This window comes from Bufo bufo, chromosome 7 (genome assembly GCF_905171765.1).
Source record: "Bufo bufo chromosome 7, aBufBuf1.1, whole genome shotgun sequence".
Classification (NCBI taxonomy): Eukaryota; Metazoa; Chordata; class Amphibia; order Anura; family Bufonidae; genus Bufo; species Bufo bufo.
Genome location: NC_053395.1, coordinates 41,461,635 through 41,533,723, shown reverse-complemented (window position 1 = coordinate 41,533,723; position 72,089 = coordinate 41,461,635).

The window sequence follows — 72,089 nt, the reverse complement described above, 5'->3', positions numbered from 1 at the left end:
TAATTATCCTCCATTTATGAATTAATCTTTTGAAATCTATTGAAAAGCTCTGTGATCTGATTTAATGACTTCTTAGATATTAATTGTACAAACATTAATTTTGTGAACTGTTTACTAGAAACCAGGACGGGGAGGACAATGTGAAAGGAAAAAGCAGACATGAGATGTTGAAGAGAAGCTGTCACCTCTCCTGACATGCATTCCCACCGATCAGCTGTTAGCAGCAGCAGAGGCGGCTCTAGACTTTGTGAGGCCTTAGGCGAAACTCGAACATGAGGCCCCCAAGAACACAAGATATGCAAGCGCTAATAAAGATTAACTACAAACAAAAACACTTGGTATAGTATCCTTAGTCTGTCTATTACATGTCCCCTCCATGAGGCTTGCCTGGCAGCACATTTTACCCCCCCCCAATTGCACATTTCTCAGTCCCCTAAACCCCCTCCATGAGGCTTGCCTGGCAGCACATCCTACCCCCCCCCCCCCCCCAAATTGCACGGGTAAGATGTGCTGCCAGGCAAGCCTCATGGAGGGGGTTTAGGGGACTGAGAAATGTGCAATTGGGGGGGGGGGGGGGAAGATGTGCTGCCAGGCAAGCCTCATGGAGGGGGACTGAGAAATGTGCAATTGGGGGGGGAGGGTAAGCAACATCTTACCCCCCCCCCCCCCAAATGCCCATTTCTCAGTCCCCAACTTATTCTCTCTCTTAATATCAGATTAGGCGACAACCAGGGAGGGGGGACTCGGAGGAGGGGTACAGCGGCCATCAGGACAGGGAGTGGGACACACACCTGACCACCTTGGTCCTTGGAGGATTCTAATTCTTCCACAATCCACAGTGACAGACAGTCCAGTGAGTCCACCACCACTGACACTGTCTTCAGGGCGGCGCTGGCGGCAGCCAGAACAGTTGGGTCGGCGTCGGGTCACCGGACAACAGACACAGGCACACAGCCGGTGGCGGTGAGGTGAGATGGCGCTTCTTCTCTCCCTGCCTGCGCAGCGCTCTGAGGGAAGGGGGCGTGTCTGCTGTTGCATAGAGACGTGCCTGTGCGGCGGCACGCTCTGAGCCGGCCAGCAGCCTCTGCTCTCTTAAAGAGGCAGAGAGCAGAGGGGCTCGAGCGGCCTGGCCGCGGCGGCTCGTCTTAACTTAGTTACTACTAGTGTGTGTGTGTCTTAGGTGATAGGTCCGTCCTTCCGGAGGAGCAGACAATTAAATTGCGGCGGTGTCAGGTGCTGGTGGGAGCCAGAGCAAGGCCCCCACCAGCGCGAGGCCTTAGGCGGCTGCCTAAGTGGCCTAATGGAAGAGCCGCCTCTGAGCAGCAGTCAAGGTATCAGAAGTAAACAGTGTATAGAGATGGAACACCACAGCTTCATACACCATGTAGTGGCCATTTTTGGGTACTGCAACTCAGCTCTTATTCAGGATCAACTACACAAAATACTGTATGGTTCTGGTGTTCTGGCTCTTTGCACTCTATACTTAGAAAACAGTGGCTGACACTAATAGCTGATCAGTGGGGTTGCCTGCTGTCAGACCCCCAATGATCTCATATTAATGACTTACAACTTTATATTGACTATTATCAATATGTTAGTGCTATAAAAGCCCTTTAAAGTGGTTGTATCACAGAACATATTCTACATTTTTCAAATCAGCACCTTGATCTGAATACTTTTGTAATTGCATGTAATTAAAAATTTTGTATAACCACTGAGCTATTCAATAAAATTTATCTGTATAGCGCCACCTGCTGTTTGTTCTTTTCCTTCGTTTTTTTGTCCATCTCACTGAGCTGGTCGCACATGCTCAGTTTAAAACTTTAACTGCCACCTGCTATATCTTCTGTTAGAAGCTGTGGCAGTTACATGCAGCAAGCTGTAGCAGAAAGGACATGTCCCCTGAAATGCCAGACTGAAGAGAGTGTAGAAAACAATTGGAGCAATGAGTGGGGAGATCTCTGGATCCATGTGAGGTACATTGCTGGTTATAGCTTTGTTATAAAGGTACTGTCATCTACTATATGATGTCTGATTTTCATTTTTTATCTCAATCATGGCATAACTGCTACATATTGATTGGTTGTGGGGTGTTTTGTGGCCACAAATATATTAAATCTAGTTATATTTAGAGTTGAGCGAACACCTGGATGTTCGGGTTCGAGAAGTTCGGCCGAACTTCCCGGAAATGTTCGGGTTCGGGATCCGAACCCGACCCGAACTTCGTCCCGAACCCCATTGAAGTCAATGGGGACCTGAACTTTTGGGCACTAAAAAGGCTGTAAAACAGCCAAGGAAAGAGCTAGAGGGCTGCAAAAGGCAGCAACATGTAGGTAAATCCCCTGCAAACAAATGTGGATAGGGAAATGAATTAAAATAAAAATAAAAAAAATAAAAATTAACCAATATCAATTGGACAGAGGTCCCATAGCAGAGAATCTGGCTTCACGTCAGCAGAGAATCAGTCTCTTCATGCCATAGCAGAGAATCTGGCTTCATATCAGCAGAGAATCAGTCTTCATGTCATAGCAGAGAATCAGGCTTCACGTCACCCACCACTGGAACAGGCCACTGTCACACATTTAGGCCCCGGCACCCAGACAGAGGAGAGAGGTCCCGTAACAGAGAATCAGGCCTTATGTCAGCGCAGAATCAGTCTTCATGTCATAGCAGAGAATCAGGCTTCACGTCACCCACCACTGGAACAGGCCACTGTCACACATTTAGGCCCCGGCACCCAGACAGAGGAGAGAGGTCCCGTAACAGAGAATCTGGCCTTATGTCAGCACAGAATCAGTCTTCATGTCATAGCAGAGAATCAGGCTTCATGTCACCCACCACTGGAACAGGCCACTGTCACATATTTAGGCCCAGGCAGAGGAGAGAGGTCCCGTAACAGAGAATCTGGCCTTATGTCAGCACAGAATCAGTCTTCATGTCAAAGCAGAGAATCAGGCTTCACGTCACCCACCACTGGGACAGGCCACTGTCACACATTTAGGCCCCGGCACCCAGACAGAGGAGAGAGGTCCCGTAACAGAGAATCTGGCCTTATGTCAGCACAGAATCAGTCTTCATGTCATAGCAGAGAATCAGGCTTCATGTCACCCACCACTGGAACAGGCCACTGTCACATATTTAGGCCCAGGCAGAGGAGAGAGGTCCCGTAACAGAGAATCTGGCCTTATGTCAGCACAGAATCAGTCTTCATGTCAAAGCAGAGAATCAGGCTTCACGTCACCCACCACTGGAACAGGCCACTGTCACACATTTAGGCCCCGGCACCCAGACAGAGGAGAGAGGTCCCGTAACAGAGAATCTGGCCTTATGTCAGCGCAGAATCAGTCTTCATGTCATAGCAGAGAATCAGGCTTCACGTCACCCACCACTGGAACAGGCCACTGTCACACATTTAGGCCCCGGCACCCAGACAGAGGAGAGAGGTCCCGTAACAGAGAATCTGGCCTTATGTCAGCGCAGAATCAGTCTTCATGTCATAGCAGAGAATCAGGCTTCACGTCACCCACTACTGGAACAGGCCACTGTCACATATTTAGGCCCCGGCACCCAGACAGAGGAGAGAGGTCCCGTAACAGAGAATCTGGCCTTATGTCAGCACAGAATCAGTCTTCATGTCATAGCAGAGAATCAGGCTTTACGTCACCCACCACTGGAACAGGCCACTGTCACACATTTAGGCCCAGGCACCCAGGCAGAGGAGAGAGGTCCCGTAACAGAGAATCTGGCGTTATGTCAGCGCAGAATCAGTCTTCATGTCATAGCAGAGAATCAGGCTTCACGTCACCCACCACTGGAACAGGCCACTGTCACACATTTAGGCCCCGGCACCCAGACAGAGGAGAGAGGTCCCGTAACAGAGAATCTGGCCTTATGTCAGCGCAGAATCAGTCTTCATGTCATAGCAGAGAATCAGGCTTCACGTCACCCACCACTGGAACAGGCCACTGTCACACATTTAGGCCCCGGCACCCAGACAGAGGAGAGAGGTCCCGTAACAGAGAATCTGGCCTTATGTCAGCACAGAATCAGTCTTCATGTCATAGCAGAGAATCAGGCTTCACGTCACCCACCACTGGAACAGGCCACTGTCACATATTTAGGCCCCGGCACCCAGACAGAGGAGAGAGGTCCCGTAACAGAGAATCTGGCCTTATGTCAGCGCAGAATCAGTCTTCATGTCATAGCAGAGAATCAGGCTTCACGTCACCCACCACTGGAACAGGCCACTGTCACACATTTAGGCCCCGGCACCCAGACAGAGGAGAGAGGTCCCGTAACAGAGAATCTGGCCTTATGTCAGCGCAGAATCAGTCTTCATGTCATAGCAGAGAATCAGGCTTCACGTCACCCACCACTGGAACAGGCCACTGTCACACATTTAGGCCCCGGCACCCAGACAGAGGAGAGAGGTCCCGTAACAGAGAATCTGGCCTTATGTCAGCACAGAATCAGTCTTCATGTCATAGCAGAGAATCAGGCTTCACGTCACCCCCCACTGGAACAGGCCACTGTCACATATTTAGGCCCCGGCACCCAGACAGAGGAGAGAGGTCCCGTAACAGAGAATCTGGCCTTATGTCAGCGCAGAATCAGTCTTCATGTCATAGCAGAGAATCAGGCTTCACGTCACCCACCACTGGAACAGGCCACTGTCACACATTTAGGCCCCGGCACCCAGACAGAGGAGAGAGGTCCCGTAACAGAGAATCTGGCCTTATGTCAGCACAGAATCAGTCTTCATGTCATAGCAGAGAATCAGGCTTCATGTCACCCACCACTGTAACAGGCCACTGTCACATATTTAGGCCCAGGCAGAGGAGAGAGGTCCCGTAACAGAGAATCTGGCCTTATGTCAGCACAGAATCAGTCTTCATGTCAAAGCAGAGAATTAGGCTTCACGTCACCCACCACTGGAACAGGCCACTGTCACACATTTAGGCCCCGGCACCCAGACAGAGGAGAGAGGTCCCGTAACAGAGAATCTGGCCTTATGTCAGCGCAGAATCAGTCTTCATGTCATAGCAGAGAATCAGGCTTTACGTCACCCACTACTGGAACAGGCCACTGTCACATATTTAGGCCCCGGCACCCAGACAGAGGAGAGAGGTCCCGTAACAGAGAATCTGGCCTTATGTCAGCACAGAATCAGTCTTCATGTCATAGCAGAGAATCAGGCTTTACGTCACCCACCACTGGAACAGGCCACTGTCACACATTTAGGCCCAGGCACCCAGGCAGAGGAGAGAGGTCCCGTAACAGAGAATCTGGCCTTATGTCAGCGCAGAATCAGTCTTCATGTCATAGCAGAGAATCAGGCTTCACGTCACCCACCACTGGAACAGGCCACTGTCACACATTTATGCCCGGCACCCAGACAGAGGAGAGAGGTCCCGTAACAGAGAATCTGGCCTTATGTCAGCGCAGAATCAGTCTTCATGTCATAGCAGAGAATCAGGCTTCACGTCACCCACCACTGGAACAGGCCACTGTCACACATTTAGGCCCCGGCACCCAGACAGAGGAGAGAGGTCCCGTAAGAGAGAATCTGGCCTTATGTCAGCACAGAATCAGTCTTCATGTCATAGCAGAGAATCAGGCTTCACATCACCCACCACTGGAACAGGCCACTGTCACATATTTAGGCCCCGGCACCCAGACAGAGGAGAGAGGTCCCGTAACAGAGAATCTGGCCTTATGTCAGCGCAGAATCAGTCTTCATGTCATAGCAGAGAATCAGGCTTCACGTCACCCACCACTGGAACAGGCCACTGTCACACAATTAGGCCCTGGCACCCAGACAGAGGAGAGAGGTCCCGTAACAGAGAATCTGGCCTTATGTCAGCACAGAATCAGTCTTCATGTCATAGCAGAGAATCAGGCTTCACGTCACCCACCACTGGAACAGGCCACTGTCCCACATTTAGGCCCCGGCACCCAGACAGAGGAGAGAGGTCCCGTAACAGAGAATCTGGCCTTATGTCAGCACAGAATCAGTCTTCATGTCATAGCAGAGAATCAGGCTTCAAGTCACCCACCACTGGAACAGGCCACTGTCACACATTTAGGCCCCGCACCCAGACAGAGGAGAGAGGTCCCGTAACAGAGAATCTGGCCTTATGTCAGCGCAGAATCAGTCTTCATGTCATAGCAGAGAATCAGGCTTCACGTCACCCACCACTGGAACAGGCCACTGTCACACATTTAGGCCCCGGCACCCAGACAGAGGAAAGAGGTCCCGTAACAGAGAATCTGGCCTTATGTCAGCGCAGAATCAGTCTTCATGTCATAGCAGAGAATCAGGCTTCACGTCACCCACTACTGGAACAGGCCACTGTCACATATTTAGGCCCAGGCACCCAGGCAGAGGAGAGAGGTCCCGTAACAGAGAATCTGGCCTTATGTCAGCGCAGAATCAGTCTTCATGTCATAGCAGAGAATCAGGCTTCACGTCACCCACCACTGGAACAGGCCACTGTCACACATTTAGGCCCCGGCACCCAGACAGAGGAGAGAGGTCCCGTAACAGAGAATCTGGCCTTATGTCAGCGCAGAATCAGTCTTCATGTCATAGCAGAGAATCAGGCTTCACGTCACCCACTACTGGAACAGGCCACTGTCACATATTTAGGCCCCGGCACCCAGACAGAGGAGAGAGGTCCCGTAACAGAGAATCTGGCCTTATGTCAGCACAGAATCTGTCTTCATGTCATAGCAGAGAATCAGGCTTTACGTCACCCACCACTGGAACAGGCCACTGTCACACATTTAGGCCCAGGCACCCAGGCAGAGGAGAGAGGTCCCGTAACAGAGAATCTGGCCTTATGTCAGCGCAGAATCAGTCTTCATGTCATAGCAGAGAATCAGGCTTCACGTCACCCACCACTGGAACAGGCCACTGTCACACATTTAGGCCCCGGCACCCAGACAGAGGAGAGAGGTCCCGTAACAGAGAATCTGGCCTTATGTCAGCACAGAATCAGTCTTCATGTCATAGCAGAGAATCAGGCTTCACGTCACCCACCACTGGAACAGGCCACTGTTACATATTTAGGCCCGGCACCCAGACAGAGGAGAGAGGTCCCGTAACAGAGAATCTGGCCTTATGTCAGCTCAGAATCAGTCTTCATGTCATAGCAGAGAATCAGGCTTCACGTCACCCACCACTGGAACAGGCCACTGTCACATATTTAGGCGCAGGCACCCAGGCAGAGGAGAGAGGTCCCGTAACAGAGAATCTGGCCTTATGTCAGCACAGACTGTTGGCACCATAAGGAATGGGAAGGGGAACACCGAACCTTCCTCTAGCCCCAACATACCAACCCCAACTGTCCCCTTTAATAACGACACTGACACCGTTCCACTTTTAACCTTTTATTTTGTTGGGTGGTAATCGGCCACAGCTTTATTCAAACGGCAAAACCATAACCTAGAACCGTGCTCTCCGCCAGCCGCTGGTCTCCCAGCGGGCGGATACGCCCATTTTCCTCCAACACCTTTACGCTGCAATAACTAGCCGCCAAGGAGGAGCACCGCCCTCAAACGGGGCTCCGACCACCACCCAACAAAAACATGGCCTGCTCTACCCCATCCTGGATACCCGAAAGAAAAATATCTAAACCTATATCATTCAGGTGTACCCCATCGGGCCTCATCAATGAACGGTTATCTCCCTCAAGCTGCCGGTGTCTGACAACCACACCACCCCGGGACCTGAAGAAACGGGAAATACGGGCATTAATCGTTCTCCTACACCTCTCGACCGCCTCCCCACCCTGCCATACCACCCGAGGAACAACCTCAGACCAAACCAGGACCACCTCACGAAAAAATGAAAGGAAGCGCTCCAAATCGGACCTGATGAGGGTCAACAATTCCACGAGGGGAACAGAACACATATCGTTCCCCCCAGCATGTAAAACTAAAATAACCGGGCCCCTGGCCTGCGAACCGATTTCGACCACTTGAGACAGGAGCTGAGCCCATCGCAAACCCCGGATTCCTCTCCAGGCTACGTCCACCTCACGGAAGCCGAGGGACCTCCCCCCAGGTCGGCAATCAGCTCTCTGAGCCACCCAGAAAACATACGAATGGCCCACGATCCACACGGCCGGACGCCCCGGACCTGCAAGAAAAAAGAGTTAGCGCCAAGCAAACGCCATACAAAACCAAGAGACCTGCAAATAAAACAATCATATTGACCAACTCATACAAGTAACATGTATATAAATAAATTATAATCACATTCTTCCCATATCTCTTTTTTTTTTTTTTATAACAGAAGGTCCGGTCTAATATACCTTGCAAAGCAGGCTGACTTCCACCTGCCAAGTCTCATAACCTCCGATTCGGGTAAACCTGCCCTGGCCGCTTCCGTAGCCACCCCAATACGGAATGAATGAGTACCAAACTCCCTGGGATTTACCCCAACTAACTCCAAACAAGACCTCAAAACCCGGGTGAACTGGAATTTGGTCAAGGGAGAACCGTCCGCATGCGCCAAGAAATTACAGCACTCCGGGCGAACTAAGCTATAGCTACCCACTAACCTAACAGGGCAAGAAATACCAGCCACCGGATATAGCGGAATCCAGGCACCCCTGCCAAACTGGTCCGTCTTAGACCGTCGGACCCGAATCCTCAAAGAATCATTACCTAACACCACGTCCTGACAAGAAAGACCTCCTGGCTTGCTACCAGAAGGGGCAACCAATTCTCCTAACTTCAGGGCCGCAAAGAAGGCTAGGCTAAAACTACACGAAAACAACGCTACTTCAAAAGGCGATGTGCAAACTTCAGGAAGCCTGGACAGAAGCCTACCCAGCAAGTTAAACGAGATCGGTCTTCGGCTCTCCCGAGAGACGAACTCCTTTCTCCAACCCTTCATGGCCTGACGGATAATGAACTGCTTAGTCACATCAACCCACCCGCGCAATTTGAAATGAAAAGCGACACCAGCCAGGCGTCGTTGCGCAACCGCTGCAGAAACTCGCGTAGCCCGCAAGCGCAATAACCAATCAATTGTGACATCCAATCGTAGGTCATCCCGGGAAACCACGTCTCTGCCATTCACCATTTCCCACCACTCAGCCCACGCCTTACCATGCGCCTGCCAAGTCGCCGGGGAAACAGATGAACGAACCAGCGACATCAGCTCCTGTCCACCAGGTCCCACAGGTACGACGGGCATTCCCTGCCCTCCAAATCCGCTCCCGGAAGAAAAGACCTGAAATCCTGCCAACGAAAACGGGAAAGAGCATCAGCAACTTTATTATCAACACCTGGAACATGACGAGCCCTAAAATAGATATTACATTCAAGGCACCGAAGTACGAGATGCCGGAGCAACGCCAGAACCGGGAGAGAAGAGGAAGACAAGGTATTGACAGCATAAACCACACTCAAATTGTCCGTCCAAAAAGAAACATGCTTATTGGCTAGCCGGTCCCTCCACAATTCCACCGACACCACAATCGGGAACAACTCCAATAACGTGAGGTTCTTGCACAAACCAGCAGATCGCCAGGCGTCAGGCCACTCACCGGCACACCATTCCACCCTCAAAATCGTACCAAAACCACATGACCCGGAAGCATCTGAAAACAGGGACAGTTCAGAGTTAGGGGTAACCACAGACATGTAACAGGTATGACCATTGAAAGATTGTAGAAAAGCCCTCCAGACCCGCAAGTCCTCCTTCAGTGACGCAGTGACCCGAATGCGATGGCGGGGGGACTGCACACCCCTGGTAGCTAAAGATAAACGGCGGGCAAAAACACGGCCCATGGGCATCACCCTACAAGCAAAGCACAAGAGGCCCAAAAGAGACTGCATCTGTAGGAGGGTAACCTTCTTAACTGCCAAAAACCCATCAATTAAATCTAAAAGCTTCTGAAGCTTATCACCTGGCAACCGAAAAACCATATCAACCTTGTCAATCTCAATACCCAGAAACGACAAACACGTGACAGGGCCTTCTGTTTTCTCCATGGAAATCGGAACCCCAAACTGCGCCATCCTCTCCAAAAACAGATTCAGCAATAACAAGCAACCATCCCCAGATCCTGGAGAAACAAAAAGAAAGTCATCCAAATAGTGTAAAACCGATGTAGAGCCCGACCCATAACGGACGACCCATTCCAGAAAAGAACCAAACAACTCAAAATAATGACATGAAATGGAGCAACCCATAGGGAGACACGTATCATAGTAATACTTACCGTCTACACAGCAACCTAGTAAATGAAAACAATCAGGGTGAACAGGGAGCATACGGAAAGCTGATTCAATATCCGACTTGGCCAGGAGGGCCCCCTTGCCCGCCTCCCTGACCAACGCAACCGCTCGGTCAAAGGAGACGTAAGACACAGAAGAGTCCTCCGGACTAATGGCATCGTTCACTGACGAACCCTTGGGGTGGGACAAATGATGAATCAACCTGAACTTACCCGGTTCTTTCTTAGGGACCACGCCAAGCGGGGAGACCCGTAAATTAGGGAAAGGTACCTCATCAAATGGACCCTTAATCCTGCCCAATGAAACCTCCTTATAGACCTTGTCCCTTAGAACCTCTGGTAGCTCCCGAGCCGACTTCAAGTTATCCGAAAAAACCGGAGAACGGTTAAGAACAAAGGGGATAAAAAACCCAAAGGAAAAACCAAACCGGAGTTGAGCCGCAGCCTGTTTATTGGGGTACCTGTCTAACCAGGGGCCCATCTCTGCCACGCTCACCGGGGTCCTTATATCCCCCTTGCTCAAACTGTTTGGCAGACCTAACTGCGGGGCTGGTGCACTTACTAGCTGGGTGAAGGCCTCCACAGGCGGAGCACTCATGCTTGAATCTACACAACCCGGCAAACCTGCAGCTCCCTTCGTTAAACAACCAGCAAGACCCGGGACGGCGGACGGCCACCGGTCCATGGGAAGGTGATCCCCCTGAACCAGCGGCCGCCGCTGGAAAGGGAGGGGGCCTCTGTGCCACCATTAATCTCAACCACACATCCGTCGCCTTCACCCCCCACCCCATCTCTGGATGTAACGCCAAGCGACGACGAAACTCCTCATCGTATCGCCACCAGGCGCTGCCCCCGTGCGATTTGTAGGCACTATAAATAATATCCTGATAAACGAACAGCTCGGAACATCGCTCAGGATGACGCTGTCCCATAACACAACCCAAAACAGAAAAGGCCTGCAACCAATTGTTCATGGTCTTGGCCACCCGAGGTCTACGCTCAGAAGGTTTATCCGAGAAGCGCCTCTCCTTGTCCACCGTGTGTTGGTCCACCGATATGAGGGACCAAACATCCACGTACTGGTTAGCCCACACCTTCTCCCTAACCGCTTCCTCCAGGTGGGAACCAAGGAGGCTGACCCCGCAATAGCATGAATCCTTGTGAACCCCAGCCAGTACCGGGGCCTGTTTAACACTGGGAGGAGGGGGTCCCTGAACCTGGGCAGGCTGTTGCAAACGCTCTAACAACATCTTCATTAACTCGGCTGTGTTCGTATCCCCCGCCCCCGCCCCCAAAACTTCAGTAGGTTGGTACTCACCAGAAGAAGCGACTGGAACCACCGTAGGAACAGGAACCGAAACCTCAGGCTGAACAGCCGTCGCAGGAGCCAGGCTACGGACCCTGGATGACTGATGACGCGACCGCCCACTGCAACGCGAACGTGCTGCTCTACCAGACTCTACCGATGCCGCCAACGACCCTTCAGAGGAGGACGGCGAGCGACATCTGGAGGATCTGGAGCGCCTGCTCCACGCCGAGCCACCAGACCTGCGGCGGGAGTGACGCCTGCGGGAACCCCGCCGACCGCGTCTCCTGCTCTCCGGAGAGGAGGATGATGAACTGGACCGGACCCTGCGCTGGCGTGACCCATGGGGGAGGGGAGAGGGGGGTGGCAGCGGGCAAGAATTAAATGCATGGTTGGAAAGGGAGGCCACCTGCACCACATCATCATTATGAGAATGGGGGGCAGCCACCTCTATTACTGCTGCTGGTGGCAAAGCCCCATCTACTTGTAGCTGCACCTGGGGCTCATGAGGGGCCAAGGGGTGAGAAGCTGGAGGGGTGAGGGGGAGACCCTGGGAGGAGGAGCTGCTTGCCTGCGCTCCCATGATAATACTACTGCCCCAAGCTGCAGTCACACAAGCGGCAGCAGGACGGGACACAAGGAAAGAGGAAACAGGAAGGGGCGGAGCCACCGCTGACTCGGCAGCACAGGGGACCTGCCGGCCAGCCAGAGCTGCATCAGCACTGATAGCAGCACCTAAGGTACGGGGAAATGAAGGGGGGGGACTGTGCCCAAACCTAGCGGGGGGGCGGATGAACCGAGCGGACCGCCGGCCCCCCACTGCAGTACTGGGATCAGCTAACATTACCTCCCCAGGGGTGCACGCCAAGCCAGGGGAGGAGGAAGGCTGAGGGGAACCGAGGCTGCTCAAAAATGAGCGCAGCCATCCCTCACCACCATTCTCGCCCTCAAAGCCTCCAGCAGGGGGGCATCTGAGGCGGACATCTTCATGCGGACAGAGCGCTGCTTACCCACAAAGCGCTTCCGCTCAAAGAGGAAGAGGGAAGGCGGGACAGAGGCATATATGCCCTCCTGGCTGACCGCCCACTCTCCTAACCGGATCCCTACATTAACCCCTGCATGCCCCACCGGAATGGGCATCAGAGGAAGTATATATTAAAAGGGGTAGGAAAACAGGGGGGGGGGGGCACCAGTCCCTGCCCACCCTCCCTAAGCCGTCGGGTGGCCACCAGAATCAGTCTTCATGTCATAGCAGAGAATCAGGCTTCACGTCACCCACCACTGGAACAGGCCACTGTCACATATTTAGGCCCCGGCACCCAGACAGAGGAGAGAGGTCCAGTAACAGAGAATCTGGCCTTATGTCAGCACAGAATCAGTCTTCATGTCATAGCAGAGAATCAGGCTTCACGTCACCCACCACTGGAACAGGCCACTGTCACATATTTAGGCCCAGGCACCCAGGCAGAGGAGAGAGGTCCCGTAACAGAGAATCTGGCCTTATGTCAGCACAGAATCAGTCTTCATGTCATAGCAGAGAATCAGGCTTCACGTCACGCACCACTGGAACAGGCCACTGTCACACATTTAGGCCCCGGCACCCAGACAGAGGAGAGGTTCATTCAACTTTGAGTTGCCCGCAATATAATGGTAAAATGAAAATAAAAATAGGATTGAATGAGGAAGTGCCCTGGAGAAGAATAATATATTGTTAAGGGGAGGTAGTTAATATCTAATCTGCACAAGGGATGGACAGGTCCTGTGGGATCCATGCCTGGTTCATTTTTATGAACGTCAGCTTGTCCACATTGGCTGTAGACAGGCGGCTGCGTTTGTCTGTAATGACGCCCCCTGCCGTGCTGAATACACGTTCAGACAAAACGCTGGCCGCCGCGCAGGCCAGCACCTCCAAGGCATAATAGGCTAGCTCTGGCCACGTGGACAATTTGGAGACCCAGAAGTTGAATGGGGCCGAACCATCAGTCAGTACGTGGAGGGGTGTGCACAGGTACTGTTCCACCTTGTTAGTGAAATGTTGCCTCCTGCTAACACGTTCCGTATCAGGTGGTGGTGCAGTTAGCTGTGGCGTGGTGACAAAACTTTTCCACATCTCTGCCATGCTAACCCTGCCCTCAGAGGAGCTGGCCGTGAAACAGCTGCGTTGGCGACCTCTTGCTCCTCCTCTGCCTTCGCCTTGGGCTTCCACTGGTTCCCCTGTGACATTTGGGAATGCTCTCAGTAGCGCGTCTACCAACGTGCGCTTGTATTCGCGCATCTTCCTATCACGCTCCAGTGTAGGAAGTAAGGTGGGCACATTGTCTTTGTACCGGGGATCCAGCAGGGTGGCAACCCAGTAGTCCGCACACGTTAAAATGTGGGCAACTCTGCTGTCGTTGCGCAGGCACTGCAGCATGTAGTCGCTCATGTGTGCCAGGCTGCCCAGAGGTAAGGACAAGCTGTTCTCTGTGGGAGGCGTATCGTCATCATCCTGTGTTTCCCCCCAGCCACGCACCAGTGATGGGCCCGAGCTGCTTTGGGTGCCACCCCGCTGTGAACATGCTTCATCCTCATCCTCCTCCACCTCCTCCTCATCATCCTCGTCCTCCTCGTCCTCCAGTAGTGGGCCCTGTCTGGCCACATTTGTACCTGGCCTCTGCTGTTGCAAAAAACCTCCCTCTGAGTCACTTTGAAGAGACTGGCCTGAAAGTGCTAAAAATGACCCCTCTTCCTCCTTTTCCTCCTGGGCCACCTCCTCTTCCATCATCGCCCTAAGTGTTTTCTCAAGGAGACATAGAAGTGGTATTGTAACGCTGATAACGGCGTCATCGCCACTGGCCATGTTGGTGGAGTACTCGAAACAGCGCAACAGGGCACACAGGTCTCGCATGGAGGCCCAGTCATTGGTGGTGAAGTGGGGCTGATCCGCAGTGCGACTGACCCGTGCGTGCTGCAGCTGAAACTCCACTATGGCCTGCTGCTGCTCGCACAGTCTGTCCAGCATATGCAAGGTGGAGTTCCACCTGGTGGGCACGTCGCATATGAGGCGGTGAGCGGGAAGGCCGAAGTTACGCTGTAGAGCAGACAGGCGAGCAGCGGCAGGGTGTGAACGCCGGAAGCGCGAACAGACGGCCCGCACTTTATGCAGCAGCTCTGACATATCGGGGTAGTTGCGAATGAACTTCTGCACCACCAAATTCAGCACATGCGCCAGGCAAGGGATGTGCGTCAAACCGGCAATTCCCAGAGCTGCAACGAGATTTCGCCCATTATCGCGCACCACCAGGCCGGGCTTGAGGCTCACCGGCAGCAACCACTCGTCGGTCTGTTGTTCTATACCCCGCCACAACTGCTGTGCGGTGTGGGGCCTGTCCCCCAAACATATGAGTTTCAGAACGGCCTGCTGACGTTTACCCCAGGCTGTGCTGAAGTTGGTGGTGAAGGTGTGTGGCTGACTGGATGAGCAGATGGAAGAAGAGGAGGAGGAAGCTGAGTAGGAGGAGGAGGAGACAGGAGGCAAAGAATGTTGCCCTGCGATCCTTGGCGGCGGAAGGACGTGCGCCAAACAGCTCTCCGCCTGGGGCCCAGCCGCCACTACATTTACCCAGTCTGCAGTTAGGGAGATATAGCGTCCCTGGCCGTGCTTACTGGTCCACGTATCTGTGGTTAGGTGGACCTTGCCACAGATGGCGTTGCGTAGTGCACACTTGATTTTATCGGACACTTGGTTGTGCAGGGAAGGCACGGCTCTCTTGGAGAAGTAGTGCCGGCTGGGAACAACATACTGTGGGACAGCAAGTGACATGAGCTCTTTGAAGCTGTGTGTGTCCACCAGCCTAAATGACAGCATTTCATAGGCCAGTAGTTTAGAAATGCTGGCATTCAGGGCCAGGGATCGAGGGTGGCTAGGTGGGAATTTACGCTTTCTCTCAAATGTTTGTGAGATGGAGAGCTGAACGCTGCCGTGTGACATGGTTGAGATGCTTGGTGACGCAGGTGGTGGTGTTGGTGGTACATCCCATGTTTGCTGGGCGGCAGGTGCCAACGTTCCTCCAGAGGCAGAGGAAGAGGCCGAGGCGGCGGCAGCAGCAGCAGAAGAGGCCGAGGCGGCGGCAGCAGCAGAAGAGGCCGAGGCGGCAGCAGCAGAAGAGGCAGCAGGGGGAGCCTGAGTGACTTCCTTGTTTTTAAGGTGTTTACTCCACTGCAGTTCATGCTTTGCATGCAGGTGCCTGGTCATGCAGGTTGTGCTAAGGTTCAGAACGTTAATGCCTCGCTTCAGGCTCTGATGGCACAGCGTGCAAACCACTCGGGTCTTGTCGTCAGCACATTGTTTGAAGAAGTGCCATGCCAGGGAACTCCTTGAAGCTGCCTTTGGGGTGCTCGGTCCCAGATGGCGGCGGTCAGTAGCAGGCGGAGTCTCTTGGCGGCGGGTGTTCTGATTTTGCCCACTGCTCCCTCTTTTGCTACGCTGTTGGCTCGGTCTCACCACTGCCTCTTCCTCCGAACTCTGAAAGTCAGTGGCACGACCTTCATTCCATGTGGGGTCTAGGACCTCATCGTCCCCTGCATCGTCTTCCACCCAGTCTTGACCCCTGACCTCCTGTTCAGTCTGCACACTGCAGAAAGACGCAGCAGTTGGCACCTGTGTTTCGTCATCATCAGAGACGTGCTGAGGTGGTATTCCCATGTCCTCATCATCAGGAAACATAAGTGGTTGTGCGTTAGTGCATTCTATCTCTTCCACCCCTGGGGAAGGGCTAGGTGGATGCCCTTGGGAAACCCTGGCAGCAGAGTCTTCAAACAGCATAAGAGACTGCTGCATAACTTGAGGCTCAGACAGTTTCCCTGATATGCATGGGGGTGATGTGACAGACCGATGGGCTTGGTTTTCATGCGCCATCTGTGTGCTTTCTGCAGAAGACTGGGTGGGAGATAATGTGAACGTGCTGGATCCACTGTCGGCCACCCAATTGACTAATGCCTGTACCTGCTCAGGCCTTACCATCCTTAGAACGGCATTGGGCCCCACCAAATATCGCTGTAAATTCTGCTGGCTACTGGGACGTGAGGTAGTTGGTTCACTAGGACGTGTGGCTGTGGCAGAACGGCCACGTCATCTCCCAGCACCAGAGGGTCCACTAACACCACCACGACCATGTCCACGTCCTCGTCCCTTATTAGATGTTTTCCTCATTGTTCCAGTTCACCACAATTTTGAGAATGGCAAATTTGGGAATAGTTTTTCAACCCAGAACAAAAACTGTGCTTTTACGGTCACTGCAAATAATTTGACCAGCTAAAGCAGTACAGATTTGGTTGAATAGAAATGTGAGGCCTATTTTTTTTTGCGCTGTGTGACAGGTATACGTTTAATTACAGAATTAGACTTGTATCTGCACGGTAGCGTGTGTGTTAAGTTTTTCTGAATGACACTATCAGCACCTTGAATCTAAGATATCCTTTTTGGGATAGATTTCAAGTAGGCCTGATATAGCAGAAACTAGTTATTTTGAGAATGGCAAATTTGGGAATAGTTTTTCAACCCAGAACAAAAACTGTGCTTTTACGGTCACTACAAATAACTTGACCAGCTAAAACAGTACAGATTTGGTTGAATAGAAATGTCAGGTCTATTTTTTAGGCGCTGGGTGACAGGCTCAACTTGCCCCTGATGTAGTATATGGCCAAAAAATAACCACACTATTGATGGTTAAATGCACTTGGGTGACACAGGCTCAGCCTGCACCAGATGTAGTATATGGCCAAAAAATAACCAGACTGTTGATGGTTAAATGCACTTCGGTGACACCGGCTCAGCCTGCAGCTGATGTAGGATATAGCACAAAATAACCACACTATTGATGGTTAAATACACTTGGTGATAGCTTGTGCTGGCGCACCACAAGTCACAAAATGGCCGCCGATCACCCCAGAAAAAAGTGATTTAAAAACGCTCTGGGCAGCCTCAAAAAAGTGAGCAAGTTGATATTAGCACTTCAATGATCCACAGCTGTAGATCGATCACTGAATGAAGTCTTTTGGAGGAGTTAATCTGCCTAATCTCGCCCTAACGTCGCAGCTGCAACCTCTCCCTATGCTTGAATCAGCAGAGTGACGTGCAGCGCTACGTGACCCAAGCTTATATAGAGGCTGGGTCACATGCTGCACTGGCCAATCACAGCCATGCCAATAGTAGGCATGGCTGTGATGGCCTCTTGGGGCAAGTAGTATGACGCTTGTTGATTGGCTGCTTTGCAGCCTTTCAAAAAGCACCAAGAAAGCACCGAACCCGAACCCGGACTTTTACGAAAATGTTCGGGTTCGGGTCCGTGTCACGGACACCCCAAAATTCGGTACGAACCCGAACTATACAGTTCGGGTTCGCTCATCCCTAGTTATATTCACTATAAAAGATGTAAAATTAATTGAATGTGTATTTCCTATTCTATATATTCTATTTGTATTCTCAGCAATAGTAGATTTTTTTTTCTCTTTTATGTGCACGCTTCCTTTGAGCTGATCGAACGTGACTACTGGAAACCAGAAGCTTGAAAGGAGGCATTAAAAGGGATGTTTAAACAGCAGGCATTATATAATTGGGACATTTCTTGGTAAATGGAACTGAACATGGAACACGGTTAAACGGTTTTTGTTTTAGTTGTTTTTTTAAGGATAACAGATTGAGCTCATTTAGTTGGAAAATATTAAGTAATCCATATGTTCCCTCATTAACTGTAGCAATGTTATCTACTGCACATGTCCGCAACCATTACGAAACTGCTAATAAATATTGTTGAGCAACATCGTACAGGCAAATGGAAAATGTTATAAAATTCTGCATAGTAAAGTCTGCTCTTTGATCTCCCCCTCCCAGAAATACAGGTACATCAATAAAAAAAACATTGATTTGTATTGGAGTAAAAACTTAAAGGAGTTATCCATGAGCTATAATGCATAACCCCTCTAAATGCCCGGGCCCCTCACACAGATAGTACTTGCCTCGCTCCCCGGCACCTGCGTTGCTTATGATACCTGCACGGCCGCCGCTGCATCTCTCCGTTGCGAGGATCTAAACATCCAGCGTTGAGTAGGTGGGCAGCCAATAGCATGCCGTGATGGGGACGAACCTCCCTAGTGTCACCTGCAATGTTAGGGTGGGTTCGTCCCCGTCGGAAGCCTGCTATTGGCTGCCCCCCACGTCGCCTTATGTTTTCATCCGCACGACGAGAAGATACAGCGGCGGCCATGATGGCATCAGGAGCAACGCGGGTGCCGGGAGCGGGGTAAGTACTATCTGTGAGAGGGGCCCGGTCATGTAGGGGGGCATTATAGCTCTTGGATAACTCCTTTTAAACAGCACTACTCTGATTCACTTCAATGAGGAAAGTAATATAGATAAGCGCTCAGTCTGGAGGATGACAGTGATAATACTTCTAGAGTGGGAGAGCTGGAAAATCTGATGATGGTGCCTGTCAATTTGCAAGCTGCTTTAAAACAGTAAAAGCTGAAAACTGATTGGTTGAGATGGGCGACAACTCCAGTTCTTGTCCGCACTATGTGTCCCGGAATTTCAGGCTCAGTAGTGAGACCTTTGCTAAAAATATGATCTCTCAGCATTCTGGCTGTCAGCCATGGGAGCTTAAAAGTATATTCACACATGGCAGACTTGTTTTTTTCAGAAATTTCAGCAACTGAAAATCAGCACTAATAATCCTCTGAATGATGTTGGTACATAGAATTCTACAAGTCTCATTCATATAAATGGGATAGCTGCAGCAATTTCTTGCTGCATGTGAATTTAGCCTAGGTGTAAACTATTTGTGCACTGAACTCAATTATAAAGCAGTATGCAGTTTGCTCCTAAGCTCCCTCTAGTGGTGGCTATTGACAGAATTGCATAATTTAAAGGGAATCTGACAGCTTATTTTTGCTTCCCAGAGTTTAGCCTCTAGGTTTAATGGCAACGCCACCGTTGCTCCTAGAGGCTCATCTGCATATATTAAAATATATTTTTTCTTAGCAATGCGGACAGATATAAACATGGGATCAACACAGATGCCTTCAGCTGCCAAGAGCACATGTAACAGGTCAGCCAGTGTGATAGGTACAAATCTGCTGACACATAACCTTTAAATTATGATGAAGTGCACTCCTTGCCATAAATTAAGTGCATCCTCTGGCAGTCCGTACGCCTTGAATGAAAGTCATCATTTACACTAGGAATCTGGTGCTTCTCAGTAAGCTGCTGATTTAGAGCTTTCTTCCCATTACTGTTAATAGGGATAAGGCCTCTTGCACACGGCCGTTGTGCGGCCATTCCGTGCATTGGGATTCCTAATGCACGTGCCCCATCCATGCGGCAGCCGTGATGGATCCAGACCCATTCAACTTGAATGGGTCCGTGATCCATCCGCAACGTCAAAAAATAGAACAAGTTCTATCTTTTTGCGGTGCAGAGGCACGGACAGAAACACCATGGAAGCACGCCGTAGTGCTTCTGTGGGTTTCTGTGCCTCCGTTCCGCACCGCAGCTCCGGATTACAACACCCAATCAAGTGAATGGATCTGCATCCGTGATGTAGGGAGCACACGGCCGGTGCCTGCATATTGCGGACTCGTTGTTTGCGGGCTGCAATACGGGCCACGGCCGGCAATGGCCGTGTACATGAGGCCTAACTCTGTCAATCAGCTACTGGAGGCGAGGGATTTGCCTGCCTATCATGAATACAATAGACTCTTCGCTAGCGCCACTGGGTGGCAGCGCAAGGAATAAGATGGAAGTTTTGTTGGACTACGGAAATCAGCAGGTGTGAAGTCATTGAGGTTAAACGGTTATGACAGGTTCCCTTTAAATCTTATGTATACACTGACAGTTTAGAACTTTCTTTCACAAAAAGTGAGCTGTGCCGAAAAATGTGGAAATTTACTTTCAGAAGTGTTTATATGAGGCTCTACATTGATGCACACATCACATTTCTTTCATTTCTAGGACTTCAGATTTTTTTCTGTTAAACGTTTAGCATTTGCAGCCTGGGTCTAATCACTGCAGCAATCTCCCAGATACATTTGCTGAAATGGGTTTACAGAATTTGGCTTTTCATTCTGAAGACTTTAGATGTATTTTGGCCCTTTTTTTACCTCTGTAATCAGAGCCACGGGGTGCGGAGGGATAAGGTTCCATTATAGAAGGTTTTTCACGCTAGTACGCTCCAGTGACTTTGCTGTTGAGTCGTGTGGTCTTCTGCGAGAAAAATATATTCTCCAAATCACCTGCACATCGGCCAAATAAACACTCCTGAACTGATCCCTTGATGAGCTGAGAGGGAGAGACTTCGCTCAAGGAAAGAGAAAAATATGATGTATCGTGTGGGAGTATTATACATAAGCGCAATGATTTAAAGCCATAATTAAAATTATCCTGCGACGTACCAACCAAGAAAAAGCCCTGATAATAAAATAGCCTAAACTGTTAATTACATGTAATATATGAACAGATTGGGACAAAAATTCTGAAAATTGAATATTATTTTTAAATTTTAAATAAAAAAATAAAAAAATAAATTAAGGGGGGATCTCTATCGGTCCTATAGACTTTAAATGGAGCAGCAGCACACATCATGGACCACCACACCATTTAGATTCCTCACTGCAGTTGTTACACCTGTAAATGTAATACCCCAGAGTGGTATTACCATTCCTATACCCTGCTACTGTCTCTAATGGGCTAACCCTAATTTCATCTGTGTATTTATTCCAGGTGCTCTTACACTGTGCATTAATTGTTCTGCTATGTAACTGTTATTTGTTGTACATGTAATATGCCTGGTTATCCAGCAGGTGGCAGCGTATATATGGCAGAGAGATCTTTAGGTAGAATGGAACTTACCATTCCAATCTCCCCCTTTTGGGCAGGAGTGGGCTTGTCCTGGTTCCTACCAAGGGAGGTGTTAAATGAAGTTTTCAGGGCGTCTTAGTCTAGTGTAGAGTTGGAAGGAGATGAGAATCACCCTGACTCCTTACAGATGAACTGACAGAGTGTTGGGAGGGGGGCAACAGCCAAAGGCACCTAGCTCCAAAGGTACCAGAACAGTCCTAAAGTCAAGCTGACAGAATAGAGCCGAGTTTAGCACAGCAGAGAGAGAAAGCAGAGTACTCAAGTTTGCCTGCCAGTTTATGCCAAAGCCTGCTGGAACCAAGAGAAAGCATGAATATTGTGTGGATGCAAGCTGATGCAAGTAAAGCTGTTGAATTTTATGAAAAATCTAGACTCAACTTATTCTCCACCATTCCCCATCCATTTTATTGTTTTGGAGCCAAGCACTGGGGAGTGACGGTATTCAGGTGGGAACACCGTGACACACACAGAGACTACTGAGGCCGCACCACACCATTCGGCATTCCTATAAACCTAGGACACGATAAACCCTGGTGAGTGGCACGTTACAGAGACAGCACATGGACCCATAGAAGTAAATGGGTCCTGATGTGTGGAGAAGCTAAGAGCATACACTGCTTTGGTCCATGTTTCATGGAACATAGACCTGGGGACTCTTGGAGATAATTGTCTCCCGTGGTCGTTAGGTTTTGTGTTCTAGTTGGGCCGCAGTTCTGTACTCAAAATTGTCCATGTGTTGTGGACAATACAAGAACAAATCATCAAATCTAATACAATCTCTGGAAACTTACCACAATTCATGTATATAACCCCATGATTTTAGTATGGTCAACTAACCTTCTAATGTGTGACTTCCCCAAACAGCACATGCTAGATGAAAGAATGATAAAGCTTTTGGATTGCAACATGCCCAATCCATTTGGTCTCAGGGGAGATGAGCCATTGCCTGAGGAGTCTAGCAGCAGATTACTCTTTTATCCCCATTTGAAAAACATGCACATCTGGCCAAACCGAGTGTGCATGTGTATGGGGAGGTCTGGAGAAATAGCATTTACCGTAACTGGTGGAGCATTCTGTCTAAAGCTATTGAACATATATGGCACGGGTGTAGACAGATCTCATAGGGACTCACAGCCAACTTAGTCAGGCCCCTTAACTTCTAACAAGACAGTCTACTGGGGTAGAGACAGTCAGTCCTGTTGATATTATGCACTGGGGTCTCTAAGTTAAAAAAAAAGTCAACCATGCATGGGCCACCATCGTAACAGAAAATTTCTTTAGGCTTTGTGGCTACCTTTTATAACAGAAGCCACAGAAGGATCTGTTACAGGATGAAAACTAATGACACCTAATGGACCTAATATGGAGTCCATTGGGTTTCTATTGGGATGTCTATCATTTTGTCAGCTGTAACAGGGGTTCTGCATAGGATACACTACAGTTGCAAGAAAAAGTATGTGAACCCTTTGGAATGATATGGATTTCTGCACAAATTGGTCATAAAATGTGATCTGATCTTCATCTAAGTCACAACAATAGACAATCACAGTCTGCTTAAACTAATAACACAAAGCATTAAATGTTACCATGTTTTTATTGAACACACCATGTAAACATTCACAGTGCAGGTGGGAAAAAAAAAGGAAATTGATTAGAAATCTAGGGTATTGCGCTTTGCATTCTACATTCCCCAGGAGTGATTGACATACATTTACTAAGAAACCAGGTGAGGCAAGTGTAGGGGGGTTGTCTCACTTTAGCAAATAGCATTTATCATGTAGAGAAAGTGAATACAAGGCACTTACTAATGTACTGTGATTGTCCATATTGCCTCCTTTGCTGGCTTCAATCATTTTACCATCATGTTATACACTGCTCATTTCCAGGGGTTACGACCACCCTACAATCTAGCTGTGGTGGTCGTGCTTGAACAGTATAGGAAAAAGCATTGGCCTGGAACCAAATACTAGTACCACACAAACAAGTGCACCCTTCAATAATTATTGGCACACAGTGCCCTAAAAAGGACTGTTGCAAACATATAGTGCCCCTGACACTAATAGTTTAAACAGAATGTCCCCCAAACATAATTGTGTTAAGCTGAAACTTTGCCAGGGTGCCTCCACAGTGCTCCCCAAATCCCACCAATAGTAATAAGTCTCTGCCAGAACATGCTTAATAGTAATAGTGCCCTCAATAGTAATAATGCCTCTGTGCTCAAGAAGCAACAATGCTCCCAATCATGTTCCCTATAGTCCCCCAGTAATAATAAAGCTCTCCATAATTCTCCTTATAACGTGACAGTAAAAAAAGGCCCCCTAATGTGTGCCAGTATAAAAAAAATTCCCCTTAAAATGAGCACTAGTACAAAAAATATCCCCTTATGATGTGTGCCAGTGCAAAAAATGCCACCTAATAATGTGAACTAGTACATAAATTCCCCCGTTCCGTGTGCCAGTACAAAAAGTAACCCCTTAGTGCCCCCATAATGTGTCTCAGTATTAAAACAAACTATATAGTGGCACCAGTAAATGTCCCCATTGTGCTCCTCTCCCCCTCCCCCTTAGTGCCCCCATAATGTGCCAGTATAAAATACCCCTATATAGTGCCCCCAGTAGATGCCCCCATAGTGCTCCTCTTTCCACCTTCCCTATTGTATCCCCCATAATGTGTGCCAGGATAAAATACCCCTATATAGTGCCCCCAGTAGATTCCCCCATAGTGCTCCTCTTTCCACCTTCCCCATTATATCCCCCATAATATGTGCCAGTATAAAATACCCCTATATAGTTCCCCCAGTAGATTCCCCCATAGTGCTCCTCTTTCCACCTTCCCTATTGTATTCCCCAAAATGTGTGCCAGTATAAAATGCACCTACAGTACAGACCAAAAGTTTGGACACACCTTCTGTCAGGTGGATACACAGCTGATAGTCCTACTGAATAGACTGTTAGAATTTGTATTATGGCAAGAAAAAAGCAGCTAAGTAAAGAAAAACGATTGGCCATCATTACTTTAAGAAATTAAGGTCAGTCAGTCAGCCAAAAAATTGGGAAAACTTTGAAAGTAAGGGCTATTTGACCATGAAGGAGAGTGATGGGGTGCTGCGCCAGATGACCTGGCCTCCACAGTCACCGGACCTGAACCCAATCGAGATGGTTTGGGGTGAGCTGGACCGCAGAGTGAAGGCAAAAGGGCCAACAAGTGCTAAGCATCTCTGGGAACTCCTTCAAGACTGTTGGAAGACCATTTCAGGGGACTACCTCTTGAAGCTCATCAAGAGAATGTCAAGAGTGTGCAAAGCAGTAATCAAAGCAAAAGGTGGCTACTTTGAAGAACCTAGAATTAGGGATGAGCGAACCCGAACTGTATAGTTCGGGTTCGTACCGAATTTTGGGGTGTCCGTGACACGGACCCGAACCCGAACATTTTCGTAAAAGTCTGTGTTCGGGTTCGGTGTTCGGCGCTTTCTTGGCGCTTTTTGAAAGGCTGCAAAGCAGCCAATCAACAAGCGTCATGCTACTTGCCCCAAGAGGCCATCACAGCCTTGCCTACTATTGGCATGGCTGTGATTGGCCAGTGCAGCATGTGACCCAGCCTCTATATAAGCTTGGGTCACGTTGCGCTGCACGTCACTCTGCTGATTGAAGCATAGGGAGAGGTTGCAGCTGCGACGTTAGGGCGAGATTAGGCAGTGATTAACTCCTCCAAAAGACTTCATTCTGTGATCGATCTGCAGCTGTGGATCATTAAAGTGCTAATATTGACTTGCTCACTTTTTTGAGGCTGCCCAGAGCGTTTTTAGATCACTTTTTTTCTGGGGTGATCGGCGGCCATTTTGTGACTTGTGGTGCGCCAGCACAAGCTATCACCAAGTGTATTTAACCATCAATAGTGTGGTTATTTTGTGCTATATCCTACATCAGCTGCAGGCTGAGCCTGTGTCAACGAAGTGCATTTAACCATCAACAGTCTGGTTATTTTTTGGCCATATACTACATCTGGTGCAGGCTGAGCCTGTGTCACCGAAGTGCATTTAACCATCAACAGTCTGGTTATTTTTTGGCCATATACTACATCAGCTGCAGGCTGAGCCTGTGTCACCCAAGTGCATTTAACCATCAACAGTCTGGTTATTTTTTGGCCATATACTACATCAGCTGCAGGCTGAGCCTGTGTTACCGAAGTGCATTTAACCATCAACAGTCTGATTATTTTTTGGCCATATACTACATCTGGTGCAGGCTGAGCCTGTGTCACCCAAGTGCATTTAACCATCAACAGTGTGGTTATTTTTTGGCCATATACTACATCAGGGGCAAGTTGAGCCTGTCACCCAGCGCCTAAAAAATAGACCTGACATTTCTATTCAACCAAATCTGTACTGTTTTAGCTGGTCAAGTTATTTGTAGTGACCGTAAAAGCACACTTTTTGTTCTGGGTTGAAAAACTATTCCCAAATTTGCCATTCTCAAAATAACTAGTTTCTGGTATATGAGGCCTACTTGAAATCTATCCCAAAAAGGATATCTTACATTGAAGGTACTGATAGTGTCATTCAGAAAAACCTAAGACACACGCTACCGTGCAGATAGAAGTCTGATTCTGAGATTAAACCTTAACCTGTCACACGGTGCAAAAAAAAACAGGTCTCACATTTCTATTCAAGCAAATCTGTACTGTTTTAGCTGGTCAATTATTTGTAGTGACCGTAAAAGCACTTTTTATTTTCTGGATTGAAAAACTATTCCCAAATTTGCCATTCTCAAAATAACTAGTTTCTGGTATTTGAGGCCTACTTGAAATCTATCCCAAAAAGGATATCTTACATTGAAGGTACTGATAGTGTCATTCAGAAAAACCTAAGACACACGCTACCGTGCAGATAGAAGTCTGATTCTGAGATTAAACCTTAACCTGTCACACAGTGCAAAAAAAAACAGGTCTCACATTTCTATTCAAGCAAATCTGTACTGTTTTAGCTGGTCAAGTTATTTGTAGTGACCGTAAAAGCACTTTTTATTTTCTGGATTGAAAAACTATTCCCAAATTTGCCAATCTCAAAATAACTAGTTTCTGGTATTTGAGGCCTACTTGAAATCTATCCCAAAAAGGATATCTTACATTGAAGGTACTGATAGTGTCATTCAGAAAAACCTAAGACACACGCTACCGTGCAGATAGAAGTCTGATTCTGAGATTAAACCTTAACCTGTCACACAGTGCAAAAAAAAAACAGGTCTCACATTTCTATTCAAGCAAATCTGTACTGTTTTAGCTGGTCAAGTGTTTTGTAGTAAACGTAAAAGCACTTTTTATTTTCTGGATTGAAAAACTATTCCCAAATTTGCCATTCTCAAAATAACTAGTTTCTGGTATTTGAGGCCTACTTGAAATCTATCCCAAAAAGGATATCTTACATTGAAGGTACTGATAGTGTCATTCAGAAAAACCTAAGACACACGCTACCGTGCAGATAGAAGTCTGATTCTGAGATTAAACCTTAACCTGTCACACAGTGCAAAAAAAAACAGGTCTCACATTTCTATTCAAGCAAATCTGTACTGTTTTAGCTGCTCAAGTTATTTGTAGTGACCGTAAAAGCACACTTTTTTTTCTGGATTGAAAAACTATTCCCAAATTTGCCATTCTCAAAATAAGTAGTTTCTGCTATATCAGGCCTACTTGAAATCTATCCCAAAAAGGATATCTTAGATTCAAGGTGCTGATAGTGTCATTCAGAAAAACTTAACACACACGCTACCGTGCAGATACAAGTCTAATTCTGTGATTAAACGTATACCTGTCACACAGCGCAAAAAAAATAGGCCTCACATTTATATTCAACCAAATCTGTACTGTTTTAGCTGGTCAAATTATTTGTAGTGACCGTAAAAGCACAGTTTTTGTTCTGGGTTGAAAAACTATTCCCAAATTTGCCATTCTCAAACTTGTGGTAAACGGGAACAATGAGGAAAACATCTAATAAGGGACGCAGACGCGGACGTGGACATGGTCGTGGTGGTGTTAGTGGACCCTCTGGTGCTGGGAGAGGACGTGGCCGTTCTGCCACAGCCACACGTCCTAGTGTACCAACTACCTCAGGTCCCAGTAGCCGCCAGAATTTACAGGGATATTTGGTGGGGCCCAATGCCGTTCTAAGGATGGTAAGGCCTGAGCAGGTACAGGCAATTGGTGGCCGACAGTGCATCCAGCACGTTCACATTATCTCCCACCCAGTCTTCTGCAGAAAGCACACAGATGGCGCATGAAAACCAAGCCCATCAGTCTGTCACATCACCCCCATGCATATCAGGGAAACTGTCTGAGCCTCAAGTTATGCAGCAGTCTCTTATGCTGTTTGAAGACTCTGCTGCCAGGGTTTCCCAAGGGCATCCACCTAGCCCTTCCCCAGGGGTGGAAGAGATAGAATGCACTAACGCACAACCACTTATGTTTCCTGATGATGAGGACATGGGAATACCACCTCAGCACGTCTCTGATGATGACGAAACACAGGTGCCAACTGCTGCGTCTTTCTGCAGTGTGCAGACTGAACAGGAGGTCAGGGGTCAAGACTGGGTGGAAGACGATGCAGGGGACGATGAGGTCCTAGACCCCACATGGAATGAAGGTCGTGCCACTGACTTTCAGAGTTCGGAGGAAGAGGCAGTGGTGAGACCGAGCCAACAGCGTAGCAAAAGAGGGAGCAGTGGGCAAAATCAGAACACCCGCCGCCAAGAGACTCCGCCTGCTACTGACCGCCGCCATCTGGGACTGAGCACCCCAAAGGCAGCTTCAAGGAGTTCCCTGGCATGGCACTTCTTCAAACAATGTGCTGACGACAAGACCCGAGTGGTTTGCACGCTGTGCCATCAGAGCCTGAAGCGAGGCATTAACGTTCTGAACCTTAGCACAACCTGCATGACCAGGCACCTGCATGCAAAGCATGAACTGCAGTGGAGTAATCACATTAAAAACAAGGAAGTCACTCAGGCTCCCCCTGCTGCCTCTTCTGCTGCTGCCGCCTCGGCCTCTTCTGCTGCTGCCGCCGCCTCGGCCTCTTCTGCTGCTGCTGCCGCCGCCTCGGCCTCTTCCTCTGCCTCTGGAGGAACGTTGGCACCTGCCGCCCAGCAAACATGGGATGTACCACCAACACCACCACCTGCGTCACCAAGCATCTCAACCATGTCACACGGCAGCGTTCAGCTCTCCATCTCACAAACATTTGAGAGAAAGCGTAAATTCCCACCTAGCCACCCTCGATCCCTGGCCCTGAATGCCAGCATTTCTAAACTACTGGCCTATGAAATGCTGTCATTTAGGCTGGTGGACACACACAGCTTCAAAGAGCTCATGTCACTTGCTGTCCCACAGTATGTTGTTCCCAGCCGGCACTACTTCTCCAAGAGAGCCGTGCCTTCCCTGCACAAACAAGTGTCCGATAAAATCAAGTGTGTACTGCGCAACGCCATCTGTGGCAAGGTCCACCTAACCAAAGATACGTGGACCAGTAAGCACGGCCAGGGACGCTATATCTCCCTAACTGCACACTGGGTAAATGTAGTGGCGGCTGGGCCCCAGGCGGAGAGCTGTTTGGCGCACGTCCTTCCGCCGCCAAGGATCGCAGGGCAACATTCTTTGCCTCCTGTCTCCTCCTCCTCCTACTCAGCTTCCTCCTCCTCTTCTTCCACCTGCTCATCCAGTCAGCCACACACCTTCACCACCAACTTCAGCACAGCACGGGGTAAACGTCAGCAGGCCATTCTGAAACTCATATGTTTGGGGGACAGGCCCCACACCGCACAGGAGTTGTGGCGGGGTATAGAACAACAGACCGACGAGTGGTTGCTGCCGGTGAGCCTCAAGCCCGGCCTGGTGGTGTGCGATAATGGGCGAAATCTCGTTGCAGCTCTGGGACTAGCCGGTTTGACGCACATCCCTTGCCTGGCGCATGTGCTGAATTTGGTGGTGCAGAAGTTCATTCGCAACTACCCCGACATGTCAGAGCTGCTGCATAAAGTGCGGGCCGCCTGTTCGCGCTTCCGGCGTTCACTCCCTGCCGCTGCTCGCCTGTCTGCGCTACAGCATAACTTCGGCCTTCCCGCTCACCGCCTCATATGCGACGTACCCACCAGGTGGAACTCCACCTTGCATATGCTGGACAGACTGTGCAAGCAGCAGCAGGCCATAGTGGAGTTTCAGCTGCAGCACGCACGGGTCAGTCGCACTGTGGATCAGACACACTTCACCACCAATGACTGGGCCTCCATGCGAGACCTGTGTGCCCTGTTGCGCTGTTTCGAGTACTCCACCAACATGGCCAGTGGCGATGACGCCGTTATCAGCGTTACAATACCACTTCTATGTCTCCTTGAGAAAACACTTAGGGCGATGATGGAAGAGGAGGTGGCCCAGGAGGAAGAGGAGGAAGAGGGGTCATTTTAGCACTTTCAGGCCAGTCTCTTCGAAGTGACTCAGAGGGAGGTTTTTTGCAACAGCAGAGGCCAGGTACAAATGTGGCCAGACAGGGCCCACTACTGGAGGACGAGGAGGACGAGGATGAGGAGGAGGTGGATGAGGATGAAGCATGTTCACAGCGGGGTGGCACCCAAAGCAGCTCGGGCCCATCACTGGTGCGTGGCTGGGGGGAAACACAGGACGATGACGATACGCCTCCCACAGAGGACAGCTTGTCCTTACCTCTGGGCAGCCTGGCACACATGAGCGACTATTTGCTGCAGTGCCTGCGCAACGACAGCAGAGTTGCCCACATTTTAACGTGTGCGGACTACTGGGTTGCCACCCTGCTGGATCCCCGGTACAAAGACAATGTGCCCACCTTACTTCCTACACTGGAGCGTGATAGGAAGATGCGCGAGTACAAGCGCACGTTGGTAGACGCGCTACTGAGAGCATTCCCAAATGTCACAGGGGAACCAGTGGAAGCCCAAGGCGAAGGCAGAGGAGGAGCAAGAGGTCGCCAACGCAGCTGTGTCACGCCCAGCTCCTCTGAGGGCAGGGTTAGCATGGCAGAGATGTGGAAAAGTTTTGTCAACACGCCACAGCTAAGTGCACCACCACCTGATACGGAACGTGTTAGCAGGAGGCAACATTTCACTAACATGGTGGAACAGTACCTGTGCACACCCCTCCACGTACTGACTGATGGGTTGTCCCCATTCAACTTCTGGGTCTCCAAATTGTCCACGTGGCCAGAGCTAGCCTTTTATGCCTTGGAGGTGCTGGCCTGCCCGGCGGCCAGCGTTTTGTCTGAACGTGTATTCAGCACGGCAGGGGGCGTCATTACAGACAAACGCAGCCGCCTGTCTACAGCCAATGTGGACAAGCTGACGTTCATAAAAATGAACCAGGCATGGATCCCACAGGACCTGTCCATCCCTTGTGCAGATTAGATATTAACTACCGCCCCTTAACAATATATTATTCTACTCCAGGGCACTTCCTCATTCAATACTATTTTTAATTTCATTTTACCATTATATTGCGGGGCAACCCAAAGTTGAATGAACCTCTCCTCTGTCTGGGTGCCGGGGCCTAAATGTGTGACAGTGGCCTGTTCCAGTGGTGGGTGACGTGAAGCCTGATTCTCTGCTATGACATGAAGACTGATTCTGCGCTGACATAAGGCCAGATTCTCTGTTACGGGACCTCTCTCCTCTGCCTGGGTGCCTGGGCCTAAATGTGTGACAGTGGCCTGTTCCAGTGGTGGGTGACGTGAAGCCTGATTCTCTGCTATGACATGAAGACAGATTCTGTGCTGACATAAGGCCAGATTCTCTGTTACAGGACCTCTCTCCTCTGTCTGGGTGCCTGGGCCTAAATGTGTGACAGTGGCCTGTTCCAGTGGTGGGTGACGTGAAGCCTGATTCTCTGCTATGACATGAAGACTGATATTGCGCTGACATAAGGCCAGATTCTCTGTTACGGGACCTCTCTCCTCTGCCTGGGTGCCTGGGCCTAAATGTGTGACAGTAGCCTGTTCCAGTGGTGGGTGACGTGAAGCCTGATTCTCTGCTATGACATGAAGACTGATTCTGCGCTGACATAAGGCCAGATTCTCTGTTACGGGACCTCTCTCCTCTGCCTGGGTGCCTGGGCCTAAATGTGTGACAGTGGCCTGTTCCAGTGGTGGGTGACGTGAAGCCTGATTCTCTGCTATGACATGAAGACAGATTCTGTGCTGACATAAGGCCAGATTCTCTGTTACAGGACCTCTCTCCTCTGTCTGGGTGCTGGGGCCTAAATGTGTGACAGTGGCCTGTTCCAGTGGTGGGTGACGTGAAGCCTGATTCTCTGCTATGACATGAAGACAGATTCTGCGCTGACATAAGGCCAGATTCTCTGTTACGGGACCGCTCTCCTCTGTCTGGGTGCCGGGGCCTAAATGTGTGACAGTGGCCTGTTCCAGTGGTGGGTGACGTGAAGCCTGATTCTCTGCTATGACATGAAGACTGATTCTGTGCTGACATGAAGCCAGATTCTCTGCTATGGCATGAAGAGACTGATTCTGTGCTGACATGAAGCCAGATTCTTTGCTATGGCATGAAGAGACTGATTCTCTGCTGACGTGAAGCCAAATTCTCTGCTATGGGACCTCTGTCCAATTGATATTGGGTCATTTTTTTAATTTTTTTTAATTTTTATTTTAATTCATTTGCCTATCCACATTTGTTTGCAGGGGATTTACCTACATGTTGCTGCCTTTTGCAGCCCTCTAGCTCTTTCCTGGGCTGTTTTACAGCCTTTTTAGTGCCCAAAAGTTAGGGTCCCCATTGACTTCAATGGGGTTTGGGTTCGGGACGAAGTTCGGTTCGGGTTCGGATCCCGAACCCGAACATTTCCGGGAAGTTCGGCGGAACTTCTCGAACCTGAACATCCAGGTGTTCGCTCAACTCTACCTAGAATATGACATATTTGTTGTTTCACACTTGTTTGTTATGTATATAATTCCACATGTGTTAATTCATAGTTTTGATGCCTTCATAGTCATGAAAATATAGAAAACTCTTTGAATGAGAAGGTGTGTCCACACTTTTGGTCTGTACAGTACATAGTGCCCCCCAGTAGATGCCTCCATAGTGCTTCTTTCCTCCTCTTCCCCATATGGCCCTTCATAATGTGCAAGTTAAAATTGTCCCTATATAATGCCCCCATAGTGCTCCTTTACCACCATAGTGCACCCAAAGGCATTGTGCCAAAAAATAAAAAAATAAAAACACTAATACTTACCTTTATGCATCTGACAGCTATGTGATGCCGAACGCTTCCGGCCTGTGTCCTTCGCTGTGCGCTTTCCGGCTAAGGCGGCATGATGATGATGACATCATCACTCCACCTGCACCGGCCTCTGATAGGCTTCAGGCCTAGTACCCCGCCGTAACATTAACTGTATCGCTGTCCCGAGGACAGCGATACAGATGAATGTAGAGAGATGAGCGCTTTCACAATGGTAGCGCTAATTTCCCACTGCCCTGCCGCCACTGCCACCCCCCCCCCCCCCCCCCCCCCCCTTATCTCCGGCTGCTTCTAGGAGGGGTCCAGACCCCTGCTGTGGCTCTTGGTCATTTGTAGCAGTGGCATTTCAATGGCAGTTTATTTTCATTGTAACTTGTTCACATTTGACAAAGAGCTCTCCATTGACCTCAATAAGTGTGCAAAATGTTTAAAAGTTAAAATTGAAGCAGAGCAGATAATGCCGCCTGTCATGATGACCTGAACACAGAAGTGTAATAACTAAATCCATTCTGTGGTCTGAAGAGTTTTCTGATTCCCCAGGTTAGTACTTCACATTGAATTTCAAGCGAATGGGCAGAAAGCTCTTGTTTAATGTTGGATCTTATGCCATTAGGTAGTGAATACAGAGACAAAAGATTTCAAGCAGAAGTAAATATTAATAATTGGTTGTATGAATTATTATAATTCATGTTTTCTCTGACTGGGAACCTAATTATACCTGTATGTAAATGACATGTGAGCAGATGTGAGACATTTTAAAGAGGACCTGTCCCCTCTCCTGAAATGCCCGTTTTAGTAACTCCTTGCATTCTTCATGTAATAACAATTCTGGAGCATCTATTCTTATGACTTCATGTTGTGCCGTTCTTCTAATCTACTAGATGTTTATTATTAATGAATTGCCTTGCAGTCTGCAATGAAGTTCCAGCTGGGTGTGCGTCCCTGCACAGTCTGACATCATCCAGTGTCAGTCTGTGCAAAAGACACCTCCCCAATTGGTAACACCTATCTGGACCTTCAGTGTAAACTGCCAGCAGTTCATTCATAATTTCTTGAATAATAGAGGAATTACATAACATAGAGTCACACAAATATACGTTGCAGAATTGTTGCAAGTAGTTGCTAAAACAGACATATTAGGAGAGGTGACTAGGGTTGAGCGAACCCGAACTGTAAAGTTCGGGTTCGTACCGAACTTTAGGATTTTTGGACCCCGGACCCGAACCCGAACATTTCAGTAAAAGTTCGGGTTCGGTGTTCGGCGATTCATTAACGCTTTTTGAAAGGCTGCAGAGCATCTGAATCTGTGATCAGAACTCGAATCTAACTCAGCGATCTACATACATTTAGTCGTGTGGGTGCAGGGCACAATCTTTTTACCCTGCCCTGAGCCCAGTGACAGAAAAAAATAACTTTTATCCATCTGTTAGTTAGGTGGGCGGCGGCGGCCATTTTATGCAAGCTCAGTGCACCAGCACTGCATCTGAGCTTTTGTGACATTCAAATCCAAGCTTGAAATACTGCACTAATAATATGGTTTTAAAAAATCACCCTTTTTTGGCAATATACAACATCTGGTGCATTTACAGGATTAGTCAGTGTGCAATTTAAGCTAGAAATACAGCCAAAATTTTCTGTTTTTAAAAACACCCTCTTTTTACAAAATACACAATTTTACAGCCCTTGCAGCATCAGAACGTGTGAAATTCAAGGGTTATATACAGCTTTCATATTCTTTTAGTAAAAAAAACACACTTTTTTGGCAATATCCAACATCTGGATTAGTCAGTGTGCAATTTAAGCTAGAAATACAGCCATCATTTTCTGGGTTTTTAAAAACACCCTTTTTTGGCAAAATCCAGTATTTTACAGATCTGCACATGTGAAAATCTCAAGCTTAATATATACAGCTTTCATATTCTGTTACAAAAAAAACACACTTTCTTGGCAATATACAACATCTGGATTAGTCAGTGTGCAATTTAAGGCTACTTTCACACTAGCGTTCGGGTGTCCGCTCGTGAGCTCCGTTTGAAGGGGCTCACGAGCAGCCCTGAACGCATCCGTCTGGCCCCAATGCATTCTCAGTGGAGGCGGATCCACTGAGAATGCATCCGCCTGCCAGCGCTCAGCCTCCGCTCCGCTCAGCCTCCGCTCCGCTCAGTGAGCGGACACCTGAACGCTGCTTGCAGCGTTCGGGTGTCCGCCTGGCCGTGCGGAGGCGAGCGGATCCGTCCAGACTTACAATGTAAGTCAATGGGGACGGATCCGCTTGAAGATGACACCATATGGCTCAATCTTCAAGCGGATCCGTTTCCCATTGACTTACAATGTAAAGTCTGAACGGATCCGCTCAGGCTACTTTCATACTTAGAAAATTAATGCAATAAGTTTTAATGCAGACGGATCCGTTCTGAACGGATGCGAACGTCTGCATTATCGGAGCGGATCCATCTGATGAAACATCAGACGGATCCGCTCCGAACGCTAGTGTGAAAGTAGCCTAAGCTAGAAATACACCCATCATTTTCTGGGTTTTTAAAAACACCCTTTTTTGGGCAAAATACTAAATTTTTCTGCCCTTGCAGCAACAGCACGTGTGAAATTCAAGGGTTATATACAGCTTTCATATAGAGTTAGTTAAAAAAAAAAAACTTTTTTGCAATATTCAACATCTGGATTAGTCAGTGTGCAATTTTAGCTAGAAATACAGCCATAATTTTCTGGGTTTTTAAAAACACACTTTTTTGCCAAAATTCACAATTTTACAGCCTTTGCAGCATCAGAATGTGTGAAATTCAAGGCTTATATACTGCTGTCATATTCAGTTATTAAACAAACACCCAGTTTGGGCAAAAAACTTAAATTGCAGCCTAGTCTGAATCAGTACGTGTGAGATACACCCTTTAGATACTGTGGTTCTATTCAGTTATTTGAAATACAGCCATTTTGGGCAAACTAATTTAATTGCGGCCTAGTCTGGATCAGTCGGTGTGAGATACACCATTAAGATACTGTGGTTATATTCTTCTATTAATAAAACACCCTTTTTTGGACAAAAATACAAACATTTTCTGCCCTTGAAGCATCAGCACGTGTGAAATTCAAGGGTTATATACTGTTGTCATATTCAGTTATTAAACAAACACCTGTTTTGGGCAAAAAAGTTTATTTTGCAGCCTTTGCTGCATATGTCATTGTGAGATACACCCTTTACATACTGTGTTTCTATTCAGTTATGTGAAATACAGGCATTTTTGGCAAAAAAACTTTAATTGCGGCCTAGTCTGTATCAGGGCATGTGAGATACACCCTTTAGATACTGTTGTTCTATTCAGTTATTTGAAAAACACCAATTTTGGGCACAAATCTTTAATTGCGGCTTAGTCTGGATCAGGGCGTGTGAGATACCCCCTTTAGATACTGTGGTTCTATTTAGTCATTTGAAAAACACCCATTTGGACACAAATTTTTAATTGCGGCCTAGTCCGGAACAGGGCGTGTCAGATACACCCTTTAGATACTGTGGTTCTATTCAATAATTTTAAAAACAGCCATTTTTGGCCAAAAACTTTAATTGTGGCCTAGTCTGGATCAGGTCGTTTTAGATAAACCCTTTACATACTGTGGTTATATTCACTTATTTGAAAAACACCCATTTTGGGAACAAATCTTTAATTGCGGCCTAGTCTGGATCAGGGCGGGTGAGATACACCCTTTAGATACTGTGGTTCTATTCAATAATTTGAAAAACAGCCATTTTTGGTCAAAAACTTTAATTACGGCCTAGTCTGGATCAGGGCGTGTGAGATACACCTTTTACATACTGTGGTTCTATTCAGTTATTTGAAAAACAGCCATTTTGGTCAACAAACTTTAATTGCGGCCTAGTCTGTATCAGGACGTGTGAGATACACCCTTTACATACTGTGGTTCTATTCAGTTATTAAACAAACACCCATTTTGGGCAAAAAACTTTCATTGCGGACTGCATCTGTACGTGTGAGATCCAACCTTTATATACTGTCGTTCTATTCTGCTAATAATTAGTGATGAGCGGCAGGGGTCATATTCGAATTCGCGATATTTTGCGAATATTTTGTAGAATATTTGGCGAAAATTCACTATTTTTTTTTTTTTACTCAAAAAATCAGAAAGGCAATGATTGTGTAATATGCAAATTTTCGGATTCGAATTTTGTATTGCAAATTTTTCAACTTACAACTATTAGACAAAGAAGATTATATCACTATATTAGCTAAATTGCTCTATTCGATTTTTTTCGAATATTCGTAATATTCTAAAACAAGAATATATAGCAATATAGCGAATATTCAAAAATATAGAGCAAAATTCGCAAACACTACTACTCCTAAAGTCAAGTATATTGCAGACTTCTTATTGGCCCACAAGCTAGAAGCAGTGATCATGTGTACTGATAGATAAAAAAATAAAAATAAAAATCGGAAAGAATTTGAATATTCGAAATTTCGAATATATATAACTATATTCTAAATTTTCGCGAATTTTCGAAGTACCTATATTCGCGATAAAAATTCGAAATTCGAATATCCGTGATCAACACTACTATTAATTAAACACCCATTTAGGGCAAGATCCTAAATTTGAGAAATATGAGGAGAGCATCAAATAAGGGACGTGGCCCAGGTCATAGTACTGCTGGTGGAGCTCCTGTTGCAGGGAGAGAACGTGATCGATCTGTGCCAGCTACACGCACAAGTGAAGCCCCTTTCTCAGGTGCGAGTAGGCGACAGAACCTGCAGCGGTATTTGGTCGGCCCTAATGCTGCTCTACGAATGGTGAGTCCTGAACAAGTACAGGCGATAGAAGATTGGGTTGCTGACAGTGCCTCCAGTTCCTTCACATTATCTCCCACCCAGTCTCCTGCTGAAAGATCAGAGTTGTCACCTGCAGCCGATGTCCATCAGTCTTTCACCTCATCCCCTTGCAAATCAGCAAAGCAGTCTGAGCCCCAAGTCATGCAGCAGTCTCTTCTGCTTTTTGATGACTCTGTTAGCAGGGTTTCCCAGGGCCATTCACCTATCTCTGCCCCAGAAGTCGAAGAGATTGAGTGCACCGATGCCCAACCACTTATGTTTCAAGATGAGTACATGGGAGGACCATCGCAGCATGTCTCGGATGATGACGAAACACAGGTGCCAACTGCTGGGGCTTTCGAAAGTGTGCAGACCGACAAGGAGGGCAGGGATAAAGACCGGGTGGAAGATGATGTGGAGGACGATGAGGTCTTCGACCCCACATGGAATCAAGGTCATGCGAGTGACCTATGTAGTTCGGAGGAAGAGGCGGTGGTCGCACAGAGCCACCCAGCACAGGAGAAGAGGGAGCAGGGCGCAAAAGCGGAGCTGCCGTCCCCTAGTACGCCTCCTACTGCCCACCGCAGCAAGGGACTAAGCACACCAAAGCCAGCTCCAAGGAGTTCCCTCGCGTGGCAGTTCTTCAGACAATGTGCTGACGACAAGACACGAGTGATTTGCACGCTGTGCAATCAGAGCCTGAAGCGAGGCATAACCTGCATGACCAGGCATTTAAGTGCTAAGCACGAGCTGCAGTGGAGTAGACACCTCAAAAACCAAGAAAGGTCTCTGGCTCCTCCTGCTTCCTCTTCTGCTGTAGTCTCGGCCTCTTCATCATCCACCTCTGGAGTGACAGTGCCACATGCCACCCCGCAAACAGAGGATCTGCCAGCAACACCACCACCTGGGTCACCAAGCATCTCTACAATGTCCCACGGAAGCGTTCAGCTCTCCATCTCCCAAACATTGGAGAGGAAGAGGAATACCCACCCGCGATCCCTAGCACTGAATGCCAGCATTTCTAAATTACTGGCCTTTGAAATGCTGTCATTCCGTCTGGTGGAGACGGATAGTTTTAAAGGCCTTATGGCGGTGGCTGCCCCACAGTACGTCTTGTCCGACCGCCACTACTTTTCCAGGCGAGCCATCCCTTGCCTGCACAACCAAGTGGGTGACAAAATCAGGTGTGCACTGCGCAACGCCATCTGTGGCAAGGTGCACCTCACTACGGATACGTGGACCAGTAAGCACGGTCAGGGACAGCACACTGGGTAAATGCAGTGGCGGCTGAGCCTGAGGCGGATAGCAGTTTGGGGCATGTCCTTCCACCACCGAGGATTGCAGGGTGCTTCAGTTTGCCTCCTGTTGCTTCCTCCTCCTACTCTGCTTCCTCATCCTCTACCGGCTCCTCATCCAGTCAGCGTAACACCTTCCCCACCAACTTCAGCACAGCCAGGGGTAAACGACAGCAGGCAGTTTTAAAACATATATGTTTGGGGGACAAACCCCACACCGCGCAAGAGCTGTGGACGGGCCTTGAACAACAGACCGATGAGTGGCTGGTGCCAGTGAGCCTCAAGCCCGACCTGGTGGTGTGCGATAATGGGCAAAATCTCGTAGCAGCTCTGGGACTAGCCGATTTGACGCACATCCTTTGCCTGGCGCATGTGCTGAATTTGGTGGTGCAGAGATTCCTTAAAAATTAACCCTGATATGTCAGAGCTGCTGCATAAAGTGCTGGCAGTCTGTGAGCGCTTTTGGCATTCTCACCCTGCTGCTGCTCGCCTGTAAGCGCTGCAGCGTAACTTCGGCCTTCCCGCTCACCGCCTCATATGCGACGTGCCCACAAGGTGGAACTCCACCTTGCACATGCTGGCCAGACTGTGCGAGCAGCAGCAGGCGATAGTGGAGTTTCAGCTGCAGCACGCACGGGTGAGTCGCTCGGCGGAACAGCACCACTTCACCACCAATGACTGGGCCTCCATGCGAGACCTGTGTTCCTTGTTGCCCTGTTTCGAGTACTCCACCAACATGGCCAGTGCCGATAACGCCATTCTCAGCGTTACTATCCCACTTCTATGCCTCATTGAAAAAACGCTCTTGGCGATGATGGAGGAGGATGTGGCACAGGAGGAGGAGGAGGAAGAGGGATCATTTTGTAGGGTTTCCGGCCAGTCATTCCCAAGTTTATCCGAGGGTGGGTTCCCGCACCCACAAACCCAAGGTACACAATTGTCCAGCCAGGGCACAGTTCTGGAGAATGAGGAGGTGGAGGAGGAGGAGGAGGAGGAGGAGATGCAGGAGGAGGAACCATGTTCACAGCAGGGTGGCACCCAGACCAGCTCATGGCCATCACTGGTGTGTGGCTGGGGGGATACAGAGGACACAGACGATCCACCTCCCACAGAGGACAGCTTTTCATTGCTTCTGGGCAGCCTGGTATACATGAGCGATTATATTCTGCAGTGTCTCCTCAACGACTGCCGAGTTGCCCACATTCTAACTTGTGCTGATTACTGGGTGGCCACGCTGCTGGATCTCCGTTACAAGGACAACGTGCAGTCCTTTATTTCCTCTTTGGAGCTTGATCGTAAGATGAGCGAGTACAAGCGCACGCTGGTAAACGCGCTGCTGGTGGCATTCCCACCTGACAGCGGGGGCACAGTGGAAGCACAAGGTGAAGGCAGAGGACGAGGAAGAGGTCGCCAACGCAGCTGGGGCCTTGCCAGCACCTCAGAAGGCAGGGTTAGCATGTGGAAAAGCTTTGTCAGCACGCCACAACAACTAGCACCACCAGCTGATATGGAACGTCTTAGCAAGAGGCAGCATTTCACCAACATGGTGGAGCAGTATGTGTGCACACGCCTACACATACTGAATGACGGGTCTGCCCCCTACAACTTCTGGGTCTCCAAATTGGGCACATGGCCTGAACTTGCCCTTTACGCCTTGGAGGTGCTGGCCTGCCCTGCAGCCAGTGTATTAACTGAACGTGTGTTTAGCACAGCAGGGGGCGTCATCACGTCATCACAGACAAGCGCAGCCGCCTGTCCACAGCCAATGTGGACAAGCTCACGTTCATTAAAATGAACCAGGCATGGATCCCACAGGACTTGTCCGTACCTTGTGCAGAATAGACATGTATACCTGCCTTAACCAGCCATTGTTATACTGCAGCGCAATTGCTCATTCCTGTATTTTGGATATTTCACACTCTTTTTGAGTGTACCTTAATTTAATTTTTTTTTATTAAAACCAAAAACCAGTGTTGGCTACCTCGTCCTCCTCCACCGCCGCTACCACCTACACCGCTACGTCCACCGCCTCCTCAAACTCCTGCTCCATATGGAGCTCCACCTCCATGCGCGCCACCTCCTTTCATTTAATCTTAAACTTTAACAAGTTGTACCACATTTTCGCTTCAATAATTTGTCCCACATTTGCGCTTCAATAATTTGTCCCACATTTGTGCTTTAATAATCTTTCCCACATTTGTGCCTCAATAACTTTTCCCATATTTCTGCTCGATCCCCAAAAAATTTTATACTTGTATCTCCCTCGGAGGGGGTCTCTCTTTCTCACGCTCCCTCTCCGGTGTGGAACCCTGATTCGCTGATAACCGTGATCAACATGGTAGGCTCAGAAAAGAACATCGAAGTTGATAGAGAAGATATCCAAATGGAGGGTGGATGTCACTGGGGCACCTCTGCATAGGTGACAGGAACATAAATAAAAAAAAATCGTCTGTTACATTGACAGGTGACATTTTTGAAATTTTGACGGATAGAAACCCCTGCACTGCATAGTTGACAGGGAATCCAATTTAATAAATTCTTCTTTAATTGATGCGTGCTACCTCCTTTCATTTAATGCTTAAACTTTAACAAGTTGCACCACATTTGCGCTTTAATACTTTGTCCCATATTTCCACTCTTTCATATTTAATTTTAAACAATTAACCTCCCTTGGATGTGGTTTCTTTCTCACGCTCCCTCTCCGGCGCGGAACCCTGATTCCCCGATAACCGTGATCAACATGGTAGGCTCAGAAAAGAACATCGAAAGTTGATAGAGAAGATATCTAAATGGATGGTGGACGTCACAGGGACGTGTGATCAGGCAGAAGTTATCTAGAGTCAACAAAGCCGCAACAGGGCCTTTCCTGGCTATCCAAAATACCACAGTGACATTCCCTATAATTTTGTATTAATCATTCAAATAACATGGCATCTTAAGAGTCCTGTATTGTTAATTATCCTCACTACCTCCCCGAGTCGGGAGTGGGTAATTGCCGCGCGCCCCCTCCTTAACTTGGAAGCTTATGCTTCAATATTTTGTCCCACATTTCCGCTCGATTACATTTAATTTCATCCATTGACCTCCCTTGGATGTGGTATTTCTTTCTCAGGCTTCCTCTCCGGCCTGGAACCCTGAATCCACGCCACCAGTTATCACCATGGTAGGCGCATAAAAGAACATCAAAAGTTGATAGAGAAGATATCCAATCGGATCGTGGACATCACGGGGACGTGCAACATGGTGGAGCAGTATGTATGCACACGCCTACATGTACTGAATGATGGGTCTGCCCCCTTCAACTTCTGGGTCTCCAAATTGGGCACATGGCCTGAGCTTGCTCTTTACGACTTGGAGGTGCTGGCCTGCCCTGCAGCCAGTGTATTGTCTGAACATAGGTTATATTTCCCAATATTTTGGGGTTTACCCTAATTTTAAAAAATAAAAATAAATTTAAAACCAAAAAACTGTGTAGGCTACCTACTCTTCCTCCTCCACCGCCGCTTCCACCTACACCGCTACATCCACCGCCTGCTCAACCTCCTACTCCATATGGACCTGGTCCTCCTAGATTACGATTATTATTTTTTATTTTTACATATTTTATGTTATTTTAAGTCATTTCCCTATCCACTTTTGTTTGCAGAGCACTTGCCATGCTCTTAACCACATTTTGCTGGCATTTGCAGCCCTCTAGCCCTTTCCATGACATTTTTACAGCCATTTTAGTGCTCAAAAGTTCAAGTCCCCATTGACTTCAATGGGGTTCGGGTTCGGGGTCAAGTTCGGGTCCCAAACTCAAACTTTTTTGTGAATTTTGGCCGAACCCGTCGAACCCGAACATCCAGGTGTCCGCTCAACTCTAAAGGTGACAGCTCCTTTTTAAATTTACTGGGCATGAATGTAAAATCCATAAAAGTCCTGCCACCTTCCATGTGCCTTTATAATACTGATGCTTTCTTATGACATAAAAGTCCCTTTGGGCCCCCTAAAGTGCCAGGGTCCAGGGTTGACTGCTGTGTCTTAGACTAGGATTCAAAGCCCAGTGCAGCATTTACAGACATTTGGGAAGAATCATTGAATATTATTTTCCAACTATATCCTGCCATGATCTTAAAAATGTAAAAAATGCTGTCATATCTGTGAAAGCAAAAATATATAAGCTGGCAATAAGTTTAAAAATGTTTTGCAGGGAAAGATTAAAGGAATTGTCCATGATATTTGAAGTAACAGTGTGAGTCTTGCTCATGGTCTATGCTAGTTATTGTAAATCTTCCCCACTGAAGTAAATGGGGTTGAACTGCAAGATCAGAAATAACTGATGCCATATCTGGGAAAAGGCTGATCTTTTTCTCCTAATCCTAAAAAAATCCCTTTAAGATACTGTAGTAAAACATTTCCATCCGGAATTAACAAGAATGGCTTTTTTTTTTCTAACCAATGTTTAGTGGTGGCAAAAGTTTTGAGACAAGATTTAAGTCTTCAGCTTTTATGGTGGCAATTTGCATTAGCTCAAAATTATTATGAAGAGTGATTAGAAGAATTGCCATAAAGTAGAGGCGCTTGAAAAAAATCCTTGTCTTCTTCTGCTAACCATGACTGCCTTCAAGGAAACACGAGCATTCATCGTTGCTTTGCATTAAAAGGGCTTCACAGGCAAGGACATTGCCGCTTGTAATATTGCACCTTAAATCAACCATTCATTGGATCATCAAGAACTTCAAGGAGAGGTTCAATCGCTATAAAGAAGGCTTTAGGGTGCCCCAAAAAGTCCAGCAAGTGCAAGGACTGTCTCCTAAAGAAGATTTAGCTACTGCTTGGTTCACCACTAGTGCAGAGCTTGCTCAGAAATGGCAGCAGGCAGGTTTGAGTACATATTTTGGCAGATGGTCTGGTGTCAAGAAGGACATCAAATAAGCCACTTCTCTCCAAGAAAAACATTAAGGACAGACTGACATTCTGCAGGAAGTACAGGGATTGGGATGCAAAAGACTTTGGTAAAGTTATTTTCTCTGATGAGGCCCCCTTCATCTGGATAAATGATTGTCTGGAGAAGAAAACGTGAGTGCTATCATGAGTTCTGTGTCATGCCAACAGTAGAGCATCCTGAGACCATTCATGTGTGGGGTTGCTTCTCATCCAAGGGAGTGATGGATGAGGGATCACTCCCAATTTTGTCTAGGAACACTGCCATGAATAAAAAATGGTATTAAAACATCCTCTGAGAGCAACTTCTCCCAATGATCCAGGAATAATTTGGTGAGGAACAATGCCTTTTCCAGCATGATGGAGCACTATGTCACAAGGCAAAAGTGATAATTAATTGGCTCGGAGAACAAAACATTGAAATTTTGGGTCCATGGCCAGGAAGGTCCCCAGATCTCAATCCCATTGATAACCAGTAGTTAATCCTCAAAAAACTGGTAGACAAACAAAAGGACAGAAATTGTGATAAACTCCAAGCACTGATTAGGCAAGAATGGGTTGCCATCATTAAGGTTTTGGCCAAGAAACTTATATCCATCATGTCAGGGTGAATTGCAGAAGTCTTGAAAAAGAAAGGACAACACTGGAAATATTGGGTCTTTATATAAACCTGATGTACATTTGTTAATAAAGGTAAAAAAAAAAACGTATGAAATGGTTCAGTATATCACAGAAACATCTGACAAAAAAATCCTAAATTAATGAAGCAGCAGCCTTTGTGAAATTTTTTTTTTTGCAATATTCTCAAAACTTTTGGCCATGACTGTACTAGTGAATGAAGGGAACTTGCCGTAAAAAACAAATACAGATGCTATGGAGTCCAGGAAGCATGTGAACCCCACATTCATAATCACATTGCTGATTCCAAAAACTTATTTGACTCTGTTCTCATTTGTGCAATCATCTGCCAAGGACCTGTTATGAAGTGTATAACTCGATGGTTGTGCTACTCATTGAGAATCTACATAGATGCCTCTGTCCCATGAATGATATTTTCTTAAAGGAATACTAAGGTAACTTCTCATCTATTCTATCTTTGGCCTGATACTAGGGTACAGGGCTTAGCCGACAGTTTTTATTCTCGTAGTATTATTCCGGCCGGCATGTTTGCCGTGCTGCGGACGGACCTCTGGCCCACCCCTATTATAGTGAATGGGGCCGGAGCCTGTGGCGTGCCTAGGGTGTTCTCTGGCACCGCCCCCAATACTAAAATTGTACCCCCTCACAGTAGTATTGCCCTGATTGTACAACCTTCACAGCAGTTTTGTACCGATGTGTGCCCCCTCACAGTAGTTATGCCCACATTGTGCCTCCCTCACAGTAGTTATGCCCTCTATGTGCCCCTTTCACAGTTGTAATGCACTCTTTGTGCCCCTTCACAGTAATAATCCCCATTGTGCCCCCTTCATAGTAATAATCCCTATTGTGCCCCCTTCATAGTAATCATCTCATTGTGCCCCCTTTATAGTAATAATGCCCACTGTGCCCCCTTCATAGTAATAATGCCCATTGTGCCCCTTCACAGTAATAATGCCCATTGTTCCCCCGGAATAGTAGTAATGCCCACTGTGCTAGTAATGCCCTCTGTGCCCCCTCCATAGTAGAAATCCCCATTGTGCACCCTTCACAGTAATAATGCCCACTGTGCCCTCTTCACAGTAATAATGCTCCCTGTGCCTCCTTCACAGTACTAATTCCCCCTGTGCCCCCTTCACAGTAATAATGCCCACTGTGCCCCCTTCACAGTAATAATGCCCTCTGTGCCCCCTTCATTGTAGTAATGCCCTCTGGCTCTGTGCCACCTCCAAAGTAGAAATGCCCATTGTGCCCCTCCATATTAGTAATGCCCTCTGTGCCCCCTCCATAGTAGCAATGCTCTCTGTGCCCTCTCCATAGAAATAAAGTCCTCTGTGCCCTCTCCATAGTAATAAAGTCCTCTGTGCCCCCTCCATAGTAATAAAGTCCTCTGTGCCCCCTCCATAGTAATAAAGCCCTCTTTACCTCCTCTGTATAAAAAAAAAAAACACAGTAACTACTCACCTTGTCCCGTTCCTGAAGTTTACATACCTCTCTTCCCTGCAGGCACAGATCGCTCTGGAGGCCTGTGTGGGCGGAGCTTATGCATATTTCCGGGTCTGTGTCTGCAGGCTGAATGGTGGAGCGGGGAGAAGTCTTCCTGCTTCACCATACAGAGTGCTGCCGGCCTGAAGGAGGAGCGCTAGGAGCTGAGAGGTGAGTGACAGAAACGCAGCTCCCAGCACTCCAGAAATGAGCGCTTCCATCTGTATTGATGAAAGCGCTCATTGCTTCTGGAACCCCCATGAGAGCCGACACTCACGCCCCCCCTTAGTACGCCACTGGCAGGAGCGGACTTAAGGTGGCACACATGCACTTGCTGCAGCACGTATCCGGCAGGCTGTTCACCTGCCTGAACAGCCTGCCGGAGAAGGCTACCGCTAATGTGAAAGTAGCTTAGGCTACTTTCACATTAGCATTTTTGGCGGATCTGTCATGGATCTGCAAAAGCGCTTCCGTTACAAAAATACAACCGCATGCATCAGTCATGAACGAATCTGGGTGCATTATGTCTTCTATAGCCATGACGGATTCGTCATGAACACCATTGAAAGTTAATCCGTTTTCTATTGTGTCAGAGAAAACGGATCCGTCCCCATTGACTTACATTGTGTGTCAGGATGGATCCGTTTGGTTCCGCTTCATCAGGCGGACAGCAAAACTCTGCAGGCAGTGTTTTGGTTTCCGCCTCCAAAGTGGAATGGTGACTGATCAGAGGCAAACTGATGCATTCTGAGCGGATCCTTTTCCATTCAGAATGCATTAGGGCAAAACTGATCCATTTTGGTCCGCTTCTGAGAGCCCATGATGGATCTCAGAAATGGAAAGCCAAAATTTCAGTGTGAAAGTAGTCTTAGTTCTGCTGCCGACAGGGCAGGGGGGAGGCAACTGCTCCAGCCATTTGTCTTACAGCTAGATCCTAGACTGAGAAGAGGAGCAGGGGGAACATAGTTAAGTTCTTGGGACACAGAAGGAACTTTTCTTTTTTAGATTGTAATGTGAAATGCAGTAGGACAAAAGCAGATGAAATGAAGGGAAGAAGTGCTGGGATATTTATTATTTTGTGTGCCTTTGCAATATTTAATGCTCAATTCATTACATTTTTATAGCTTATTGTTGTCAAAACATCTTTAATAAAACACACCGTTGTTCGGTCACCAGGTAGAAAGACCAACTCACCTAGGTATTAATCTTTATAGAGTCCCGTAAAGAACGGAGGCTACAACATTTGTTACAAGTTCTAATATTAAACTATTTTATCTTACAACTATCAAGACACATCTCTCAAACAAATAGACTGTAAATTGTACATCCTCCGGTCATTTATAATGCATGACCGTGTCCTGATAACGCACAGAGCCGTTCCCCAGCTTTCTTTACATTACCTAAGACAAACACGACCTGTATCAATCACAGCAACCATCCGAGCACAAACGGAATGGAAAGTTTGGATGAATCACAGGGAAAACCATAAGTTAGTAGCATTACATGTTCTAGCTTGAGTCGAAATAGAAAGAAATATTGTAAATACTTTAATGTTTAGTGTGACCTCTACGTATGTGTTTATTAGTGATGAGAAAATTTCTGGAAATTCGATTCAGGTCCAGTGGCGTCTGATTCTACCCTTATTGATAGTGCTTTGATCTCCCTGAAAAACTGTGAATGATTTTCTGGTGTTCTCTCTTATCAAATCAAATCAAATCACATAAAGTTCTGATTCTATAAAATCCAGATTTTGGGAAAAATTTGGGCTGGATTTTGATTCTACAGAATAAATTTGCTTATCTCCAGTGTTTATAAGAAAGAAACTTGAATAATATCTTGGTGAGAATCCATCTGTATACCATCTAGACCAGGGATGCTTAACCTGTAGCCCTCCAGCTGTTGCAAAACTACAACTCCCAGCATGCCCTAATAGCTGTAGGCTGCCCAGGCATGCTTGGAGTTGTAGTTTTGCAACAGCTAGAGGGCTGCAGGTTGGGCATCCCTGATATAAACCATCTTTGGATTAGAGATCCTACCAAGAATCCAACCAGGAGCATGTTTCTTTATTCCAAGAGGGAAGAAATGCAAATGAGCTCTTAACAAGCTTTGCCTCTAATGTCACCAGATGTAAGGCAGCTATCCTATAAGTCAATATTCAGCTCTTAAAATAAGCCTTGAGACATGACTTGGATATAAAATAAGCCAGCAACTCATCTGCAGACAGCTGTTTCGGGGTGATTGCCCCTCATCAGTGCAGAGCAGAGAGTACTGGCTTAACTGGGTAGGAGGCCTGTGTCCGAGCAAGGGGGAACTAACTCTCCTTAGGGAGAGAGCACCTTAATCAGTGTGAGGAGACTTATAGGCCATACATGCTCCTCTGGAATTCTGGGAGGGATGAAATGCAAATGAGCTCTTAACAAGCTTTGCCTCTAATGCCACCAGATGTAAGGCAGCTATCCTATAAGTCAATATTTAGCTCTTAAAATAAGCCTCCCTCACACTGATTAAGGTGGTCTCTCCCTAAGGAGAGTTAGTTCCCCCCTTGTTCTTTATTCCAAGTATTGTTTTGGTCCTTATGAGTCCAAAAGTATCCTGCATTAAAAACTCTTCTTTAAGGCCTCATGCACATGACCGTTGTTGTGTTCCGTTTCGCAAAATGGGGTTCCGTTGTTCCGTGATCCGTTTCCGTTTTTGTTTCCGTGTGTCTTCCTTTATTTTTGGAGGATCACCAGACATGAAGGAAAGTAAAAAAAGTCTAAGTCAAGTTTGCCATGCAAATGATAGGAAAAAAACGGGCTCGGACGCAGATGACAATCTTGTGTGCCTCCGCGTTTTTTCACGGTCCCGTTGACTTAAATGGGTCCGCGAGCCGTTTTCCGTGAAAAAAATAGGACAGGTTATATTTTTTTGACAGACTGGAACCACGGATCACGGACGCGGATAACAAACGATGAAAATCAATGGGTCCACAGAAAATCACGAAAAATGGAACAACGGACACGGAGTAAAACAAAGGTCGTGTGCATGAGGACTAAGTTAGAGGTTCTCCACTTTGACCAATCCTTAATTTTTAGAAGAGTTCATAAACTGATTACAAAGTGTCCTCCTGCTGCGACCACCAATGCTGCTGTCTTTTGACTGTAGACAGTGAATGCTCAATTTCGTCACGAAGCGCATTTCTGTATAAGTAGCGGGTGCAATGAAGGGGAATGGCGATTGCTCCTTAAACCCCTCAGATGCCGTGTTCATCACTGATTACGGCATCTGATGTAAAAATTTAGAACTTTCAGGGATTTAAAAAAAATACTCACCTTATCCGTTTGAGCGCGAAGAGGCTGTGGCGGCCATCTTAATTGAAGATCCCATGCTGGCCAGCGTGGTGACGTCATACATCACCATTCATGAGATTTCACGTGGAATATTCAATCATGATGGCCGTGACGGCCTCTTTGCGCTCAAACGGATGAGATGAGTATTTTTTTTATTTTTTACACCATTTCAGGGAAAAATGATTTGTTACCACAAAGCACAAGGAAATTTGGCTTCTCGGCGAATCAAATTTTACCTGAAATTCGTATCGAAATCCACTTTCGGATACTTCGATTCGCTCAGCCCTAGTAGCGAGCATACAGTAGTATAAAGTGCTAACATCAGATTTATCTATGTTTGATACTCCATTTTCACACATGTAAAAATTTGCCCCGATGTGCATAAAAACGAAATAAACTGGATGGTTTCTATTCATAGATAGGTGCGATCGACTTCTATCACCACCCTGCACAGAGGCGTCCTCCTCGTCATGACTATTCACACATCAATTCATGTCGACTGAATGAGCCTATAGAAGAAATATCATTGTAATGTTCAAAAAGCAGCCTACGCTGAGATCTGCTAAAACACCCAACACTTGGGAATGGGATGGTGTAAAAGCTACGGTTGAGTCATGAAACTGTCTAGCAAAAAGATTATAGTAAATGACAGTGAAATAGATTAGCTTAAACACACACCTTCTTAGGAATCCTTATGGGAAAAGCGAAGAGTAATTCGCAAGACAAATCATTTTATGGCAACGGAACAAATTGAACAAAGGTGAAAACTCAAATGCATGTTTTTAGTAATAAAAAGACATATAAACAGTAAAATATTTTGTCCTGACCTTTTCCATGTGTCTTCTCAAGGAAGCATTTCCAGAAAAAAAAAAAGAATAAGAAAAGGCAAAAAATAAATTTCTATTTTTACCCGTTGTAAAGAGCAGCCGGAATATTAATCATTCCCATTGCTTTTGTTTAAAGAAAATTGCCGCTATTGGGGTCATTTATCAAACTGGTGTAAAGTAGAACTGGCTTAGTTGCCCATAGTAACCAATCAGATTCCACCTTTTATTTTTGACAGCTCCATTGGAAAATGAAAGGTGGAATATGATTGGCTACTATGGGCAACTAAGGCTACTTTCACACTAGCAGTTTGGCTTTCCGTTTGTGAGATTCGTTCAGGGCTCTTAAAAGCGGTCCAAAACGGATCAGTTTTGCCCTAATGCATTCTGAATGGAAAAGGATCCGCTCCGAATGCGTCAGTTTGCCTCCGTTTAGTCACCATTCTGCCTGCAGCGTTTTGCTGTTCGCCTGATGAAGCAGAGCCAAACTGATCCATCCTGGCACACAATGTAAGTCAATGGGGACGGATCCGTTTTCTCTAACACAATCTGGCACAATAGAAAACTTATCCGTCCCCCATTGACTTTCAATGGAGTTCATGACGGATCCGTCTTGGCTATGTAACAGATAATACAAACAGATCCGTTCATGATGGATGCATGCGGTTGTATTATTGTAACTGAACAGTTTTTGCAGATCCATGTCGGATCCGCAAAAAAAGCTAGTGTGAAAGTCGTAACCATGAGCAACAGGGCAGGACCGAAGGATGAGGCAGAGGCAAATTCAAACAGGCAATAGGTCAGGGCAGGCGGCACAGGTACAGGTCAGGCAATCCGGGTCGGCAACAGGATAGTCAAGGCAAGATGGCATGGATCAAACAGGTAGCAGAGTCTAGGAATACAAGTACAAGTCAGGAACACAAGCGGATATCAGGAACCTTAGCAGGACACAAGGACCTTGACACTGAGGCATCTGGAAAGGGGGCTGAGCCACTTATATATGTGCAGGAGGGCTAGGATTGGTCAGCGAGGTCACATGACCTAACCCATAAAGCACAGGAAGTGACGCGTGCCGACCCTTAAAGGATAACTGTCATATTTTTTTTATTTGCTAGTTTATTAGAGCGAGGCATGTATACCTGAGTTAGTCTGTCAATGATTGCCAAAAGATCTGTAATTACCTTATAATATCAGCTTTCATTAATGTCCTCTATCCCTTTCCACTGCTCCCTTAAAAGACTGTTGCTATGGCTCATCTGTCTCTGGCTAAGAAGACGGAGGGGCGGTCCTTCACACTGCATGCCTGCATTAGGCTTCAGAGTGAGAAGGCGTGTCTCTCAGAAATCCAATATGATTGGCTGTCAGGAAGCTGCTGACTACCGCAAGTTTGTATGTGACCTGAGGGAATGCAGTTTTGGCCTCAGAGAACTGGCAGAGGAGCCATCTTGAGAAGATCCTCATAATGTAGGAATCAAAACAGCCATAACTAAGGGGGAAACTCAAGGAAAACAGTGGTAAGTGAAGAAACTAAAGATTTCTTTATGCATAATGCTGCTGCAGCAGTAACATATGCTAAAATAGTTTTTTTTTAATGAAAATATGACAGTTATCCTTTAAGGAAGTGCTGCAGGAAACAAGCAACAAGCATGCTGTGGTCAGGGCTGAGACGAAACTGTGGAGCGGATCCCAGAACAACAGTACCTACACAGACAGATCCCAAGACTGCAACGGTGAATGGGAAGCACTGGCCGCAGATCACCACTGAACACTGCGCCCGCGGCAGTAAGCAGGGAACAGCAGCGCACAGCAGCCGCTGTTACAGGAAACCTTAGCAGAGCTTCTAAAATACAGGGGAGGCTATGTTTTCCTACATCAGATTACTGTGCAGTGCCTGGTGTACTAATACACTTTTCAGAAAGCAAATTGTGGACATAATACTAGCAGGCTGGTAAATTTCAGCTCTGAAGCCTGCAGAATTGTGAATGCAGCTCTGGAATATAATACAAGCTGTAACTCAGGATCAGCATTTACAAAGTTGCCCAACTTCTTAAAGGCTATTGCTCTTTTTATTGCACTTTGAAATACTCTTAGAACACAATTCATTATCCTGGTAAAACAAATGTATTACCTCATTAGCACCAAGAACCGATCAATTAAGTTTGATTTCACATTTGCCGGCCAACATTTATAGTGCTCGTCTCCTGGTCAAATTTGTCTTCCCCCCACCGTACCTGTTTACCAGCAAAGCCTTTATGTTATTGCCTTTTGTTGACCTAAAAATGAGAATATAAAGACATATTTTAGCTTCTTCCAGCAGGATTTCTTGGACTTCACATTCGTCCTGGCATTGCACTGCGAGAAGAGGATTGGAAACCTGTTATTCTTCCTGTCTGCCACAACCGGAGTAGAAAATGTACTGTTGAATCCATTTATTTGGCTGGGTCTGATGCCACTGGGGAAAGCATTAATAAATGTTCAATTGTCTGAAGCTATTCCATTACTGATTAGGCGTGATCACATCTGTGTTTCTAGTGTTCTCGACTACAAACTTAATAAAGCAAGAATAAAATCCTTTGAAAGCGAGACACACTGCAATCATCGTCTGTTGCATAAGATACACAGACCATGGCTAATGTCACAAGTCAAGTAATCTTAAAAAATGAATTCAAACAAGTAGAGGTTTTTTGGAATGTTAAAATGGTAAGTTTGTATAATATTTCTTAAAGTGAATGTCCACAATTTTGTTGTTTAAATCTAAAACGGTTCTGTGCTGAACAAGGTCTTAAAGGGGTTGTCCCATCATAGACAATTGGGGGCATATCTCTACGATATGCCCCCATTGTCAGATAGGTGCGGGTCCCAGAGATGGAGCAGGGAGAGTGGTGGCTGGAGGACCCTGGTTACGGCCAACGCTAAGAGCTCTCCCTACACAAGTGAATGGGAGCACACCGTGATTGCACGGCCACGACTCTCATTAATTTCTATGGGGCCGAAGGAAATAGCCGAGCCAGCGCTCGGCTATTTTCGGCGGCCCCATAGAAATTAATGGAGGGCAGATGTGCATGCCCAGTGTGCCCTCCACCACCTTTCCCCGCTTCGTTCTCGGTGTAGGTGCAGGTACCAGAGATATGCCATATGCCCCCATTGTCTATGATGTGACAACCCCTTTTTATTGTGGCCAAAACTCCCTTTTTCTGACACAAAACTTTGAAGCCCCTGCATTGATTTAGAGTTAAATGATAAAAATCTGGTTGTCAACAGCTACCACTAGGGGTAGCTTATGAGCTAACTGCATACTGGTTATACATTAAAGTGGTTTACAGTAAAACAATATTGATAGCCTATTTTCTGGATAGGTCATCAATATCCGATTGGTGGGATTCCAACTTAAAGAGGCTTCGGTGAGTGCTGCAGCCTCCTCAAAGCATACTAATTACAGAGTTATATGTTTTTATAGTGGTTGTGCCTGGTATTGCAGCCCAGGCTCATTCACTTGAATGGGACAAAGCTGCACAAAGGCCATATGACAGATCACTGGAGCAGTCTCCTTTGGGAGTGCCCGGAGTCCCACTGATCAAATAATGATGATGTATGAAGTTGGATGGTAGATCTGAAAGGGCATTGTGCAATGCTTAATTTCACTTTGTTGTGGTGCCATACAGTAAAATTTAACTCTTACTTCCAGATTGCCTGATCGCTGGAGGTACCAGCTTAATTTCAAGGAACCCTCCAGCAGACAAATTCTGTAAGTGATCACAGTAATGAGACTGATAGGTAATCAACACCATATTGGTGTGGGTGCAACACCCAACACCCCACCAATCGGCGACATAAAACTATACAGTAAATGGAAGGCTCTGTCCATTATGTAGGTCGTGGCTCCAGTATGTTGCAGCTCAGCACCTATTCACTTGAAAGAGAACTGAGCTGCATGAACCCTTCACAGCCAGGAAACATCTCTTTATAGATAACTCACATTCACAGTAGGTGATGGTCACAAGATATATCTCCATGAATCTCTGGATCGGAGGTGAGCAGGTCAGAATAACATTTTGTGGGATTGAGACATCAAATTTGAGTAAACCTGAATTTTCAGGCCCACATAGGTCAATGTAAATAACCATAGACATTTTCATATTGGAACCAAATTCAGCAATATTCTTTTCAATGGACTTGAGAAATTAACAAAACAAGACATTATAAGTGTTGTGTCCTGAAAGCCCATGCAAAATGCTAATGCGTTTTATGTAATGCATTTTATGTCCCCAAAGACTGAGTATGGAAAGGAGAGATACCTAGTTAGTGTAGCTGGGCTGGCTCCACCCTTCCTCTCTAAGAGGAAGTGGTTAACCTATTGCTGACTGCCAACAAGTGAACAGCTCAGATCAGTACTGGGAAGAACCACAGGGAATCTTCCTGCTCTATGCATCATCAAGCAATAAATCTGCCAGACTTTGAGGGAACAGAGTTACTGAAAGCAGCAGAGAGTTCAACGACCATAAGGAGGATTGCAGAGCATTTGTCAGAGAGGGTAACTGCCTACACTTAAGTTAAAGATATCTCTGCATGTGGTGCACCTACCACCAGGTAAGAGACCCCAAACCATGGTGTGCCCCGAGGGGAAGAAAAGGTGCGCCTCTTTCTGAAATGTGCGCCCAGCCCAGGGACCTCCAGTGAGGGCCATAGCCACCATGAGGACTGCTACCACCACCAGGTTTCTACTACTATCTCCTACTATCATGCCTCCATCTCTTGTCTTGGGAATTGCATATATCAACTGTGGAAATTGCATTTACTCTGCACAGTGCCTGTGTGACTTATCCACTGACTCCTGCAGTAAAGTTCAGTGAGGTCATTGCAACTAACCTGGTCTCATTATTGCTTCTTGCATCACTAATTCACTGCAAAGTGTCACAGCTTTGAACCTCAAAAACCGTCACCACCAAGGGCACCAAAGAGAAGAAAAGGTGCACCCTCCCCATCACTGCACAATGGACCAGGGACCCATCCAGACACACACACACACAAGGTCGCTGCATATGCAATTGAAGAAAACTTGGCCAAATCTTTGAAGATGTCTACTTCAAACATTCTTGGTCTGCAGTATTATGAAAAGAATACAATTAAAGCATATGCTCAATATGAAACAATTCCATTTCTCAACATTTCATCTTTCAATGACTGAAAAATCTAAAATGACAAAAAAGAAAGGCAGTAGTAGACAAAACACTACGGAGGAACAAAGTGAATGTGCTGTGACCTGCTAGCTGGATTCTGCTCAGAACCTTTCAGACCAATCCAGTAGTTAAAAACTGAGCCTGAAGAAAAACTCAATAAGCAAGGTTTTCATGTTACTAAGCAAAGTTTTAATATAATAAGAAACAAGTTCACGGAGAAGAATGTTCTCCGTTAAATGTTCAAAAATTACCTTGGGTTTGAAATGCTTTTTAAAGTCCAGAGCTAATTTAGATGGAAATGCGGATAGACTGCAGAAGACTTTCATTACTTTGTTTTATTCACAATTAACTATGAAAAACAAATAAAAAAAAAATAATAAATAAAAAAAGGGAGAAAAAAATGAATGGAGCCAATGACTATTATGTGTATATAGTCTACGAACCTGGAAAAGACTGGAGAAAAGGCTGAGCCCCTGGGCAAATATAGCAGAAATAGATGTCAATCACCTTAGTTCTAAGATACTGTACTTGAGGTGAGTTAAAGGTGTATTCTGGGGGAGAGTAAAGTTTACTGAAAACAGGGTCAGAATGGGGTAAAATAACAAGCAATGCTTATTCACCTTACGGATCCCCCGCCAGGGCTGTTCGGCCACTGCTCTGGCTTCTGCTCATGTCCATCTAAGTGATCTTGGGTTCGACATACCAACAATGGCTTGGACTGCCCGTTCGGCCGATCACTGGATGAGGCAGGTCACCACTGTGGCTAATGATTGGCTAAGTGGGCAGATCAAGTTGCTTGTAGTGTGTTGAACCCGAGAGGAAATGGCCAAACAGCAGCAACGGGGAGACTAAAGATTATTTTACCCCACTCCAACCTCGTTTTCAGTTAAGATGAATTCCCAGGAATAAACCTTGAAGAAGAATTCCCCGGATTCTATGATGGATCAATGGCCTAATTGTACTGTAGTCAGTGATCCAAGGTAATGTGCACAAAAAAGGAGTTTAGAGTATCAGCTGCCACCCACCTCCTGTAGGTTATTCATGGCTACCTGAAAGTCAAAGCATGGGCTCCAATAATGTGCAAACACAAGACCTGTAGGGGCCCAGCTACTTCAGATGTGGTCCTTCCTGTGATTGACCATTAACTTATAACTTTTGTTTCAGTTTATTTTAATATAGTGTAGGGACAGGGATGTTATGCATTTTTGTAATATACATTATTAGGTAAAGATGTTTCTTTATACCAGAAAACAGGACGCAACATTTCTTCTTAGCAAAGCTCTACCTGAGTGTTGCTAAGATGAGTTTGTCTTCAGTCTTCAAGGTTCTACAGAGCACTGAAGATTCCTACCAAGGTTCCCAGCCTGCCTCTTGTCACTACCACAGTCCCTGAATATGTACATGTGCCCTAATTATCACTGTGCCCTAATTATCACTGCCCATGGACGTGCCTATCTGACTTGTTACACACAGGTGTCTTCATCGCTCAGTAGAATACTGAAGACAGATTCCCCATTGCAATGCTCAGTTAGAACTTTGCTAAAATCAGACATCATATAGTACATGACAATCTCTTTCTAACAAAGCTAGAACCAGTTCTGTACCTCCAGATCCAGAGATCTCCCCATTCATTGCTCTACAGCTCAAGGGGAGTGTACTTTTTGCTGCAGATCAGGGGGCGTGTCCATGCTCTCCCTATCATAACTCAGGGGGCGTGTCCATGCTCTCCCTATCACAACTCAGGAGGCGTGTCCATGCTCTCCCTATCATAACTCAGGAGGCAGTTGAAGGATGAAACTGAGCATGTGCGACCTTCTCAGTGAGCAGGTCAAAGAAATAAGAAAAAAAAACAGCAGGTGGTGCTGTACAGATACATTTTATTGGATAACTCAGTGGCTATGCTCAATTTTTAATTATATGCAATTACAAAAGTATTCAGATCCAGGTGCTGGTTTGAAAACTGTAGAAAAATTTTGGTGGGACAACCCCTTTAAATCCTGTTTTGTAGTACAAAGATACATCTTTCCCTAATAAAGTATATTACAAAAACGTTTAACACCTGTGTCCCTACACTATATTGAAAATAAACTGAAACGACAGTTACACTTTAAATATGTGTAAAATCTAATTTTCAAAGATTAAAGTCACATGTGACTCTTGTCTCCTCCATCTCCCTGTCTGGAACTAGACTATCCCAAACTCAGTCACTTACCATAGTCAATTGTAAATAATAGACATAGTGATTTAGATAAAATTTTAATCCAAAATACCACTAGTAGTTGGTTCAGGACTGGAAGCATATAACAAGTGCAATATCTGTGAGCCATACATTGCACAGTATCACTGCCAATTACTCCATCATATTTTCATACTGAAATTTCCTTAGTTCATTTCTTCCCATTAAAGAGAACCTCTCACCTCTCCTGACATGGCTGTTCTGGTAAATGATTGCATTCCCTATGAAATAACAATTGTGGAGAACTTGTCTGTGATATGTTGTTCCTCATTTATTCCTTCTGGAAATGTATAGATTGACAACTGGGTGTTAACATTCATCTTGTCAATAGGGTGTGCATTGGCACGCCACACTGAGAAGAGGAATGTTAATACCCAGTTGTCAATGTATTTATACATTTTCAATAGGAATAATGGAGAAATGACAAAAAGCATAGTTCAAAGGAAAGGTACATTCATTTCGGTATTTTATTGAAAGGCAAGTATTCACTAAAACAGACATGTCATAAGAACTGACATATACTCCTTAAAGGGGATTTCCAGTTTTCTGTACATAAAACTAATTTGCTGTATAATATAAAGTTGTTTGAACTCATTGAATTTGAAAATGTCTGCCCCCTGCAGGCCGTTTTCAGACGTCTCTCACTTTTTATAACAATTAATAATAATAATAATAATAATAATATTTATTTATATAGCGCCAACATATTCCGCAGCGCCTTACAATTCAGGGGTTCATGTACAAACAGTCATAAATAACATAGCAACAGACAAGTCGATTATTACAAGAGGAATGAGGGCCCTGCTCGCAAGAGCCTACAATCTATGAGGGGATAGGGGTGACACAAAAGGTAGAAGTGCTTGTTATGTACGATAGTCCAGCCATCTTGGGAGAATAGGGGAGCAGATATAAGGCCACATGAGCTGGTCAGCAGTCAATATACGAAGTGCTTCTGGGTGCAGTGGTGGCTCAGCTTCATGGGAGGTTAGATCAAGGGAGGTGATAAGACACCCTGAAAAGGGTGCATGTTGTGATTAAGCCTGATTTCTTGGGGTAGGGCATTATAGAGAACCTGTGCAGTTCGGGAGAAATCTTGTAGCCGGGAGAGAGGTTCGGATTTTTGTGGAAGTCAGTCGTAAGTCATTGGCTGAACGGAGAGCATGGGTAGGGACAGAGATGAGGGAAGAGATGTAGGGTGGTGCAGCACTGTGAAGGGCTTTGTGGGTGAGGACCAGCAGTTTAAATTGGATTCTATAGTGTATGGGTAGCCAGTGCAATGACTGACACAGGGCAGAGGCATCAGAGTAGCGGTTGGATAGATAGGTGACCCTGGCTGCTGCATTAAGAATAGATTGGAGAGGGGAGAGTCTGGTGAGGGGGAGGCCAATTAATAGTGAATTGCAGTAATCAAGGCGGGAGTGGATCAAGGCAACAATGAGAGTTTTTGTTGTTTCCATAGTGAGAGAGGGGCAGATACTAGAGATTGTTTTTGAGGTGCAGACAACATGAGCAGGAGAGAGATTGAATATAGGGGTGAAAGAAAGATCAGTGTCAAAAGTCACCCCGAGACAGCGGGCGTGCTGCCTAGAAGTGATGACAGTGTTGCACACTGAGAGGCAGACATCAGGCTTAGGTAGGTTAGTAGATGGAGAGAACACAAAAAGTTCAGTTTTTGAAAGATTTTGTTTCAGATAGAGAGAGGACATAATGTTAGAGATGGCAGAGAGGCAGTCACTGGTGTTCTGTTATACAGCAGGTGTGATGTCAGGGAGGTGTGATGGTAGGGGGCGCTACTTTGTCCAGGGTGCTTCTTAGGGTGTCATTGTAGTGATTTAGAGCCTTATCGGGGCAGGAAAGGGAAGAGATTGGGGACAATGATGCATGTAGAGTGTCTGTAAGGGTATGAGGGTCGATGGCCTGTAGGTTTCTGTGCATGTAATAGGTAGAGGAGTGCCGGGATGGGTGCAGATTTGGGGAATATATATTTTCATAATCTGAAGCTGCTCCAAGATAAAGATTCACAAACATAGAAACAAACAATAGAAACAAAATTTCTACTTAGGATTTGCTTGGTGACGTTTAGCTTCATTTAGAACTAAAATCTTTTTTTGAAAAGGTTTCAGCCTGTGTTTCCGGAGAGTGAAGAATTTCCTGTCTGGATTCTGACATAATAAAAGTACAATGACTGATGGGAAGTATATGTGGAAACATTTAAAAGCAAATAAATACAATCCAGCAGGAAAGGTCACATTCAACTGGTAATTTATTTCTAGATTAATGTTACTTCCAACTGCAATACTTAGTACTTCCTAGACAGACAGATAGATAGATAGATAGATAGATAGATAGATAGATAGATAGATAGATAGATAGATAATAGATAGATAGTACAGACCAAAAGTTTGGATACACCTTCTTAAGAGTTTTCTTTATTTTCATGACTATGAAAATTGTAGATTCACACTGAAGGCATCAAAACTATGAATTAACACATGTGGAATTATATACATAACAAACAAGTGTGAAACAACTGAAAATATGTCATATTCTAGGTTCTTCAAAGTAGCCACCTTTTGCTTTGATTACTGCTTTGCACACTCTTGGCATTCTCTTCATGAGCTTCAAGAGGTAGTCCCCTGAAATGGTTTTCACTTCACAGGTGTGCCCTGTCAGGTTTAATAAGTGGGATTTCTTGCCTTATAAATGGGGTTGGGACCATCAGTTGCGTTGAGGAGAAGTCAGGTGGATACACAGCTGATAGTCCTACTGAATAGACTGTTAGAATTTGTATTATGGCAAGAAAAAAGCAGCTAAGTAAAGAAAAACGAGTGGCCATCATTACTTTAAGAAATGAAGGTCAGTCAGTCAGCCGAAAAATTGAGAAAACTTTGAAAGTAGGGCTATTTGACCATGAAGGAGAGTGATGGGGTGCTGCGCCAGATGACCTGGCCTCCACAGTCACCGGACCTGAACCCAATCGAGATGGTTTGGGTTGAGCTGGACGGCAGAGTGAAGGTAAAAGGGCCAACAAGTGCTAAGCATCTCTGGGAACTCCTTCAAGACTGTTGTAAGACCATTACAGGGGACTACCTCTTGAAGCTCATCAAGAGAATGCCAAGAGTGTGCAAAGCAGTAATCAAAGCAAAAGGTGGCTACTTTGAAGAACCTAGAATATGACATATTTTCAGTTGTTTCACACTTGTTTGTTATGTATATAATTCCACATGTGTTAATTCATAGTTTTGATGCCTTCATAGTCATAAAAATAAAGAAAACTCTTTGAATGAGAAGGTGTGTCCAAACTTTTGGTCTGTACTGTACATTAAACTAAAAAGGCACCACACTCCAAAATGCAAAAAATTACCAAAAGGTATTTTGTTCATCCATGTGATCGCAGTGCAGTGACCCAGTCGTTCACTCCTAAAGTGGTTGATATAATTTTTCTGTGTGTTCTGTGCTCCCAAGAGCTTTGTATGGGAGCAAGTGTTGATTTACTGGCCCTAGATACAATTTCTAGGTGTGGGCTGGTGCCACCTCCCTGATCTGGGAGCAATAGGGAGTTTGTGAGAGGCAGCTGAGGAGTTAGGAGCTGTCTTCAGAGTGGGCAGTTGCAAGGAGAAGCAGCAGACAGGGATACTCCGGCCCTGTGAACTGAGAGCAGCTACAAAAGTGACTCTCCCACAAGCCAGCCCCTGAAGGGGAGGAACATTGAACTTTACAGAAGGTTGAGGGCCATTTTAAGGGACTGACAAAACGTCAGTGAAGAAAATGCATGTATGTTGGCTGTGGACCTCACTGCATTTGGTTGGGAGAAGTCTCGGGCACCCACTTCTGAAATAGACTGGCCAGGTGCATAGCTGGGCTTTGATTTTGCACCTCTTGACCAAATTGTGAAATTGGCTTGGATTAACTGGAAACGAAGAGGCACTCATTGTATGTTCTATATTCCTATATTTAGCCTTGGGAAAACTGTTTATGTAGCCTGTAAAAACTAGTGCCCATTTATGCCATCTGCTGAGTTGCTTCAGTAGGGTTCTGTGGACTTGTTGCCCCAGACTCAGCCTCATTATTGCTTTGCAGCACTAACTGCATTGCCACATCATTGCCTCTCCCTGGTACCTCAAGGGAGTCCTGCCTTGCACCCCAAAACCAAATGACACCTACCACCAGGTAAGAGGCCCCAAACCATGGTGTGTCCCGAGGGGAAGAAAGGGTGCGCCCCTTCCTTCAATGTGTGCCCGAGCAAGGAACCTCCAGGGAGGGCCTTAGCCACCATGAGGACTGCTACCACCATCAGGCCTCTACTACTATCACTCTTGTCCTCCGCCATCCTCCCAGGCCACTGTGATAGATAAGAAACTCAAACTCTTTACTCAAATTTCTTAACTCACCGTGATAGCCCAATACAAAAGCCTTTAAAAAGCAATTTAAGGTGTCAGCTTAACACAATTAGTTTAGATAACACGTCTCATTAAGCATGTGTGCTAACTCTACTACATCTGTACCTCTTAAAGAAAACTATAGAAAATTGCATTGAAAATCAATATTTTTGGGGAATGGTCTTCTTAAAGATGTCCATGGAAATCTGGTCTAGATAAATGTATGGTCTGTCAAAGAAATAGTCTTTTTGACAAATTTCATTGTAAATATAATACATACTGTATATAACATAACAGATAGAATCGAAATGGATTAAGATTTGGAATGCAATAAGTTCTCTATATAAATTAGCACAATTAATGTAAATGCTTGACTGTACATTATTTCCCATATTGGTATGACTGATTATGTTCATCACGAAGAACTACATGAGTATGTTCTATATCATTTAATGGTGACACCATATGATGGCATTTGGTTTAGATGCCTGATTGGGACCAAACATTTCCATGTGGGAGTCCAGATCAGTTAGAAAAAACATGCCAGAATAAATTAAACTGGCCATAGATATTTGGGTCTATCACCACTTTATAAATACAAACTGAACAGAATGGCGTGGTATTAAACAAGCAGGAAGTGCTCAAACCCACATGCAGTTGTGCATATATATAGGGGAGCAAATCCTGCACTTGTAGCCCATTGCTAATGACGATCCCCAGCAAAAATGCATACAGTGGAGGATCCCCGCAGCGAACCACAAGTACCACAATAGACATCCTACACAAGATAACAATTATGTGGATGTGATAATCAATATAGCAATATAACAAAATAATAGCAAAGACAGGTGCACTCTGCTGAGTCTTTGCTATTATTTTGTTATATTGCTATATTGATTATCACATCCACACAATTGCCTATCTTGTGTAGGATGTCTATTGTGGTACTTGTGGTTCGCTGCGGGCATCCTCCACTGTATGCATTTTTGCTGGGGATCATCATTAGCAATGGGCCACAAGTGCAGGATTTGCTCCCCTGTATATATATATATATATGCACAACTGCATGTGGGTTTGAGCACTTCCTGCTTGTTTAATACCACGCCATTCTCTTCAGTTTGTATTTATAGAGATGCCTGGAGGTGTATAAACTCCAATTTAAATGTGCCTGCTTTCCATCTACAGGCTACATTTAGGTGCACCTGTGAGGCCTGGGCCTTATCAGCCAGTCTTGAGTGGGACTCGCAGACTCCTCCCTCCTCCCATTGCTAGCATGGCTACATGCTGGAGGTAACTGGTGAGTTGTTTATGAGTCGGCCTCATGCTCCTGTAATTTGCCCACTGGCTCCTGGTATTGCCCATATGGCTCAGGTAGGTGAGTGTTAGGTCCCCGAGCTACTTGAGAAACCTTGGCGCGGTGCTCGGGCTCAGACATGTCCTACACCGTAGGACATGTTGGCTAATCTCTCAATTTTAAAATCAGTTTGAGGGTTTAGTAAGACCGCAGAGTGCACCTGTCTTTGCTATTATTTTGTTATATTTCTATCACCACTTTGCAAATTTTAGAATGGCTGAAGGCACGTGTTTACAGCATGATTCTCCAATTATCACCAGTTGTTTGGCAAATTGCTAAAATCTCTCTTTCTTTTTTTTTTATCACTTTTTTATAGCTTGTCCCTGATCTGTTAATTAATGTATCTATTAATATAAGTACTGTCTTGCAATATGGACAATATATGAAGCTATTCAAATGATACTTTGTGGCAATTTCTAGGCTTCATGCCCCAGGGTTCCTCTCTCGCTACAGGTATCACATTGTGAGCAATGAGAGGAAGCCATGGGTCATGCAGGAAAGTATTGTCCTTCCTTTTCTGGGACAGGAGTGCAGTGGTTTGAACCTTTACCAGGAGAAGAGGCCATTATCATTTTTACCCTGGGTCTCTATTTCCCTTCCCCTCCATTTCCACTTCCTGTGTCCACCATTCAGTAGGTTGAGATTAAATATGTTCAGGTTGATTGTTCTGGCTTTCCTTAAAATCAAACTTGTGGTTCTTATTTTATCTGATTGACCTTCAAGAATTCCTTGACTTCTGTTTTTGTCAATAAAATCTGTTATTTTTGAAAAGGTCTTCTCGACTAAAAGGGCACTAAACTACAGTACCTGTAATTGTGTTTCCATACAAATCCTGTAGCCTATTAGCTGTAACCTAATACTGATTGATACTTTCTTAAATCATTCATGACCACAAGAGCTTGCAATCCAGGGAGATCATTACTGGATTAGATGATGCATTGATTTTTCTGTACTCTATTGGGGAAATTTCTAATTGCTGTTCGCTTCCTCTTTTGTCAAGTCTAATTTTATGTCTAGTTTTCTACAATGAAATATTAGACAAGTCCTGATAATTAGCCTAAAGAAAGAAGGTTCTGCTACCCTGTGGGTCATTCTGAGTTAATGTAATCTGCACTTTAAGCATTAATATTAGCGCCACAATTTTTTTTTTTACAGTTTTGTTTTAATATAGTGTAGGGACAGAGACGTTAAACATTTTCTAATATACTTTGTTAGTTAAAAATGTTCCTTTGTACTAGAAAACAGATTGCAAAGAGTCTTGCTAAGGAGAATCTGTCTTCAGTTTTCAGTTCTACTGAGCGCTAAAGACTCCTGTGTGTAACAAGTCAGATAAACAGGGTGATAGGCAGTGATAGTTATTGCACATATACATAGTCAGGGCAGGCTGAAAGCCTCTGTATGTTACACCCAAAGTAAAACAAAAGAGAAGTGCAATGGGTGGGACAGCGGGATGTAGAGAGGATAAGGTGAGGATTGCACACTCACCTGGATTGGTTGCACAGGGGGCACAATTCCTGTACTCAGTGGTGTAACAAGAAATAACTGGGCCCCACAGCAAATTTTTGAATGGGGTCCCCAGACGACTTTGTATCCCTCTCCCTCCATGGAACCCCCCACTCCTGTAGCTAGTCAAGATCGCTCTCTCAGACCAGGCCCAGCAGCCGCTCCATCCATTTCCTGTATAAAATGTAATTTTATAATATTGTTGAGGGGGCCCTGACAATAAAATATTTTTGTCCTCCTCCTGGGTGGGCCCCTTCTGAGTTTGGGCCCCTGTTTCCCCTATAGCTACATCCCTACCCCTACTGACATGCAAAACTCCCAACATAGCTGAAGAGCACTTGGTTCAGGTCTTCGGGAAGGTCCTGATATAACAATAATTTCTTCTATGGTATTATGTTACACACAGACATCTTCAACGCTCAGTAAAATGCTGAAGACTTAAGATAGACTTTCCTTAGCAATACTCTGTTACAGCTTTACTAAGAAGACTCTTTACACAATGTTTTCTAGTACAAAGAAACATCTTCTCCTAATAAAGCATGTTACAAAAATGTTTAACATTCCAGGCCCTACACTGTATTAAAAGTAAACTGAAACAACAGTTTACATTTTAAATCTGCTCCCAGCTAGTGGGACCTGTGGTAAAAATCCATGCCCGCCTGGTTCCTGAAACTCTGTTACAGCTCCCTGGCTTTCTTCACTGGACTTCTGATGCCCATCTGTTAACTTCCTACATGGATGGGGTTACATAGACCACTGCAGGCAATGCCTCACCTCAACAGTGATGTGTCCCTAAGTGGCGCATGACCCAGCAGTAACATGTGCTTGGGGAACATCACTAATGATGCAAGCCATTGGCTAGAGCAGGCCATGTAGCCCCATCCATGCAGGAAGAAGATAGACAGGGACCAGAAGTCGATTATAGACAGTTGTGGTGTGAACTGGATGAGTATGGTTTTCTCCACAGGTCCTGATGGCTGGCGACAACCCGGACAACACTTTTGAATATAAAACATATTCTTATGGTGGTTTCAGACAGCTGTAATGTGACTACATTTAGGGCCCTTATTATTGCAACATTATCCAGACCTCCTTTGGTGATGATCATGGAAGTATAGACTGTAAAATGCAACCATATTAAAGCCATTTGAAACCAACCTGAGAAGATGTCAACTCTACATCTTTGTATGACTCACTTCACTAACTGACTAGAATAATCTGAAATTATCTAACCCCCCCTCTACAATATATAGAGGGTGACACCAGCCCCATCTAGTTTGGCCCAAGTTATGGCAATGCAGTATCAAGTAAAGGTGACTTCAAAATATCCCCCTCATGATAAATCTCCCCCAAAATCTTGATATGCCTTTAGAATAGTAGAAAATAGGAAAAAAAATAAGGCTGCTCTGGAGTACTCCATGAATTTCTTGCCTTCAAATGTCCTAATTGTCAGCGGCAGTGATTAGGTTCTGTATATTCAAGGACAGCCTTGAAGAAACCTTTAAAACTCACTGATCCTATCTACTGCCTTCAATCCAATGAAATCTACACAAAACAAACAATCTGGAATCAATGTAAAATCAATCAACTTCGGGATCGTTGCTTCAGAACACAAGGTGCCATTAGAAGAGATCCTTTAATGGGGTCTGTATTACTGTAATTATGTCAATGAACATGGGCTTAGCTTTAAATCTGGATATATTGTTTAATTTATTCAGATGATATTTTAAAGCATTTCATTGCATTATAGGTTACATTGACGTATACAACACATGCCCGAAGCCTATTGTACTATGTATCTCATAAAATTATTGTAAAGTCATGAAGTTGGAGAATAATAGGCTAGAAAGTCTCAGCTGGGATGAATGAATTGCCCTTGTAGCTCCTTGTATTACTTTATAATTACATATGTATTATACAGTATATGTTATAGTTTTTATGTAACCAAGACCAAGCTATCTATCCTCCAGCCTCAGATGAGGTGGTCAGCTGCTTGACCTCATGAGACCTGTTGCAGTTGAATCCTATTATCATATCAGAGCCTTTAATTAACTGGACGGTCAGTCTGGATATGGTCATTTTATATCATCTAGTTTGGGTTAGAAATGTATGCAATTACTTGATTTGTTGCTTTGACTGTTGACATTTTTCTTGTGCTATTTTTTTACTTTTACTTACTCCTCAAATATGGTTGAATATAGGATGGCCTCTGTGGTATTCATAGTACATAAGATAATTCAGCATATTCTATTAGAGAGAATCCATCCAAAATCATGAAATAAAAGTCAAGACATATTGAGAATATGTTATTTTTGGTTTATTGCTAGATTTTTGTTTGAAATGTTTATAATGTGTCCATTAAACTTGACCATGGAGGTTTTCAAAGCATAAAGGAAAATTGTTGGACGTGTTGAAAATCAGTAGAATTGCCTCTACTGTTGTTTCTCCAATTAGACCAATTTGCAAATTTTAGAGAGATGCAATTTGGGAAAAAAATTCTCTCACCTTGAATGTTTGATACCTTTTGTCTAAAAATTAGCTCTTTTTTGACTGATTTAACTTCACAAAAGGGATCTCCATTCAGTGGCCATTATGCAGACTGATTATGTCAATTTGCACATGTTGTATTGAATATTCAAAATTGGAAAATTGGGCAAATTGGCACATTAGAGAATTGCTCATCTGTAGTCATAATACAAATATTAATCTTTGTCATCTCTAATTTCAATTAAGAAAAGATGGGACATCAGTAGACGTGAGCACATATCTTGCATTTTGCCAACTAGATTGATTTATTGTCCACTCAAATACACTCCGAAATTCTATCACCAGTAGAGATGAGTGGATCAATTCTAAAAGGATTGGATTTGACCAGAATTTTGTAAAAAATTAAGGTGGAACCTAATCCAAATTTTTGGTGATTTGGGTGAATTTTGAAAGGGAGGGAGAGAGATAGAGAAGGAAAAAGAGAGAATTTTTTTTTTACTTAACAAAGCATTCAAATGCATTGGCAAATATATCGCCAGTAGGGATGAGTGAATAGATTCTAAATTAATCTTGACCTGAATTTTGTAAAAATTCAAGGTGGATCTGAATCTGAATTTTTGGTGATTCAGGAACATTTTGGAGGAAGGCAGAGAAATAGAGAGATAGAAAAAAATGAACACAAAAATCAGAGATCTAGGAGATCTCATATTTTCATGCACAAAGTTTCAGGCCAATTCGAGCAATTTCGATTAGGGCAGAATTAATTCGGACTCAAATTGGATGACCAGTTTAGCAGATTTAAACCCAAATTTGGTCATCTCTTATCACCAGGCTTGCATTTTGCATTTCCCATATTATGAGAATAATAATAATGCATATTTTTTCATTATATTCTATGGACCAGCAAATTTAAAAAAATAGATAAATCAACTTGCACATCTCTAGTGGCCATGGTCGAGTGCCTCATAGTTACTTGTCGCTCCCCTATATAGAACAGCCTGGTAAAACCAGACTTTTTTATGTATGTCCTTCTATAAACCTTTATGTCTATGTGGGGTATTAGTTTATGTATTCAGTAATTTTGCCTTTTCATAATCTCCGTAGTTTGGTGGGTTAATTTACTTTTGGATTCCGCTCAGAGTACAAGACAATCCAAGCTACAATTACATGCTTAGACACTGTCCTATGTTCTCCTGAAACAGAAGAGTAAGTGATACAGTGTTTATTGATCTCTCAGGGCCGTTGAGATAGCTGCTTGCAGAATACAAAAATACAGTATTCCCATCTTCATTTTAAAGCTGCCATTGTGAAGCCCTAGTTTATGGGCATTGTATCATAATGTATGATGATCTATCATCCTTAATTAACATTATAATTGATTGCACTATTTTTATTAGTATGCCAGGGACAGGTTTAGTATTCCTTTTTATAATAGAGGAAAACCTAATGATGCAATACAGTCATTTGTGCATTAGACCATCAGCATTGGACAGAAATATAGAAATAATATCCTATCTAAGCAATTATAAATATTTAACCCTTTTATGACCAGACCTGAAAGGGCGTTAATGCGCACGATTTAGGGGTTTTGAATTACTTCTTTGTCTGGATTTAAACAAGAGCATGAAGAGCATGAAGAGATGATGGGTCTGGAGCTTGAATCTAAAGGCTAAAAATGTTAGAGGGAGCCTGTCAGCAGTTTTTATTATTATAAACTGCTGACAGCACCATTAGATAGAGGCTGGAGACAGCAGTATACACACACACACACACACACACACACACACACACCCTTTGTTTGAAGCTTTTCCTATCAGAAGTAGATAGAATATGATGTTTTATTCTGCCAGATTCTGCTCCTGCAAGTACCCAATGTGAAACAAACCACGGAAATATATAAAACATACTGCATGATATGATAATGAATGTTGCGGATGTACATGGCTACATTTATACAATAATAATGCACTGCAAAGAATACAATAATACAATAATAATGCACTATAATAATAGATGCAAGCATAACATATGGACTAAGCCCTCACTCTATTGATAAAATCTGAGACACTTGGTCAATATATTTTGATCAAAACACATCTAAGCCCACCTACCAAGCGACAAGGTGGTCTCAGTTCTGGCGGGTCCTACGCTAAACCTGCCTATGCCATTATGCATTTATGTTCAGGACTGCCAACCCCACACATATAGTGTGTTTCTCCTAGTTACTGCAAGTACCCAGTGTGGAGCCTCACTGTGAAGTTCTCTCTGCAATTGAGCTGCCTTATAGCCCCATCCTTCTGTTCTGAATGGTGGCTGTAGTGGTCTCCTGGTTGGATGTTATAATTGTCACTCAGAGTGGACAGGAAGGGCTGTGAGTGCAGAGAGTGCGGGCTCGGGTATGTCCTTCATACAAGTCTAATTTTAACATCAGTGTGAGGGTTTAGTCAGATTTTGTTGATTGCATCCACCATAGTAGTGCATCTATTCTTCTAAATGTTTATTTGATATATGTAGTCAATTACATCCACACAGTTTGGTAACTGGTGTAGGATGTCTATTAGTGTTGATCAAGCACCATAGTGCTCGGGCCGAACACATCGGGATGCTTGGGTGCTCTACGGAGCACCCGAATATATTGGAAGTCAATGGGAGAACCCAAGCATTAAACCAGGGCAGGCTCCCCCTGCTCTGAAGAGGGGAGGGTGCCTGGTTCATGGAAAAAGTCAAAAATTGATGGAAACACCACCTAAATGGTTCGGGAACAGCATGGGGAGGTTGTCTGGATGCATCCTGGACTCCCAGTTCACTGCTAGGAACAATGTTGTCCGAGTAGTATGTCACCTGTATATTTACTTGTATATAAAGTGCAAGTGCGGCCAAAAATTACAAGGAAGAGGCACTCCGATACAACCCTATATCACATAAAGGAGGGCCTCATTCACATTGTGGTACAATTGTTTATATAGTGGGACTCCTACACTCATAAAGCCTATGCACTAAGTGAAAGGGCTGCCAAAAAGGAACAGTCACTCTAATACCCCCTTCGTTACACATAAAGGAGGGCATCATACACAGCCTTGAAAAATTATGATTGATGGCCTGCTGGTAACCCTCAAAAACATTTGGAGCAAGGGCCTGCTGATCTGACCATCTAAAACATTATGGGTGAGGGCCTGCTGCCACTTTGGTGACTCTAGATAACCTGGGGCCGATCGCACGTCCCCGTGACGGCGACAATCCATTCGCATGTCTGGCATATCAATGTTATTGGCAGCGCAAACCATGGTGATTACGGGTAACGGGGAATCAGGGTTTTATTCCGGAGAGGGAGCCTGAGAAACAGCTACGGCTACCACATCTAAGCAAGGCAGCATGCGTGAAAATTACCTATTAGGTATAATTAGGTGAGGGCCTGCGGGTGATCTGACCCTGTAAAAGATTTTAGGTGCGGGCCTGCTGGTGAGATGACCCTGTAAAAGATTGTAGGTGAAGGCCTGCTGGTGAGCTGACCCTGTAAAACATTATGAGCGAGGGCCTGCTGGTGAGCTGACCCTGTAAAAAATTATATGCGAGGGCCTGCTGATGAGCTGACCCTGTAAAATATTTTAGGTGCGGGCCTGCTGGTGAGCTGACTCTCTAAAAGGTTGTATGTGAGGGTGCTCCGTCTCCTGTTCTGGTCACATGATGGTGAGGTCATCACAGGTCCTTCATCCCCTCTTCTCTGCTGAGCTCCGCCTCCTGCATCTGACATTATCGCAGGTCCTGTCAGCACTGTGGTAATGATTTCTCTTATATGTGAGGGAGGGGACCTTACATTGCAATGTAAAGTGCAGATGTTCAGCTGTCCACCCGTTTGCTTCCTCGGATGTTCAGCTGAACAGCATCACTGTAGCAGTAGGCCCCTTAGGCAATGGGGGCCCCGGAAATTTCCCAGTTTTCCCCCCTAATGCCAGCCCTGACCTCAGGGTAACTTCAAAGGTGACACAGCGCCTGAAAATTATTCCAGTGAAATCTGCGCTCCAAAAACCATATTGTGTTCCATCTGTTCTAAGCTCTGCTGTGCACCCATGAAGCAGTCCACAGCCACATTTAGTGTGTTGCCGTATTCAGGAGACAATGGGTAACAGATTTTGGGGTGACTTTCTCCTGTTACCCCTTGTCACAATGAAAAACCTGGGCTCAAAGTGAAATTTTTTCAGTAAAATATGTATTTTTTCTTTTTCACAGCCAAGGGTTTATAAATTCTATGAAAAGCATGTTGGGCCAAAGTGCTCAGTACGCCCCTTGAAAAATTCCTTACAGGGTGTAGTCTCCAAAATGGGATCTCTTTTTGGGGGTTTCCACTGTGGGGTTCCTCAGGGTATCTTCAAATGAGACACAGCGCCTGAAAATTACTCCAGCTAAATCTGCCCTCCAAAAGCCATATTGTGCTCCATCTGTTCTAAGCTCTGCCATGCGCTCATACAGCAGTCGACAACCACATGTGGGGTGTTTCTGTAAACTACCGAATCAGGGTAATAATAAATACTGAGTTTTGTTTGGCTGTTAACCCTTGCTGTGTTACAGGAAAAAATCGATTAAAAGAAAATCTGCCAAAAAAGTTACATTTTGAAATTTCATATCCATTTTCCTTTAATTCTGGTGGAACACCTAAAAGGTTAACAAAGTTTGTAAAATCAGTTTTGAATAACTTGAGGGGTGTAGTTTCTAGAATGGGGTCATTTCTGGGTGGTTTCTACTATGTAAGGCTCACAAAGCGACTTCATAACTGAACCGGTCCTTAAAAAAGTGGGTTTTTGGAAATTTTCTTAAAAATGTAAGAATTGCTTCTAAAATTCTAAGCCTTCTAATGTCCTAAAAATTTAAATGAAATTTTCAAAATGATGCCAACATAAAGTAGACATATTGGA